Below are 72,089 nucleotides of genomic sequence, written 5' to 3' on the forward strand. Positions count from 1 at the left end.
GGTGACGTCGACCACCGAACGCCGCCCGAACAAGGATAGGGGCTGACTTCGGCGGAAGTTATGACAGTACCCCCCACTTGACGCGTGGCTCCAGCAGCGCGCCGACACCGGCCTCAGGGACGACCCGGGGGACGGGGGGCAGGGCGATCCGGGCGGAAGCGGTGAAACTCCTGTAGTAACAACGGGTCTAGGATGTCCTCCACCAGTACCCAGCATCGCTCCTCCGGGCCGTACCCCTCCCACTCCACGAGGTACTGAAGGCCCCTCGCCCGACGTCTAGAGTCCATAATGGCTCGTACGGTGTACGCCGGGGCCCCCTCGATGTCCAGAGGGGGCGGAGGAACCTCCCGCACCTCAGACTGCTGGAGCGGACCAGCCACCACCGGCCTGAAGAGACACATGGAACGAGGGGTTAATATGATAATCAGGGGGAGTTGTAACCTATAACAAACCTCATTCAGTCTCGTCAGGACTTTAAATGGCCTCACAAACCGCGGACCCAGCTTCCGGCAGGGCAGGTGAAGGGGCAGGTTTTGGGTCAAGAGCCAGACCCGTTCCCCCGGTGCATACACCGGGGCCTCACTACGGTGGCTATCGGCACTCACCTTTTGCCACCTGATGGCCCATTGTAGTCGCACATGGGCAGCGTTCCATGTCTCCTCCGAGTGCCGAAACCATTCATCCACCGCAGGAGCCTCGATCTGGCTCTGATGCCATGGTGCCAGGACCGGCTGATAACCCAGCACACACTGAAAAGGGGTTAGATTAGTAGAAGAGTGGCGGAGGGAGATTTGGGCCATCTCCGCCCAGGGGATAAACACCGCCCACTCCCCCGGCCGGTCCTGGCAATAGGACCGCAGAAACCTACCCACCTCCTGGTTGACTCTCTCCACCTGCCCGTTGCTCTCAGGGTGGAAACCTGAGGTAAGGCTGACCGAGACCCCCAGGCATTCCATAAACGCCCTCCAGACTCTAGACGTAAATTGGGGACCCCGATGCTGCGCCTGCTGACTCCATTTGAATGTGTCCGTGATTCTGTAATGACCTGGGTTTGGAGACGTAGTCAGGCGTAGTCAGGCGCAGGACACAGGTTTGAGTGAAAACAGTCTAGTTTACTCAAGGAAAACAAGCAAAATCTCCAACAGGAAACAACAGTGTGAGGAGAAACACCTCCAACAACCACTGACAACGAACAATCACGGACAAAACAGAAAGGTAAGCAAGAGGGGTAACCTCTCTAGGGGAGGTGGGATGAAATCGTCCCACACTATTCAACAGCCAGTGAAAAATCAGAGCACCAAATTTAAAACCACAAAATGTCATAATTCAAAGTTCTCAAACATCGGACTATTTTACACCATTTTATAGATACACTTCTCCTGAATCAACCACGTTGTCCAATTTCCAAAAGGCTTTACAGCGAAAGCAAAACATTAGATTATGTTAGGAGAGTACATAGACACAAATATTCACACAGCCATTTTCCAAGCAAGCATATATGTCACATAAACCCAAACCACAGCTAAATGCAGCACTAACCTTTGATGATCTTCATCAGATGACACTCCTAGGACATTATGTTATATAATACATGCATGTTTTGTTCAATCAAGTTCATATTTATATCAAAAACCAGCTTTTTACATTAGCATGTGATGTTCAGAACTAGCATTCCCACCGAAAACTTCTGGTGAATTTACTAAATTACTCATGATAAACGTTGACAAAATACATAACAATTATTTTAAGAATTCTAGATACAGAACTCCTTTATGCAATCGCTATGTCCGATTTTAAAATAGCTTTTCGGCGAAAGCACATTTTGCAATATTCTGAGTACATAGCTCGGCCATCACGACTAGCTATTTTGACATCCGCCAACTTCGGGGTCACCCAAACTCAGAATTACTATTAGAAAAATTGGATTACCTTTGCTGTTCTTTGTCAGTATGCACTCCCAGGACTTCTACTTCAACAACAAATATTGTTTTGTTTCCAAATAATCCATAGTTATATCCAAATACCTCTGTTTTTTTCGTGCGTTTGGGTCACTATCCGAAGGGTAAAGCGCGAGCGCATTTCGTGACAAAAAATGTCAAAATATTCCATTACCGTACCTAGAAGCATGTCAAACGCTGTTTAAAATCAATTTTTATGCTATTTTTCTCGTAAAATAGCGATAATATTCCAACCGAACAATGTTGTATTCATTCAAAGACTGAAAGAAAAAAAGGAAGAAGTCTTGTGAATGCGCATCTCCATTGTCACTGTCCCCAGGCTGACCACTTACAAACTCTGCTCCTATACTTTGCCCAGAGACAGCAGACACCCCATTCCACTTTCTGGCGGCTTTAGAGAGCCAATGGAAGCCTTAGAAAGTGTCACGTTACAGCACAGCTGCTGTAATTTCGATAGAGATGCAACAGAAGGACAACAAATTGTCAGACAGGGCACTTCCTGCATGGAATCTTCTCAGGTTTTGTCCTGCCATATGAGTTCTGTTATACTCACAGACACCATTCAAACAGTTTTAGAAACTTTTGAGTGTGTTCTATCCAAATGCATATTCTAGTTTCTGGGAAGGAGTAGTAACCAGATTAAATCGGGTACGTTTTTTATCCGGCCGTGAAAATACTGCCCCCTATCCCAAAGAAGTTAAATAAGGAACACAGGTGTGTGTAATCAAGACAAAACAAAATGAAAAGGGAAACATGGATCGGTGGTGACTAGAAATCCGGTGACGTCGACTGCCGAACGTCGCCCGTACAAGGAGAGCGGCCGACTTCGGCGGAAGTCGTCACAATAGCAGATATTGGAGTATTTGTCAATAGGACCACTTTAAACCCTACAGTTCACAGAGCTTTACAGAAGAGTTGCCAGAAAAAAAGCCATTGCTTAAAGAAAATATTAAGTAAACACATTTGGTGTTCACCAAAAGGCATGTGTGAGACTGCCCAACCATATGGAAGAAGGTACTCTGGTCAGATGAGACTAAAATGTAGCTTTTTGGCCATCAAGGAAAACGCTATGTCTGGCACAAACCCAACACCTCTCATCACACCGAGAACACCATCCCCAGTGAAGCGTGGTGGCAGCATCATGCTGTGGGATGTTTTTCATTGGCAGGGACTGGAAAACTGTTCGGAATTGAAGGAATGGCTCTAAATGGCTCTAAATACAGGAAAGTTCTTGAGGGAAACCTGTTTCAGTCTTCCAGAGATATGAGACTGGGACGGAGGTTCAACTTCCAGCAGGACAATGACTCTAAGCATACTGCTAAAGCAACACTCGAGTGTTTTAAGAGGAAACATTTAAATGTCTTGGAATGGTCTAGTCAAAGCCCAGACCTCAATCCAATTGAGATTTGTGGTATGATTTAAAGATTGCTGTACACCAGCGGAACCCATCCAACTTGAAGAAGCTGGAGCAGTTTTGCCTTGAAGAATGGGCAAAGATCTCAGTGGCTAGATGTGCCAAGCTTACAGAGACATAGCCAAGAGACTTGCAGGTATAATTGCTGCAAAAGGTGGTTCTACAAAGTATTGACTTTGCGGGTTGAATAGCTATGCATGCTCAAGTTTTCAGTTTTTGTTGTCTTATTTCTTGTTTGTTTCACAATAAAAAATATTTTGCATCTTCAAAGTGGTTGGCATGTTGTGTAAATAAAATCATACAAACCCCAAAAAAATCAATTTTAATTCCAGGTTGTAAGGCAACAAAATAGAAAAATTACCAAGGGGGGTGTGAATACTTTCGCAAGCCACTGTACTTCAGTAGATTCTTTGTGAGTCTGTACTTTACTTTACTATTGACATTTTTGACAACTTTTACTTCACCACATTCCGAAAGAAAATTATTTACTTTTTACTCCATATATTTTCCCTGACACCCAAAAGTACTCGTTACATTTTGAATGGTTAGCAGGACAAGGGTACAATTCACACAATTATCAAGAAAACATTCCTGGGTATCCCGTTACCGCCTCTGATCTGGGTGAATCACTAAACACAAATGCTTTGTTTGTAAATTATGTCTGTGTCCCTGGCCTTCCATAAATAAAAAAAACAAGAAAATGGCGAGATCTGGTTTGCATAATATAAGGAATTTGAAATTATTTGTACTTTAACTTTTGCTTTTGATATATTTTAGCAACAAGCTTCACCTGGAATGCTTTTCCAACAGTCTTGAAGGAGTTTACACATATGCTGTGCACTTGTTGGCTGCTTTTCCTTCAATCAGCAGTCCAACTCATCCCAAAGCATGTCAATTGGGTTGAGGTCAGGTGATTGTGGAGGCCAGTTCATCTGATGCAGCACTCCATCACTCTCCTTCTTGGTCAAATATCCCTTACACAGCCTGGAGGTGTGGTGGGTCACTGTCCTGTTGAAAAACAAATAATAGTCCCACTCAGCGCTATGCAAGATGGTACCGGTGTATTGTTGCAGAATGCTGTGGTAGCCATGCTGGTTAAGTGTGCATTGTGCCTTGAATTCTAAATAAATTACAGACATTTTCACCAGCAAAGCACCCCCACACCATAACACCTCCTCCTCCATGTCTCACAGTTGGATCCCCAAACATGTGGAGATCATCTGTTCATCTACTCTGCGTCTCACAAAGACATGGCGGTTGAAACCAAAAATCTCAAATTTGGACTCATCAGACCAAAGGACAGATATCCACCAGTCTAATGTCATTGCTCATGTTTCTTGGCCAAAGTAAGTCTCTTCTTTTTATTGGTGTCCTTTAGTAGTGGTTTCTTTGTAGCAATTTGAACGTGAAGCCCCTTCCCCATTTCTCCTTCTCCTAAATCCAGTCAGCTGATGTTCTGAAAGAGCTCCAAAATCTGGACACCTACAAATCAGCCGGGCTAGACAATCTGGACCCTTTCTAAAATGATCTGCCTAAATTATTGCAACCCCTATTACTAGCGTGTTCAACCTCTCTTTCGTGTCATCTGAGATTCCCAAAGATTGGAAAGCAGCTGCGGTCATCCCACTCTTCAAAGGGGGGGACACTCTTGACCCAAACTGCTACAGACCTATATCTATCCTACCCTGCCTTTCTAAAGTCTTCGAAAGCGATGTCAACAAACAGATTACCGACCATTTCGAATCCCACCACACCTTCTCCGCTATGCAATCTGGTTTCAGAGCTGGTCACGGGTGCACCTCAGCCACGCTCAAGGTCCTAAACGATATCTTAACCGCCATCGATAAGAAACAATACTGTGCAGCCGTATTCATTGACCTGGCCAAGGCTTTCGACTCTGTCAATCACCACATCCTCATCGACAGACTCAATAGCCTTGGTTTCTCTAATGATTGCCTCGCCTGGTTCACCAACTACTTCTCTGATAGAGTTCAGTGTGTCAAATCAGAGGGCCTGTTGTCCCGGCCTCTGGCAGTCTCTATGGGGGTGCCACATGGTTCAATTCTTGGGCCGACTCTTTTCTCTGTATATATCAATGATGTCGCTCTTGCTGCAGGTGAGTCTCTGATCCACCTCTACGCAGACGACACCATTCTGTATAGTTCTGGCCCTTCTTTGGACACTATGTTAACTGCCCTCCAGACGAGCTTCAATTCCATACAACTCTCCTTCCGTGGCCTCCAACTGCTCCTAAATACAAGTAAAACTAAATGCATGCTATTCAACCGATCGCTGCCTGCACCTGCCCGCCCGCCCGTCCAGCATCACTACTCTGGACGGTTCTGACTTAGAATATGTGGACAACTACAAATACCTAGGTGTCTGGTTAGACTGTAAACTCTCTTTCCAGACTCACATCAAACATCTCCAATCCAAAGTTAAATCTATAATTGGCTTCCTATTTTGCAACAAAGCAGCCTTTTACTCATGCTGCCAAACATACCCTCGTAAAACTGACCATCCTACCGATCCTCGACTTTGGCGACGTCATTTACAAAATATCCTCCAATACCCTACTCAATAAATTGGATGCAGTCCATCACAGTGCCATCCATTTTGTCACCAAAGCCCCATATACTACCCACCACTGCGACCTGTTTGCTCTCGTTGGCTGGTCCTCGCTTCATACTCGTCGCCAAACCCACTGGCTCCAGGTCATCTACAAGACCCTGCTAGGTAAAGTTCCCCCTTATCTCAGCTTGCTGGTCAACATAGCAGCACCCACCTGTAGGTATATCTTTCTGGTCACCCCCAAAGCCAATTCCACCTTTGGCCGCCTCTCCTTCCAGTTCTCTGCTGCCAATGACTGGAACGAACTACAAGAATCTTTAAAACTGGAAACACTTATCTCCCTCACTAGCTTTAAGCACCAGCTGTCAGAGCAGCTCACAGATAACTGCACCTGTACATAGCAAATCTATAATTTAGCCCAAACAACTACCTCTTCCCCTACTGTATTTATTTATTTATTTATTTATTTTGCTCCTTTGCACCCCATTATTTCTATTTCTACTTTGCACTTTCTTCCACTGCAAATCTACCATTCCATTGATTTACTTGCTATATTGTATTTACTTCGCCACCATGGTCTTTTTTGCCTTTACCCCCCTTATCTCACCTCATTTGCTCACTTTGTATATAGACTTATTTTTATACTATATTATTGACGGTAGGTTTGTTTTACTCCATGTGTAACTCTGTGTTGTTGTATGTGTCAAACTGCTTTGCTTTATCTTGGCCAGGTCGCAATTGTAAATGTGAACTTGTTCTCAACTTGCCTACCTGGTTAAATAAAGGTGAAATAAAAAAATAAAAAATAAATAAAATTCACGGGGTCTCCTCTGAAGAGTTGATGTTGTGATGTGTCTGTTACTTGAACTCTGTGAAGCCTTTAATTGGGCTGCAATTTCTGAGGCTATAACTCTAATGAACTTATCCTCTCCAGAAGAGGTAACTCTGTGTCTTCCTTTCCTGTTGCGGTCCTCATGAGAGCTAGTTTCATTATTGCTCTTGATGGTTTTTGCAACTGCAAAAAGAAGAAACTTTCAAAATTCTTGAAATTATCTGTATTGACTGATCTTCATGTCTTAAACTAATGATGGACTGTCGTTTTCCCTTGTTTATTTGAGCTGTTCTTGCCATAATATGGATTTGGTATTTTACCAAATAATTTCTGCATACCACCCCTGCCTTGTAACAACACAACTGATTGTCTCAAAAGCAATAAGATGGAAAGAAATTCCACAAATAAATGTTTAGCAAGGCACACCGGTCAATTGAAATGCATTCCAGGTGACTACCTCATGAAGCTGGTTGTGAGAATGCCAAGAGTGTGCAAAGCTGTCATCAAGGCAAAGGGTGGCTACTTTGAAGAATCTCAAATATGAAATATATTTTGATTTGATTAACACTTTGTTAGTTACTACATGATTCCATGTGTATTATTTCACAGTTTTGATGTCTTCACTATTATTCTACAATGTGGAAAATAGTAAAAATAAAGAAAAACTCTGGAATGAGTAGGTGTGTCCAACATTTTGACTGGTACTGTATATTTAAAAAGAAATACTAGTAGACTTTTACTCAAGTAGTACATTGGCTTGCAAAGATATTCATCCCCCTTGGCATTTTCCCTATTTTGTTGCCTTTCAACTTGGAATTAAAATTGATTTTTGGGGGGGGTTGAATCATTTGATTAACACATCATGTCTACCACTTTGAAGATGCAATTATTTTATTGTGATACAAACAAGAAATAAGACAAAACAAAAGTAATTTTGAGCGTACATAACAATTCACGCCCCCCCCCAAAAAAAAAGTCAATACTTAGTAGAGCCACCTTTTGCAGCAATTACAGCTGCAAGTCTCTTGGGGTATGTGTGTATAAGCTTGGCACATCTAGCCACTGGGATCTTTGCCCATTCTTCAAGAAAAGACTACTCCATCTCCTTCAACTTGGATGGGTTCCACTGGTGTACAGCAATCTAGCAATCTTTAAGTCATACCACAGATTCTCAATTGGATTGAGGTCTGGGCTTTGACTAGGCCATTCCAAGACATTTAAATGTTTCCCCTTAAACCACTCAAGTGTTGCTTTTGCAGTATGCTTAGAGTCATTGTCCTGCTGGAAGGTGAACCTCTGTCCCAGTCTCAAATCTCTGGAAGACTAAAGCAGGTTTCCCTCAAGAATTTCCCCGTATTTAGCGACATCCATCATTCCTTCAATTCTGTCCAGTTTCCCAGTCCCTGTCGATGGAAAAACACCCCCACAGCATGATGCTGCCACCACGCTTCTCTGTGGGGATGGTGTTCTCGGGATGTTGGGTTTGTGCCATACATAGCGTTTTCCTTGATGGCCAGCTACATTTTTGTCTCATCTTACCAGAGTACCTTCTTCCATATGTTCGGGAGTCTCCCACATACCTTAAGCGTGTTTGCTTATTTTTTTCTTTAACTAACTATGTGACTTCTGAAGGTAATTGGTTGCACCCGATCTTATTTAGAGGCTTCATAGCAAAGGGGGTGAATACATATGCACCCACCACTTTTGAGTTGTAATTTTTTAAATTTTTTGAAACAGGTTGTTTTTTTCATTTCATAGGAAAAACGCCAAGGAGCGTGAATAAGTTTGCAAGGCACAGTGTTTTACTGTGTGACTTCACATTTACTAGAGTAATCTTCTATTAAGATAACTTTACTTTTACTCAAGTATGACATTTGCATACTTTCCCCACTACTGCCCATAAATAAAAAATAGACATTGATGACAGGCACCTGGGTCCCTAGCGCTCGTGGGCCCCCCTGCCTTGCAGGGGCTGTGGGGGTGTCAGATACACCACTTGCAGTTGAGAGAAGTGAAATGGGCCAACACGCCCACCTTCATTCCCACAGCCTGAAGTATCATTGCCAGTTTAATTATTGCAGAGATAATTCATTGAAATTACAGTGGTGCGGTTCTGAGTGAAATATCCACCACGTACAGCCTGCCAACAGAACCGTCTCGCTGTCTCACTGCAGTGGCAGCACAAACAGATATAATGCTATTCTTCCCTTTGATATAAAATACATGCTGCTGTTGGCTGAACCCTCCTTTGTATCTGAGCTTGCATTATCACTGTGCCCATGGCCTAATTAATGGTCCAATTATCCTGTCTTGCTCTTTAATTGCCAGAGAAGCAATAGTCTCTTACTTTTCCCCCTCTGTTGAAACTAAGATCCTTGAATACGGGGCCCCAATCGGTTATTCAGTTACTGGAAAATTGAATGGATGCACCCATTAAACGTTCTAAGCCTGAATAGATACATACAGAAGCTTTCTTCTCAAGCAAAATTAAAAACCTAAGCAAGACCATTAGGGGAACAGAAGAAGCGAAGAGAAACAAACTCAAATTCTATGTATCTTTCAATAGCAAGATGTCTAAATCAACTTAACTTAACTGTGGTAGCCATTCCGTTTCAACAATGCAGCCTGGTCTCATAGACTAGACATGACATAGTGAAAGTAAAGATGTACAGAATAATATGAAATGCTCTGAGACCAGGTTGAAGAATGCTACAATGGTCTACAGTGCTAAGAAGGGATGAAAATGGTTTTGTAACTCATAAGGTTGCATGGTTCCCTGAGATGTGTATAGGCTGTGGGCTTCGCCCCGGGCAGGAGAGGCCTGGGGCCCAAATTGATGACATACAGTACCAGGCAAAAGTTTGGACACACCTACTCATTCAAAGGTTTTTCTTTATTTTTACTATTTTCTACATTGTAGAAGAATAGTGAAGACATCAAAACTAAGAAAAAAAACATAGGGAATCATGTAGTAACCAAAAAAGTGTTAAACAAATCCAAACATATTTTAGATTTCATATTCTTCAAAGTAGCCACCCTTTGCCTTGATGACAGCTTTGCACATGGGTGCATCCACTTACATTGTTGACAACATGTAATCTATATTTAGTGTGCAAAGTTTATTGAACACATAAATACATTTAAACTATGATCACTTTTGTGTCTCAAATACATTGTTACAGTTGTTGGTTAGCTAGCTAGCAACTTATTTTGCCTTAGTAGCATAGATATGACCAAATTTCAGGTCTGCTGATTTCACACTTGAGCATTGTGAAAGTTTTGTGCAACTTTCGGTGCACTTTAACTTTGAACATCGAGGCTGTACCTACTTTAAGTTACAGTTTTAACATTGGCCAACTAGGCTACTCTGGCTCCTTGATCATAATGTAGGCCTACCAGAGTGGCCTACCATCAAAAACAATGAAGAAAAATTCATCCCATAACATGGAAATATCTATTCTATCATTCAGCCTACAGTAGCAGCAAATGTGTGGTGTTCAATTTAGGGTTACATTCCATGAGACTTTTGAAGAAAAAAAACATGCAGGGCTTAATGTTCAGACAAGGAGGTGACTGAAAATGTTGTGTTGTTTGATGCAAGAAACCACTTAACAAAATAAAAGTCATGATTATTCCCATACCATTATTACAAAGAATCAGAGAAATTATGCTACCTTCTGTCTATTGGCTACTTAGACTATTCAAGACCGTCCAAAAATATAACACTGCCCATAAAAGCATCTCTTTACCTGACTCGGTTTTCAAAGATGTCTAGAAATGCACAAATGTTGTGCTCTTGTAGGAAGCAACCACTCCCTCCAATTGACTAGCAATTAGCTAATAACTCACTAACTAGAAAAGAATATGAACAAATGTGCAAAGGTGGCTACAGGCAGTTGTCGCTTTGATCTCAAAACAAGTGCATCTACTTGCGACCACTCATGCTGTAATCACAGTCCAGTTCTATTTGCAAATAGGCCAACTGCAGCTCTGATTGGTTATGGCGCACCGGTCTGTGTAGAGTTGTGCCTGTCAATGCAGTTGAATCCTACTCCAATGCGTTATGCTATAAGGGCACAGGGTGAGACCCAGATGCAGACACGGGAGGCAGATTGTTCGAGTCTCTAATATTTAAAATAATCCAAGGGGCAGACAAGAGAATGGTCGTGGACATGACAAAATATCATAACAAGGTCAGAGTCCAGGAGGTACAGAGTGGCAGGCAGGCTCGAGGTCAGGGCAGGCAGTATGGTCAGGCAGGCGGGTTCAGAGTCAAAACCGGGAGGACTAGCAAGGGGGGTTAAAACCGGGAGGACTAGCAAAAACAGAAAAGGAAAAAGCAGGGGCACGGAAATAAACGCTGGTTGACTTGACAAAATAAGACGAACTGGCGACAGACAAGCAGGGAACACAGGAATAAGTACAGAGGGACTAATTAACATTTACATTTACGTCATTTAGCAGACGCTCTTATCCAGAGCGACTTAGAAATTGGTGCATTCACCTTATGATATCCAGTGGAACAACCACTTTACAATAGTACATCTATATCTTTTTGGGGGGGAGGGTAGGGGGAAGGGTTAGAAGGATTACTTAATCATATCCCAGGTATTCCTTAAAGAGGTGGGGTTTCAGGTGTCTCCGGAAGGTGGTGATTGACTCCGCTGTCCTGGCGTCGTGAGGGAGCTTGTTCCACCATTGGGGTGCCAGAGCAGCGAACAGTTTTGACTGGGCTGAGCGGGAACTGTGCTTCCACAGAGGTGGATGAACGCAGTGCCCTTCTTTGGGTGTAGGGACTGATCAGAGCCTGAAGGTACGGAGGTGCTGTTCCCCTCACAGCTCCGTAGGCAAGCACCATGGTCTTGTAGCAGATGCGAGCTTCAACTGGAAGCCAGTGGAGTGTGCGGAGGAGCGGGGTGACGTGAGAGAACTTGGGAAGGTTGAACACCAGACAGGCTGCGGCATTCTGGATGAGTTGTAGGGATTTAATGGCACAGGCAGGGAGCCCCGCCAACATCGAGTTGCAGTAATCCAGACGGGATATGACAAGTGCCTGGATTAGGACCTGCGCCGCTTCCTGTGTGAGGCAGGGTCATACTCTACGAATGTTGTAGAGCATGAACCTACAGGATCGGGTCACCGCCTTGATGTTTGCGGAGAACGACAGGGTGTTGTCCAGGGTCACGCCAAGGCTCTTAGCACTCTGGGAGGAGGACACAATGGAGTTGTCAACCGTGATGGCGAGATCATGGAACGGGCAGTCCTTCCCCGGGAGGAAGAGCAGCTCAGTCTTGCCGAGGTTCAGCTTGAGGTGGTGATCCGTCATCCTCACTGATATGTCTGCCAGACATGCAGAGATGCGATTCGCCACCTGGTTATCAGAAGGGGGAAAGGAGAAGATTAATTGTGTGTCGTCTGCGTGAGGATATGACAGAGCCAAGTGACTTGGTGTATAGCGAGAATAGGAGAGGGCCTAGAACTGAGCCCTGGGGGACACCAGTGGTGAGAGCACATGGTGCGGAGACGGATTCTCGCCACGCCTTCTGGTAGGAGCGACCTGTCAGGTAGGACGCAAACCAAGAGTGAGCCGCGCCGGAGATGCCCAACTCGGAGAGGGTGAAGAGGAGGATCTGATGGTTCACAGTATCAAAGGCAGCAGATACGTCTAGAAGGATGAGAGCAGAGGAGAGAGAGTTAGCTTTAGCAGTGCGGAGAACCTCCGTGACACAGAGAAGAGCAGTCTCAGTTAAATGACCAGTCTTGAAACCTGACTGATTTGGATCAAGAAGGTCATTCTTAGAGAGATAGCAAGAGAGCTGGCGAAGGACGGCACGCTCAAGAGATTTGGAGAGAAAAGAAAGAAGCGATACTTGTCTGTAGTTGTTGACATGGAGGGATCGAGTATAGGTTTTTTGAGAAGGGGTGCAACTCTCGCTCTCTTGACGACGGAAGGGACGTAGCCAGCGGTCAAGGATGAGTTGATGAGCGAGGTGAGGTAAGGGAGAAGGTCTCCGAAAGGTCTCCGGAAATGGTCTGGAGAAGAGAGGACGGGATAGGGTCAAGCGGGCAGGTTGTTGGGCGGCCGGCCGTCACAAGTCACAAGATTTCATCTGGAGAGAGAGGGGAGAAAGAGGTCAAAGCATAGGGTAGGGCAATGTGAGCAGGACCAGCGGTGTCGTTTGACTTAACAAACGAGGATCGTATGTCGTCAACCTTCTTTTCAAAATGGTTGACAGTCATCCGCAGAGAGGGAGGAGGGGGGGAGGAGGATTCAGGAGGGAGGAGAAGGTGGCAAAGAGCTTCCTAGGGTTAGAGGCAGATGCTTGGAATTTAGAGTGGTAGAAAGTGGCTTTAGCATCAGATACAGAGGAAGAAAATGTGGAGAGGAGGGAGTGAAAAGATGCCAGGTCCGCATTTCCGCTCGGTTGCGGAAATGCGTTTTCCTCCATTTCCGCTCAGTTGCCCGGAGCCCTGTTCTGTGAGCTCGCAATGAGTCGTCAAGCCATGGAGCAGGACGGGAGGACCGAGCCTGCCGGGAGGATAGGGGACATAGAGAGTCAAAGGATGCAGAAAGGGAGGAGAGGAGGGTTGAGGAGGCGGAATCAGGAGATTGGTTGGAGAAGGATTGAGCAGAGGGACGAGATGATAGGATGGAAGAGGAGAGAGTAGCAGGAGAGAGAGAGCGAAGGTTGCGACGGCGCAATACCATCTGAGTAGGGGCAGAGTGAGTAGTGTTGAAGGAGAGCGAGAGGGAAAAGGATACAAGGTAGTCGTCGGAGACTTGGAGGGGAGTTGCAGTGAGATTAGTAGAAGAACAGCATCTAGTAAAGATGAGGTCAAGCGTATTGCTTGCCTTGTGAGTAGAGGGGGACGGTGAGAGGGTGAGGTCAAAAGAGGAGAGGAGTGGAAAGAAGGAGGCAGAGAGAAATGAGTCAAAGGTAGATGTAGGGAGGTTAAAGTCACCCAGCATTGTGAGGGGTGAGCCATCCTCAGGAAAGGAACTTATCAAGGCATCAAGCTCATTGATGAACTCTCCAAGGGAACCTGGAGGGCGATAAATGATATGGATGTTAAGCTTGAAAGGGCTAGTGACTGTGACAGCATGGAATTCAAAGGAGGAGATAGACAGATGGGTAAGGGGAGAAAGAGACTAATGAGGAAAACAGAAAACAGGTGACACCTGGAGGTAGGTGGAGACAATCACAAAGACAGGTTAAACAGATCAGGGTGTAACAGTATCCCTCCCCCCTGGGGACACCACCTGATGTCCTACATGGGCGCATACCTGGCTGACCGGGGTGTCGGCGGTGAAAGTCGGCGATGAGGGCCGGTTCCAGGATGTCTTTAGCGGGAACCCAGCACCTCTCCTCTGGGCCATAACGGACAGCAGTGGGACTAAGGACTCTATAAATGGGGAAAGGACCAATGAAGTGGGGGGAAAGTTTGCGGGATTCCACCTGGAGGGGCAGGTCCCGAGTGGACAACCATACCCTCTGCCCGATACGATAGCGGGGAGCCGGAGTCCGGTGGTGATCCGCTTGTCGATGATACCTGGAGGTGGACTTGAGAAGAGCCGACCAAACATCGATGTGAAAGACTGGTGGAGAGCATGCCAAGATGCATTAAAAAGCTGTGATTGAAAATCAGGGTAATTCCACCAAATATTGATTTCTGAACTCTTCCTAAGTTAAAACATTAGTATTGTGTTGTTTAAAAATGAATATGAATTATTCGAGGTCCGACAACACTGCATCTTTTTTGTTATTTTGACCAGTTGTCATTTTCTGCAAATAAATGCTCGAAATGACAATATTTTTTATTTGGAATTTGGGAGAAATGTTGTAAGTAGTTTAACCTCTCTAGGATAGGGGGCAGTATTTTCACATCCGGATAAAAAACGTACTCGATTTAATCTGGTTATTACTACTGCCCAGAAACTAGAATATGCATATAATTGTTTGAATTGGATAGAAAACAGTTTCTAAAACTGTTTGAATGGTGTCTGTGAGTATAACAGAACTCATATGGCAGGCAGAAACCTGAGAAGATTCTGTACAGGAAGTGCCCTCTCTGACCATTTCTTGGCCTTCTACACTCTCTTTATTGAAAACTGAGGATCTCTGCTGCAACGTGACACTTTGTAAGGCTCCCATAGGCTCTCAGAAGGCGCCAGAACGTTGAATGATGACTTTTCAGCCCATGGCTGAAAAACAGTAGCGCATTTGGTAAGTGGTCGATCTGAGAACAATGAGACGGGGGCGCGCGTGCACGAGACGACTCCATTTTCAACTTTGAGTCTTTGAACGAAAACAGGGTTTCCCGGTCAGAATATTATCACTTTTTTACAAGAAAAATCGCATAAAAATTGATTTTAAACAGCGTTTGAAATGCTTCGAAGTACGGTAATGGAATATTTAGAATTATTTTGTCACGATACGTGTCCGAGCGTCACCGTTTGGATAGTGTCTTGAACGCAAGAACAAAACAGAGGATATTTGAACATAACTATGGATTATTTTGAACCAAAACAACATTTGTGGATGAAGTAGAAGTCCTGGGAGTGCATTCTGACGAAGAACTGCAAAGGTAATCCAATTTTTCTTATAGTAAATCTGAGTTTGGTGAGTACCAAACTTGGTGGGTGTCAAAATAGCTAGCCTGTGATGGCGAGATATCTACTCAGAATATTGCAAAATGTGCTTTTGCCGAAAAGCTATTTTAAAATCGGACACCGCGATTGCATAAAGGAGTTCTGTATCTATAATTCTTAACCTCTTACATCTAGACATTCCGCTAGCGGAACACCTGCTCCAATATCCAATGATAGGCGTGGCGCGAATTACAAATTCCTCAAAAATACAAAAACTTCCATTTTTCAAACATATGACTATTTCACAGCATTTTAAAGACAAGACTCTCCTTTATCTAACCAGACTGTCCGATTTCAAAAAGGCTTTACAGCGAAAGCAAAACATTAGATTATGTCAGCAGAGTACCAAGCCAGAAATAATCAGACACCCATTTTTCAAGCTAGCATATAATGTCACAAAAACCCAGAAGACAGCTAAATGCAGCACTAACCTTTGATGATCTTCTTCAGATGACACACCTAGGACATTATGTTATACAATACATGCATGTTTTGTTCAATCAAGTTCATATTTATATCAAAAACCAGCTTTTTACATTAGCATGTGACGTTCAGAACTAGCATACCCCCCGCAAACTTCCGGGGAATTTGCTAACAATTTACTAAATTACTCATGATAAACGTTCACAAAAAGCATAACAATTATTTTAAGAATTATAGATACAGAACTCCTCTATGCACTCGATATGTCCGATTTTAAAATAGCTTTTTGGTGAAAGCACATTTTGCAATATTCTAAGTACATAGCCCAGCCATCACGGGCTAGCTATTTAGACACCCGGCAAGTTTAGCACTCACCAATATCAGATTTACTATTATAAAAGTTTGATTACCTTTTGTTGTCTTCGTCAGAATGCACTCCCAGGACTGCTACTTCAATAACAAATGTTGGTTTGGTCCAAAATAATCCATCGTTATATCCGAATAGCGGCGTTTTGTTCGTGCGTCCCAGACACTATCCGAAATGGTAAATCAGGGTTGCGCGCATGGCGTAATTCGTGACAAAAAAAATCTAAATATTCCATTACCGTACTTCGAAGCATGTCAACCTCTGTTTAAAATCCATTTTTATGCCATTTTTCTCGTAAAAAAGCGATAATATTCCGACCGGGAATGTCCATTTAGCTAAACAGAGGAAAGAAAACAAAGCTTTCGGTCGACGCGGGCACGAGCCTGAGTCTCACAGTACTGTAACCAGCCACTACCCAAACGCGCTACTTTGTTTCAGCCAGAGCCTGCAAAGCCACGATTCAGCGTTTTGCCGCCTTCTGAGAGCCTATGGCAGCCGTAGGAAGTGTCACGGGACAGCTAAGATCCTCACTCTTCAATAAACAGAGACAAGAAGAACGACACCTTGTCAGACAGGCCACTTCCTCCCTGAAACCTTGTCAGGTTTTTGCCTGCCAAATGAGTTCTGTTATACTCACAGACACCATTAAAACAGTTTTAGAAACTTTAGGGTGTTTTCTATCCACAAGTATTAATTATATGCATATCCTAGCTTCTGAGTTTGAGTAGTAGGCCGTTTAAAATGGGCACAATTTTTTTTCAAAATGCGCTGTGGCACCCCCTATCCTAGGCGACCGTCAAGAGGTTAAAGTGGACACAGACATTTTATGAGACTCCTGTTTACCTGAATCAAGAACAAAGACAGCATCGCTGAGGTTGGTCAAAAAGTCTCTGTGCTACAACAAACACTACATATCCTGTAAATCCCAGTAATAGATGCCAAAAATGTTTGGTTAAATCACGTTATCTGGTGAAACAATCTGTGGCTAAGAGAACTGGTGATCAGCAGATGATGGGAGAGCTGGTCATGAGGAAATTTGTCATTCCAAAGAAACATACAGTAAGTTCTGGGAATACTTGTAAAGCTGTGAGAGGAGTGTTGTCTCGATCAAACTGACATTCAGCTCCTCATAAATCATCTGCTTGAAATCCAGCATAATGTATAATCCCTCGAGAGGGAAACAGTTCACAGGATACAATTCTGCTACAAAGACAAACAGGCAAATTACTTATGTTTCTTTATCTTGAATTCTCTCCAGGAAGAAGCCCAGGTACCACACGGTATTCTCTGTAAGACAAACAATTATAATAATTGTACCCTATTGTACAGTTCTAACAACAGTTGAACTGTGCCAGCATAACAGCAACATTAGCGCAGACTAGTTGAACATGCATACATGTGCACAGGCACAGAGTTTACATATACAACAATATCTAGCCTACTAGAAAGAAATATGGCATGAACCTTAACATTTGCACAGTGACCAGACTGAACAAATGAGCCTAGGTAAGTAGGCAGAAAGTATCTACAGTTGAAGTCAGAAGTTTACATACACCTTAGCCAAATACATTTAAACTCAGTTTTTCACAATTCCTGAAATTGTAATCTTAGTAAAAAGTCCCTAACTTAGGTCAGTTAGGATCACCACTTTATTTTAAGAATGTGAAATGTCAGAATAATAGTAGAGAGAATGATTTATTTCAGCTTTTATTTTTTTCATCACATTCCCATTTTAAAATGTATGTAGTTCTGTTCTTGAGCTGTACTTGTCTATTGATGTTCTGTATTATGTCATTCTGTATCATGTTTCATGTTTTGCGTGGACCCCAGGAAGAGTAGCTGCTGCTTTTGCAACAGCTAATGGGGATCCTAATAAAATACCAAAAATATCAAATACAGCATGTACTTTTACTCAAGTATGATGATTGAGTACTTTTTCCACAACTGTACTTATTTATATTTAAAATCAAATACTTTTAGACTTTTACTCAACTATCATTTTACTGGGTAACTTTAACTTTTACTTGAGTAATTTCATATTAAAGTATTTTAACCTCTCTGGGCTAGGCGGGACGAATTCGTCCCACCTACGTAACAGCCAGTTGAATCCTGTGGCGCGATTTTCAAAACCTTTGAAATGCTATTACTTCAATTTCTCAAACATATGACTATTTTACAGCTATTTAACCTCTTGGGGCTAGGTGGGACGCTAGCGTGCCACCTGTGGTGCACTCCATCAACAGCAGGTGCATTTCAAGAGCGGCAAATTTGAATCCAAATAAATGTCAAAATTCAAATTTTTCAAAAATACAACTATGTTACACCATTTGAAAGATAAACATCTCCTTAATCTAACCACGTTTTACGATTTCAAAAAGGTTTTACGGCGAAAGCATAAATTTAGAGTATGTTAGGACAGTACATTTACAAGAGTTGTGTGTAATGTTTTGTCAAGTCAAAGACAGGGTCACCAAAACCATAAAACCAGCTAAAATGATACACTAACCTTTTACAATCTCCATCAGATGACACTCCTAGGACATTATGTTAGACAATGCATGCATTTTTAGTTCTATCAAGTTCATATTTATATACAAAAACAGCGTTTTACTATGGCATTGATGTTGAGGAAATCGTTTCCCTCCAATAACTGGCAGTCAAGTCAGCGTCACAAATTAAATAATTAAAATTAGAAAACATTGGTAAAATATTATATTGTCATTTAAAGAATTATAGATTTACATCTTTTGAACGCAATCAACTTGCCAGATTTAAAAATAACCTTACTGGGAAATCACACTTTGCAATAATCTGAGCACTGTGCCCAGAAAAATACGCGTTGCGATACAGACTAGACGTCATGTTGGGGAGATCTAAAATCGAAAATACTATGTAAATAATCCATTACCTTTGATTCTCTTCATCAGATGTCACTTCCAGGTATCACAGGTCCATAACGAATGTAGTTTTGTTCAAAAAAGCTCATCATTTATGTCCAAAAATCTCCGTCTCGTTAGCACATGATGTAAGCCAGCCGGACTTCTCGTCATGAACGAGGGGAAAAATATATTTCCGTTCGTTCAAACATGTCAAACGTTGTATAGCATAAATCATTAGGGCCTTTTTAACCAGAACATGAATAATATTCAAGGTGGACGAATGCATAGCCTTTTATAACGTATTGGAACGAGGGTACCCAACATGAAGTAGCGCGCCAGGTGTCTAATGGGACATCACCGTTCCATGGCTCTTGTTCGGTCAGATCTCCCTCCAGAAGACTCAAAACACTTTGTAAAGGCTGGTGACATCTAGTGGAAGCAATAGGAAGTGCCAAAATATTCCTAAACCCCTGTGTTTTTCAATGGGATAGGTTTAAAATCAATACAACACATCAGGTATCCACTTCCTGTCAGAAAATGTCTCAGGGTTTTGCCTGCCAAATGAGTTCTGTTATACTCACAGACACCATTCAAACAGTTTTGGAAACTTTAGAGTGTTTTCTATCCATATATAATAAGTATATGCATATTCTAGTTACTGGGTAGGATTAGTAACCAGATTAAATCGGGTACATTTTTTTTATCCAGACGTGCAAATGCTGCCCCCTAGACCCAACAGGTTAAAGACAAGACTCTCGTTAATCTAACCACACTGTCCGATTTCAAAAAGGCTTTACAGCGAAAGCAAAACATTAGATTATGTCAGCAGAGTACCAAGCCAGAAATAATCAGACACCCATTTTTCAAGCTAGCATATAATGTCACAAAAACCCAGAAGACAGCTAAATGCAGCACTAACCTTTGATGATCTTCATCAGATGACACACCTAGGACATTATGTTATACAATACATGCATGTTTTGTTCAATCAAGTTCATATTTATATCAAAAAACAGCTTTTTACATTAGCATGTGACGTTCAGAACTAGCATACCCCCCGCAAACTTCCAGCGAATTTACTAACAATTTACTAAATTACTCACGATAAACGTTCACAAAAAGCATAACAATTATTTTAAGAATTATAGATACATTACTCCTCTATGCACTCGATATGTCCGATTTTAAAATAGCTTTTCGGTGAAAGCACATTTTGCAAATTTCTGAGTACATAGCCCAGCCATCACGGGCTAGCTATTTAGACACCAGGCAAGTTTAGCCTTCACCAAAATCAAATTTACTATAAGAAAAATGGTCTTACCTTTCCTGTTCTTCATCAGAATGCACTCCCAGGACTTCTACTTCAATAACAAATGTAGGTTTGGTCCAAAATAATCCATAGTTATGTTCCAACAGCAACGTTTTGTTGGTGCGTTCTAGACACTATCCCAATGGTAAATAACAGTCGCGCGCACGGCGCATTTCGTGACAAAAGATTTCTAAATATTTCATTACCGTACTTTGAAGCATGTCATCCGCTGTTTAAAATCAATTTTTATGCCATTTTTCTCGTAAAAAAGCGATAATATTCCGACCGGGAATCTGCAATTAGGTAAACAGCCGAAGGAAAATATATCACTGGGTTGAATCGGGCACGCGCCTAATTCCATTGTCCTCTGATGGGCCACTTGGCAAAGGCGATTATGTGTTTCAGCCTGAGGCTGCCTCGTCATCGTTCAGGTTTTTCCCGGGCTCTGAGAGCCTATTGGAGCCGTAGGAAATGTCACGTTACAGCTAAGATCCTGACTCTTCAATAAACACAAGCAAGAACAACACCTTGTCAGACAGGCCACTTCCTGCATGAAATCTTCAAATCAAATCAAATCAAATTTATTTTTATATAGCCCTTCGTACATCAGCTGATATTCTCAAAGTGCTGTACAGAAACCCAGCCTAAAACCCCAAACAGCAAGCAAAGCATGTGAAAGAAGCACGGTGGCTAGGAAAAACTCCCTAGGAAAAACTCCCTAGAAAGGCCAAAAACCTAGGAAGAAACCTAGAGAGGAACCAGGCTATGAGGGGTGGCCAGTCCTCTTCTGGCTGTGCAGGTGGATATTATAACAGAACATGGTCAAAATGTTAAAATGTTAAAATGTTCATAAATGACCAGCATGGTCAAATAATAATAATCATAGTAGTTGTCAAGGGTGCAACAAGCACGTCCGGTGAACAGGTCAGGGTTCCATAGCCGCAGGCAGAACAGTTGAAACTGGAGCAGCAGCACGGCCAGGTGGACTGGGGACAGCAAGGAGTCATCATACCAGGTAGTCCTGAGGCATGGTCCTAGGGCTCAGGTCCTCCGAGAGAAAGACAGAAAGAGAGAAAGAGAGAATTAGAGAGAGCATATTTAAATACACACAGGACACCGGATAAGACAAGAGAAATACTCCAGATGTAACAGACTGACCCTAGCCCCCCGACACATAAACTACTGCAGCATAAATACTGGAGGCTGAGACAGGAGGGATCAGAAGACACTGTGGCCCCATCCGATGATACCCCCCAGACAGGGCCAAACAGGCAGGATATAACCCCACCCACTTTGCCAAAGCACAGCCCCCACACCACTAGAGGGATGTCTCCAACCACCAACTTACCGTCCTAAGACAAGGCCGAGTATAGCCCACAACGATCTCCGCCATGGCACAACCCAAGGGGGGGGGGCGCCAACCCAGACAGGAAGACCACGTCAGTGACTCAACCCACTCAAGTGACGCACCCCTCCCATGGACGGCATGGAAGAACACCAGTAGGCCAGTGACTCAGCCCCTGTAAATCTTCTCAGGTTTTTGCCTGCCAAATGAGTTCTGTTATACTCACAGACACCATTCAAACAGTTTTAGAAACTTTAGGGTGTTTTCTATCCATATCTAATAAGTATATGCATATTCTAGTTACTGGGCAGGAGTAGTAACCAGATTAAATCGGGCACGTTTTTTATCCGGATGTGAAAATACTGCCCCCTAGCCCAAAGAAGTTAACTTTTACTCAAGTATGATAATTGAGCACTTTTTCCACCACTGAATATTCTACATGGCTCCGGCAGCAATGTGGACTCAAGGCTTTTTGGCTCAGTTGAGTCACGAAGAGGAAGAACTTTGCAGCTGTTTCTGATTAATTAACAATGCCATGCTGGTGAGTGGTAACATTCAAAAACCCCAGTCCTGAAACGAAACATAGTCTGAAAAGTATTTGCTCGTCATCTCAGAAGGAAACACAAGGCATTCACACAAATTTCCACGAATGTCCCAGTTTGGATTTCCCACATCAAGCCCAAATATATCATACGATGACGATGACTTGTTCACCTATGTTGTTGTGCAACATCATGTTTAAGCTCTGGACATTGTCTTTCAGTTGAAAAAAAGTGTATTTCCACTGTTGTGGTACTTTAAGGGGTTTGATTATCAAAATGAATTGTTTGTCGACTGTTAACTCTTACATCTAGACGTTCCGCTAGCGGAACACCTGCTCCAATATCCAATGATAGGCGTGGCGCGAATTACAAATTCCTCAAAAATACAAAAACTTCAATTTTTCAAACATATGACTATTTCACAGCATTTTAAAGACAAGACTCTCCTTTATCTAACCACACTGTCCGATTTCAAAAAGGCTTTACAGCGAAAGCAAAACATTAGATTATGTCAGCAGAGTACCAAGCCAGAAATAATCAGACACCCATTTTTCAAGCTAGCATATAATGTCACAAAAACCCAGAAGACAGCTAAATGCAGCACTAACCTTTGATGATCTTCATCAGATGACACACCTAGGACATTATGTTATACAATACATGCATGTTTTGTTCAATCAAGTTCATATTTATATCAAAAAACAGCTTTTTACATTAGCATGTGACGTTCAGAACTAGCATACCCCCCGCAAACTTCCGGGGAATTTGCTAACAATTTACTAAATTACTCACGATAAACGTTCACAAAAAGCATAACAATTATTTTAAGAATTATAGATACAGAACTCCTCTATGCACTTGATATGTCCGATTTTAAAATAGCTTTTTGGTGAAAGCACATTTTGCAATATTCTAAGTACATAGCCCAGCCATCACGGGCTAGCTATTTAGACACCCGGCAAGTTTAGCACTCACCAATATCAGATTTACTATTATAAAAGTTTGATTACCTTTTGTTGTCTTCGTCAGAATGCACTCCCAGGACTGCTACTTCAATAACAAATGTTGGTTTGGTCCAAAATAATCCATCGTTATATCCGAATAGCGGCGTTTTGTTCGTGCGTCCCAGACACTATCCGAAATGGTAAATCAGGGTTGCGCGCATGGCGTAATTCGTGACAAAAAAAATCTAAATATTCCATTACCGTACTTCGAAGCATGTCAACAGCTGTTTAAAATCCCTTTTTATGCCATTTTTCTCGTAAAAAAGCGATAATATTCCGACCGGGAATGTCCATTTAGCTAAACAGAGTAAAGAAAACAAAGCTTTCGGTCGACGCGGGCACGAGCCTGAGTCTCACAGTACTGTAACCAGCCACTACCCAAACGCGCTACTTTGTTTCAGCCAGAGCCTGCAAAGCCACGATTCAGCGTTTTGCCGCCTTCTAAGAGCCTATGGCAGCCGTAGGAAGTGTCACGGGACAGCTAAGATCCTCACTCTTCAATAAACAGAGACAAGAAGAACATTTTACATTTTACATTTTAGTCATTTAGCAGACGCTCTTATCCAGAGCGACTTACAAATTGGTGCATTCACCTATAATATCCAGTGGAACAACCACTTTACAATAGTGCATCTAAATCTTTTAAGGGGGGGGGGGTTAGAAGGATTACCTTATCCTATCCCAGGTATTCCTTGAAGAGGTGGGGTTTCAGGTGTCTCCGGAAGGTGGTGATTGACTCCGCTGTCCTGGCGTCGTGAGGGAGCTTGTTCCACCATTGTTCCACCATTGGCCTGCCTTGTCAGACAGGCCACTTCCTGCATGAAATCTTCTCAGGTTTTTGCCTGCCATATGAGTTCTGTTATACTCACAGACACCATTCAAACAGTTTTAGAAACTTTAGGGTGTTTTCTATCCAAAGGCAATAATTATATGCATATTCTAGTTACTGGGCAGGAGTAGTAACCAGATTAAATCGGGTACGTTTTTTATCCAGCCGTGAAAATACTGCCCCCTAGCCATAACAGGTTAACTTCTAAGGACCAAAGTGTGGCTATTTCTAGTCTATATTTAGGAGGTTTTGCTGTGGGAAAAATGTTCTCTTTAGACCAACTGAACTGTCATGTCCTGACCATAGTAAGAGGTTATTTTCTATGGTAGAGTAGGTCAGGGCGTGACAGGGGGTGTTTTGTGTTTTTTTCTATGTTTTCTACATCTATGTTTAGTTCTAGTTTTCTATTTCTATGTTTTTTTGGGGGGGTTGATCTCCAATTGGAGGCAGCTGGTCCTCGTTGTCTCTAATTGGAGATCATATTTAAGTAGGGGTTTTTCTTCCTGGGTTTTGTTGGTTATTGAATTTTGAGTAGTGTTTGTTTTGCTCTGCGCCATGGTTTGTTGTTTTGTCATATTCAGTTATTTATGTATTGCAAAGTTTCACGGATTTAATAAAATGTGGAACTACAACCACGCTGCACTTTGGTCTGCTCCTTTCGACAGCCGTGACAGGTAAGATCAATCATAATTTCATTGCTTGCAGCAGGATTAGAGATGATTTGGGGGAATCTGTTTAATTCTGTATGCCAGCTGATTAATTTGTACTCAGTTCTTGACATTTCATGTGTACCCTCCCTTATTTTTTTATTTGTATTTATTTAACTAGGCAGGTCAATTAAGAACACATTCTTAATTACAATGACAGCCGCCCCCCCAGCCAAACCCTCTCCTAACCTGGAAGATGCTGGGCCAATTGTGAGCCACCCTATGGGACTCCCGATCACAGCCGGTAGTGACACAGCCAGGGAATGAACCAGGGTCTGTAGTGATGCCTCTAGCCAGTGCCTTAGACCACTGCGCCACTTGGGAATAGCGACGTTGGGTTTCGTGCTAACTGACAGTTCTAGTTTATAGGGCCCTGGCGAAAAGAAGTACACTAAAAGGTGCACATAGGATAGGATGTGCCCAAACTCTCTGACGCAATGCATCTTGAGTGTTGTTCCCAGTGCATGCTTGGGCCCCAGAGAGAAGCGTGAGGGATGAGTTAGTACATGTGACAGAGCCATTTCTCCCTGGAGGCCCAATTACACTGGATGTTACAGTAGATGTCCAATGGCCTGATAATGGGACATATACTGGACAGTTACCGTGTGAGAGTGCAGGATAACAGGTATGGGCATGAAAAATGTATAAAACGACCTGTTCTATTCAGTATATATCTTATTCTAATATTTTCTGTGTTGGCCTCAGAATTGCATCATTTTCAGCTGGTTGTACAACAACTTTTTGTGCTGTGTTACAATACAGCAAACATAATTTGAAAATAATGTTTTCTAGAGAGTAAATCCTTGCAAATGAAACACTCGTCAGTTATAGCACTATACATTCAACTAATATTCTCTGACTGGCTTTAATGTTTTGTTCAAAATGTGTATTTAATGAACATTCATTTTAACTGATTGCAATTTTTGTTTGACAAATTGGGAAAGCAGTGAAGTGAAACCCTTAACATTACGGGTGGTCAAATTAAACACGCAATTCTTAATACAGTTTTGAGTAATCAAAGGTACTTTGATAACACCAATGGCTGCTTTTAAGTTACAAGGTTGAGGCCATTTTCTCTCTCTCTCTCTTCACTCTCTCTCTCTCTCTCTCTCTCCTCACTATCTTCTCTTCTCTCAACACTCATATGGCAAAAAGAATCCTCTAAAGTCTGCCCCTGAACCTTTATAACCCCTCAGCCTTGAAGGTCAGTCTCTCAGAGCCAATTTATACCTTTCCTTCCGATTCTTCTCTTCTGTCTGGCCCTCATCCGTTTTGGCAAATGGCAAAAGTGGAAAGCTCTGTCAAAAGGCCACACACATGCGCGCACACACACACACACTCACAAATCAAATCAAAGTTTATTTGTCACGTACACAGATTAGAAGACGTTAAAGCAGTGCAGTGAAATGCTAGTTCCAGCAGTGCAGTAAATTCACAAATAATCAAAATAATCAAAATAAAAACATATCAGAACGATCAACGTCAGACTGTTTTTTTAGGGTCTTAGGGGCCAAGCCTAATTTCTTCACCCTCCTGAGGTTGAAGAGGCGCTGTTGCACCTTCACCACATTTTTGAGGACCATTTTAGGTCCTCAGTGATGTGCACGCCGATGAAAATGAAGATTTTGGAGCTCTCCACTGCGACCCATCAATGTGGATCGGGGCGTGCTCTCTCTGCTGTCGATGATAAGCTCCTTCATTTTGTTGACATTGAGGGAGAGGTTATTTTCCTGGCACCACTCCACCAGGGTTCTCGCCTCCTCCCTGTAGGCTCTCATCGTTGTTGGTAATCAGGCCTACCACTCTTTTGTTGTCTGAAAACTTGATGATTGACTTGGCGACGTGCATAGCCATGCAGCCATGGGTGAACAGGGCATAAGGAAGAGGGCTGAGCACGAACCCCTGTGGGGCCCCTGTGTTAAGTTACACACCTCCTCCACGTGGATTCTTATCTTCACCACCTGCGGTTGGCCTGTCAGGAAGTGTAGGACCCAGATGCACAGAGTGGTTCAGACCCAGGGCCCTGAGCTTAGTGATGAGCATGGAGGGCACAATGGTGTTGAAGGCTGAGCTGAAGTCGATGAACAGCATTCTCACATAAGTATTCCTCTTGTCCAGGTGGGATAAGGCAGTGTGCTGTCCAATGGCGATTGCTTCATCGTGAATCTGTTGGTGCATTATGCAAATTATATTGGGTCTATGGTGTTGGGTAAAGTGGAGGTGATATTGACTTTAACAAGCCTCTCAAAGCACTTAATGATGACAGAAGTGAGTGCTACGGGGCAATAGTCATTCAATTCATTTACAGGAATAATGGCGGACATCTTGACCCAAGTGGGGACACCAGACTGGGATAGGGAGAGATTGAATATTGTGGTGGATGAATCAGAATTAGTTGGGTAACATAGATAATTAAGATGTTTTATTTGTATAATATGCTTATGTGAGATACTTGTCATTAGGATGGCGTGCCCTATGGACTCTGATGTTGACAGTTGTACTTTTCCCTTAGCTGGGGCACAGTCACTTGGGGCCCGGAGAGGTCAGACGTGGTTTTTACATGTCTCTGTTGCTATGCAGAATATCAGACAGGGAGGAGGACAGAATGAAACATTGTCTTCATATGTGAATGTGTCTTTACCTATTCTTAAACCATGTGAAGGGATGGCGTGATTAATGGGGAACCAATTATTTGTCTCCACAATGTCTGTGCGCAAGTCACTCCGCTCAGTGAGCTTGTCCAGGAGTGGGGTCAAGAGGGTCTTTACTTGAGATGGGAGTATCTAGAGTTGACAATTGATATATGCCATTGGATGAAATTGTGTTTTTGTTCTATGAAGTACCAGGGACGAGATTACAACCTCGTCATTAGCGACCAAAGTGAACGATAATTTATAGCGAATGCTATCTGGCTGTAGTTACTCCTTTCTAAAGTATAAGGTCTCTTTGTGAACTGTTCCTAAGATCTGTGGTTTGTCATGTCAAAGGGGGGTGGATATTTGCTATAAAATATCTCAGTAGCCATTGTGTTGACACTCTTAACGGGTCATTAGAAATGGTGAATCGTTGAAAGTCAAAGTGCTTTTGCAAAAGTATCTTAAGTATTAAAGATGTAGTTTAACTCAGACTGGTGTGTTTGTAACGCTCCTCATTTGGTAATGCAGAAATTAGCCACCACAATATGTACGTAAACATTCCTACTTGCTGGTCTGCACAAGCTCTGAGGATGCGGTATAGGATGCCGCCTGGGCCAGCAGCCAGGGTATGCACACTCAAAGCTATACATGCACCCACTATGCAGCAATGTCCCATCAATGTAAAGCAATACAAAGTACAAGGTTAACCTTTTTTATTTTATCATTGTTTCAGTGTTACCCCATTAGAGTCTAAGCCAAGGGGTTCTACTAAGCTATATGGAATTGTTTTAAGGTCATAGCAAGGATAATTTTGCTATTTGATTTAGATTTTTTTTTTAAAGTTTGGATGAAAAAAACATTTTTGTGCCTTACAGCTTTTTGCCCATTTAAACGCATTGAATGACAAATTCATTACATGGAACAACAGATAGTCCCCCCCAATGATTGTTAATTGCAAGGCAACAATTTTCAAGACTTGCCATAGATTTTCAAGACGATTTTAAGTCAAAACTGTAACTAGGCCACTCAGGAACATTTATTGTCGTCATGGTAAGAAACTCCAGTGTAGATCTAACCTTGTGTTTTAGGTTATTGTCCTGCTGAAAGGTGAATTTGTCTCCCAGTGTCTGTTGGAAAGCAAACTGAACCAGGTTTTCCTCTAGGATTTGTCCTGTGCTTACCTGTATTGCGTTCTTCCTTATCCCACAAAAAGTCCCTAGTCCTTACCATTGATGTGTTGTGTTGGATTTTCCCCAAACACAACTCTTTGTATTTAGGACAACAAAAAGTTAATATCTTTGCCACGTTCTTTGCAGTATTACTTAAGTGCCTTGCTACAAACAGGGTGCATGTTTGGAATATTTTTTTATTATGTACAGTCTTCCTCCTTATCATTCTGTCATTTAGGTTCGTATTGTGGCGTAACATCAATGTTGTTGATCCATCCTCAGTTTTCTCATATTACAACTATTAAATGGTGAAATCCATGAGCAATTTCCTTCCTCTCCGGCAACTGAGTTAGGATGGATGTCTATCTTTTTAGTGACTAGGTGTATTGATACACCATCCGAAGCCTAATTAATAACTTCACGATCCTCAAAAGGATATTCAACGTCTGCTTTTTTTTTTACACAAATACCTATCTGTGCCCTTTTTTGCGAGGCATTGCAAAACCTTCCTGGTCTTTGAATTTGTGCTTGAAAATCACTACTCAATTGAGGGACCTTACAGATAATTCTATGTGTGAGGTACAGAGATGGGATAGTCATTCAAAAACCATGTTAAACGCTATTATTGAACATGGAATGAGTCCATGCAACTTATTATGCAATATCTTAATTAAGCACATTTTTAGGCTTGCCATAACAAAGGGGTTGAACACTGACTCAAGACATTTCAGCTTGACAGTTTTTTATTAATTTCTAAAATGTTCTACAAACATAAGTCCACTTTGGCATTGTGGAGTATTGTGTATAGATCAGTGACACAAAATCTACATTTGTCACGCTCGTCGGAAAGGACGGACCAAGGCGCAGCGTGATTGGAGTTACAGATCTTTATTTTAGTGAAACTTAAACAAACCAAGAAACAACCAACGACCGTGAAGTACCGTAGTGCTACATGCACTCACTGAAAACAATATCCCACAAAGCAGGTGGGAACAATGAACCACTTAAATATGATCCCCAATTAGAGACAATGATAATCAGCTGCCTCTAATTGGGAACCATACAAAACACCAACATAGAAATATTATGACTAGAACACCCCCCTAGTCACGCTCTGACCTAAACACCATAGAGAACCAAGGGCTCTCTATGGTCAGGGTGTGATAACATTTGATACATTTTAATTTCAGGCTGTAACACAACAAAATGTGGAAAAATTAAAGGGGTATGAATACTTTCTGAAGGTAGTGTAAATATGCAGCTCTAAAAACAGTTGGTGATCAAGAATATTAACTGTTTACTTTGCAAGCTCACCGGCAATGGGAAGGCCCACTGGTCTTATGAAAGGCTATGTCAAAATTGCTTGAAATTGATAATATACTTATGAAGCTTGCATTTGTTTTTAAAATGAATTATTATTGTGGGGAGGATGCACCATAGGCTTGTCTCTCCACTTGCACTCGCCAAACTCCCATCAATGGAGCGCGGTTTGTTCTGGTGTTGAAATGTTTGCTGTTGCTTTCAGAGGTAAAATGTATTTCTGGTACATCTATATTCCATCTAATCCTACAACAATTGATAGCATTTCACCCTTCAATCCCCATACCATTTACTGCAACACTTAGGCTGCATTCACACAGGCAGCCAAATTCTGATATTTTGACCAATTACATTAGATCTTTTCACATCAGATATTTTTCAGAGCTGATCTCATTGGGCAAAATGCCAATTAGTCAAACAATATCACAATTGGGATCCCTGTGTTAACATAGCCGTAGACATTTCTGTTTCATGTTTGATACAATACATTTTCATTCAGCCTACCATGTCTTACCCTCTGAGTGGGTGTGATGTTTATTGTGCACATGAAGGTTCGCATGACTCATGAGGTAGAAGTTCTGTTTATCTAATTCAATGTATGCGTTCCTTTGTTCATAGTTCCCGGATTATGTCGGAGTTCCTTGTTTCTGCATCCTACATCTGTCATCCTGGTTGTGCATAATAGGAGCACATGTGCCTCAGTGCACATAGAATAGGTTACATGACATGCGCGCCACGCTTTGGAGTCAGTAAGTTGAAAAGATAAAAGGATTGTTCAATGAATGAATGGTGATACAATTTCATTAATAATCATTAAGTCCAAATAAGACAAATGTAACAATGGATGTGGAAATTGCCTTCTACATTGTAGAATCAGTTTAATGGTTGTAATTGCCAATTGGGTACCTTCCTTACACCCCTGATGAATATAACAGGAAACCTGTTCAATCATCATGCACTGCAAAATCATTCTGGCTTTGGATACAGAGAAAATCAACACATTAACATCAACACACCAGAGGGCATACCCATTGGACTTAGGACTCTGCTGGGAGTTTACCTCACAATATTTTAGTTGTCAATGTCTGTGATAAAGCAGAATAAAAAAATTGAAATATGCTATTGTTATGCATATTATTAATAATAATACTGGGGGGGTAGTTCACTTTTCCCCCAAAATGTTCTTCAAAAGGGTCTTCGAGGATCCATTAATAGTGGTTCTTTGAAAAACCCTTTTAACCCCTGTGCGGCCTCCGTCCCGTATGCGTGTATGATTCGTGCGTGGCCAATATGTCCCCATTAATTTTTGTCAATTTGGAGGGGGTCTTCCCTTACTCAAGAGAATTGAGTATTCACCAAGAATGGTAAAAGTGCAGTGCAGTTCAGTGTGTACGATTATGTCTCAGGGGTAGAGAACCACAAGTACAGAGAACAGTAGCTACAGATTGTGACACGAGATAATGTGTCACCAAAGTGCTGCATGGCCACCCAAAGGGCTGCATGGCCACCCAAAGGGCTGCATGGCCACCCAAAGTGTGCATGGCCACCCAAAGGGCTGCATGGCCACCCAAAGGGCTGCATGGCCACCCAAAGGGCTGCATGGCATGATGATAGAGACCTGTCTGGTGACGCACATATTATTTGATTACTTTAAGGAGCAAAAACAATGTTTATTTTAATAACAGATCATTTTCTAAATTTAACCCCTGTGCGGCCTCCGTCCCGTATGCAGGACGGACATCCAGCGAAAAATCCTATCACCATTAGCATAACAAAATGTAATATTTTTTTTTTTCAATTTTTTTTTCAAATTATATCGTTTTATAGATACACCTCTCCTGAATCGAACCACGTTGTCCAATTTCAAAAAGGCTTTACAGCAAAAGCAAAACATTAGATTATGTTAGAGGAGTATATCGTAAAAGTAGCCACATAGCCATTTTCCGACCAACCACATGCATCACAAATAACAAAAAAACAGCTAAATGCAGCACTAACCTTTGACAATCTTCATCAGATGACACACCTAGGACATCATGTTACACAATACATGCATTCTTTTGTTCGATAAAGTTCATATTTATATATAAAAACAGCATTTTACATCGGTGCGTAACGTTGACTAACTATTTTCCCTCAAATGCATTCGATGAAACAGTGCTACAATTTACTAAATTACTATTCGAAAACATTTTTAAAATGAAATATTGTCATTCTAAGATTTATAGATGAATATCTCTTGAAATCACCTGTAATGCCAGATTTAAAAATAACTTTACTGGGTAATCACACTTTGCGATAAAAGGGGATGCGATACTCAGAACAATAGGCTAGCAATAGCAATAGGCTAGCCATCTTGGAACATTCGCATATCAAATCTAGTCTTGTATACTATTGTCAATAATCCCTTACCTTTTGATTATCTTCATCCTTAGGCACTTCCAGGAATCCCAGGTCCACAACAAATGTATTTTCGTTCGAAAAAGTTCATCCTTTATGTTCCATTAGCTTGTTGTTCTTAGCGCGTTCTGAAGGCTTCACCAAAAGTTCCGACGTGCGCGGGGCTACTCTTTCAACAAAATGCATTTTTTTCTTATTTAGGTTCGTTCAAACACATCAAACGTTGTATAACATAAATCTGTAGGGCCTTTTTCAACAAGAGCTCCAATAAGATTCGAGGGGGACGATTGCATTGTGTTTCAAAACGTTTCGAAAGGGGAGGGTAACCAGCGACGCCGGCGTCATAATGGTGATGGCCCTCTCCGTGTGACCACGTTCCACAGCGTGTCATTCTGTCAGTTTTCACAGTAGGAGACTCAAATCACTTTGTAAAGACTGGGGACATCTAGTGGAAGCAATAGGAAGTGCTCAATGAACCATAGCTCACGGTGTGATTAATAGGCAACGTGATGAAGTTGAGTTCGCAATTCAGAATTCCACTTCCTGTTTCTATCTGTCTCGGGGTTTTGACTGCCTAATGAGTTCTGTTATACTCAAATACACCATTCAAACAGTTTTAGAAACTTTAGGGTGTTTTCTATCCACAAGTATTAATTATATGCATATCCTAGCTTCTGAGTTTGAGTAGTTGGCCGTTTAAAATGGGCACAATTTTTTTTCAAAATGCGCTGTGGCGCCCCCTATCCTAGGCGACCGTCAAGAGGTTAAAGGGTTCTTATAAGAACTTATAGGGGTTCCCTCAGTTTCAATTTAAAGAACCCATAAAGGCTACCCCAGGAACCTTTTCTTTTTAGAGTGTAGCCTCAATAAATAGACAAAGACTTGAACGTCATTGCATGTATAGATTCATTTTGAACTTTACTTGACTTGAAAAAACTTAATTTGATTCGACTTGCTCTTGAAATGCACGACTTGGACTTGACTCATTCTACTTGGGTCCCACCTCTGCAAATGAACATACTGTATAGTGCAAGTACAATAAAGTCATGCATGTCTACCAGTACTACTGCATGTATGTGTGTATCCTGTGTGAAACTAAGAGCAACATTGTATATAATATGTATGAACTACCATAACAGAGACTTTGGCTGTATTCTTTCACTATAAAACACAAGTTGGTACACTTGCTTTTATACTCTATGAACTTGTGTGGTCTGCCTGTATAGCCTAAGCATGCTATTACAATGACGAAGCACATTATATTATTGATAAGAATACTCCGCAGATGTAAGGTGTCCGTATTGGTTATAAAAAGCTGTATATTTCCTGTAACTTAGATTTGTTTTAGCATTGATACAACCATGGTTGGTAGGCGGTATACATGTATATGCCCATTTCTGTAACTCTCTCTTTTCTATAACATAATCACATCCATCCGGGCTCTTTGGAATGCCACTTTTCCTCCGTCCCCCCCAGACGCTCAAATGCACTGATACACTAACCTCGGCTTACAGCTTTGAGTATTTGTTGGCATTTCGCTAAGTCTGTCTCTCTCGCAAATGCACAATCAATTTGACATTCTGCTCTCTCCTTTCTATCCTCCCTGCTCAATACACACTCTTTCACAACACAGGTTGGAATCGAATGTCAGACTCAGACACCCTGGCTGGCTTGTGTGAATACCATGGTCCCTATGGGTGCCCTGGCTGGCTTGTCTCTTTCTGAATACCATGGTCCCTATGGGTTCAATTTGGGACTCAGCTCTAAGCGTCATCCTGCTGTAATTTCCTACTTTGTGCCTTGTGCACGCTGTTCGCCGCCTTGCCTTTACCTTTTTCAGCTACCCTATGATCTACAAGCAGAGCTATTAGCACACATTACAACACTAATTCATTACATCCTTTCATGGCAGATAGAAAGACACAAATTAAATATTTCTATTATCAGTATAATACAAAGCGATATTAAGGGGCATTATCTTCATGGTTAATCAGCAAGCAGGACTTATAACAGATGAAAAGCCTTGCATGCCACATATCTCGGATAGCTACCTATGGAGAAATCTGCTTAATTTCCTCACAGATTTGAGTTAACCTCTATGGGCTAGGTGGGACGCAAGCGTCCCACCCATGGTGCACTCCATCAACAGCAGGTGCATTTCAAGAGCGGCAAATTTGAATCCAAATAAATGTCAAAATTCAAATTTTTCAAACATACAACTATTTTACACCCTTTGAAAGATAAACATCTCCTTAATCTAACCACGTTTTACGATTTCAAAAAGGTTTTACGGCGAAAGCATAAATTTAGAGTATGTTAGGACAGTACATTTACAAGAGTTGTGTGTAATGTTGTGCCAATTCAAAGACAGGCGTCACCAAAACCATAAAATCAGCTAAAATTATGCACTAACCTTTTACAATCTCCAACAGATGACACTCCTAGGACATTGTGTTAGACAATGCATGCATTTTTAGTTCTATCAAGTTCATATTTATATCCAAAAACAGCGTTTTACTGTGGCGTTGATGTTCAGGAAATCGTTTCCCTCCAATAACCGGCATTCAAGTCAGCACCACAAATTAAATAATTAAAATTAGAAAACATTGGTAAAATATTATATTGTCATTTAAAGAATTATAGATTTACATCTCTTGAACGCAATCAACTTGCCAGATTTAAAAATAACCTTACTGGGAAATCACACTTTGCAATAATCTGAGCACTGCGCCCAGAAAAATACGCGTTGCGATACAGACTAGCCGCCATGTTGGGGAGATCTAAAATCGAAAATACTATGTAAATAATCCATTACCTTTGATTCTCTTCATCAGATGTCACTTCCAGGTATCACAGGTCCATAACGAATGTAGTTTTGTTCAAAAAAGCTCATCATTTATGTCCAAAAATCTCCGTCTTGTTAGCACATGATCTAAGCCCGCCGGACTTCACTTCATGAACGAGGGGAAAAAATATATTTACGTTCGTTCAAACATGTCAAACGTTGTATAGCATAAATCATTAGGGCCTTTTTTAACCAGAACATGAATAATATTCAAGGTGGACGAATGCATTCTCTTTTATAACGTATTGGAACGAGGGTACCCAACATGAACTCGCGCGCCAGGTGTCTAATGGGCCATCATCGTTCCATGGCTCTTGTTCGGTCAGATCTCCCTCCAGAAGACTCAAAACACTTTGTAAAGGCTGGTGACATCTAGTGGAAGCAATAGGAAGTGCCAAAATATTCCTCAGCCCCTGTGTTTTTCAATGGCATAGGTTTAAAGGTAATACAACACATCAGGTATCCACTTCCTGTCAGAAAATGTCTCAGGGTTTTGCCTGCCAAATGAGTTCTGTTATACTCACAGACACCATTCAAACAGTTTTAGAAACTTTAGGGTGTTTTCTATCCATATATAATAAGTATATGCATATTCTAGTTACTGGGTAGGATTAGTAACCAGATTAAATCGGGTACATTTTTTTATCCAGCCGTGCAAATACTGCCCCCTAGCCCTAACAGGTTAATATTTTTTTACCATAATGGTGTATACCACTCACTTTCTCACATGATTTGTCACAACATTTATACCGGAGGCATGCTAATGGCTGTGAATACTCTACCACGTGCTACAAATCAAGAGTGGCTCTACCTCTTAAAGATATGACCTTCTGCTCTCTATCTCTATCAACCTTCCCTCTGCTGCAAGACAATTGAGACATTTTAAAGTGGGGTGTCTCCATCTCTCTCTCTCTCTCTCTTGCTCCATTTCTCTCTCTCACTTCCCCCATCATCCCCCTCCCTTCCTTCCTCTCTCCCTCTCTCAGCTGCGAAACGATCGAGACGTTTTGCAGGTGGGTGTCACTCTCTCTCTCTCGCTCTCTCTGGCTCCAATCTCTCTTTCTCCCTCTCTCCCTGCCTCCCTCCCTCCCTGTCCCTCTGTTGCAAGACTATCGAGTAATTTTCAACTGGGGTGTCACCATCTCTCACTGAATAAATAAAGGCTCTTCAATCATCTCCAAGCTGACATGGTGTGAAATGCCTCATTAATGGCTTAATGAATCACAATATAAAGCCCTTGCTATCCCTCTAGCTGTGCCAGCAGTACATGTGGATGCCACTTTTATTGATCCAGCTGCTGTGTTTTGATTTACGGGCCCAATCTAATTGCACTCAGTGAAGGTTTTATGGTGTTTGCTGGGAAAGGCATTTATTAGGGGGTGCTGCATGGTCTCCGGTTGGTCACGTGACTTAAAGAGTTTTCAGTCATCAGGTCTCTGGCATAAAAAAATTATCCCTCAGTCCAGCAGTGAATTTAAAACACATTCAACCACAGACAAGGAAGGTGTTCCAATGCCTCACAAAGAAGGGAACCTATTGGTAGATGGGTAAAAAGATACAGGTGTTGTCACGGTTGTCGTCGGTGAAGGAGGACCAAAACGCAGCAGGTATGTGTATGCTCATCTTGCTGTTTATTTACTTTCAAAATGAACGTACAAAAATAACAAAACACGAACGATCAACAAAAACAGTCTGGTAAGGCACAAGGCGAAACACAGAACAATCTCCCACAAAATACAAGACAAACACACCCAACTAATATAGGACTTCCAATCAAAGGCAACACCAAACAGCTGGCTTCAATTGGAAGTCCAACCCCAATTAACTCAACATAGAACCAGACATACTAGACTAAACATAGAAATACCTACACATAAACCAAAACCCGGAAATACTAAATCAAACACCCTTTTAACAAACACACCACCCCGAACCACATAAAACGAATACCCTCTGCCACGTCCTGACCAAACTACAATACTAATTAACCCTTATACTGGCCAGGACGTGACAGGTGTCCTTTCTAACTCAATTGCCGGAGAGGGAGGAAACCGCTCAGGGGTTTCACAATGAGGCCAAGGGTGACTTTAAAACAGTTTCAGAGTTGAATGGATGTGATAGGAGAAAACTGAGGATGGATCAACATTTTAGTTACTACACAATACTAACCTAACTGACAGAGTGAAAAGAAGGATGCCTGTACAGAATACAAATATTCCAAAACATGCATCCTGTTTGCAACAAGCACTGAAGTAATACTGCAAAAAATGTGGCAAAACAATACATGTTTTTTTCTGAATACAAATGTTATGTTTGGGGCAAATGTAATACAACACATTACTGAGTACCACTCTCCATATTTTCAAGCATAGTTGTGGCTGCAGCAGGTTATGGGTATGCTTGTAAGAGGCAAGGATTGGAGTTTTTCAGGATAAAAAAATAAACTGAATGGAGCTAAGCACAGGACACTAACCTAAAACAGAAGGCCAAATCTACTAGATTTGTTTACCAAGAAGACAGTGAATATTCATGAGTGGTCTAGTTACAGTTGTGACTTAAATTTACTTAAATATATGGCAGGACCTGAATGGTTGTCTAGCAATGATCAACAACCAATTTAACATAGCTTGATGTAATTTTAAAATAATAAATCGGTAAATGTTGCACAATCCAGGTGAGGAAATCGCTTGGAGATATACCCGGAAAGACTCAGATGTAATCCCTTTCAAAGGTGCTTCTACAAAGTATTGACTCAGGGGTGTGAACACTTATGTAAATGAGATTTCTGTATTGAATTTTCAATAAATTAGCAAAAATGTCTAAACATGTTTTCACTTTGTCAATATGGGGTATTGTGTGTAGATGGGTGGAAAAGATAGGTAGCTCTCAATCCACGATGTGGGAGAGGATGTAAATCCATAACATGTTTTTTTCAGCAACAGATTATCAAAAGCTGCACTCGTCTAACAATACACAATCCATTTTTTATCACTTTCTTTCAGCCAATTATCAGTAATTTGTGTCAGTGCCGTGCATGTTGAGTGCCCTTCCCTATAAGCATGCTGCAAGTCTGTTAATGTTTTTACACTGAAATAACATTGTATTTGGTCAAACACAGTTTTTCACAGAAGTTTACTAAAGGACGAGAGTAGGCTGATTGGTCGGCTGTTTGAACCAGTAAAGGGTGCTTTGCTATTCTTGGGTAGGTGAATGACATTTCTTCCCTCCAGGGAAAATACTTTCCTCTGGACTTTGGTTTAAGATATGGCAAATAGGAGTGGCAATATAGTATTCTATCATCCTCAGTAATTTTCCATCCAAAATGTCAGTACCAGGTGTCTTGTCATTATTGATGGACAGCAATAATTCTTTCACCTCTTCCACACTTACTTTACGGAATACATAATTACAATGCTTGTCTTTAAGTTGTAAATGAATGTGAAGGCTCAATGTTTGTTGCTGGTGTGTCATGCGTGATTTTGCTAATCGTGCTAATGAAAAAGTCATTAAAGTAGTTGGCAATATCAGAGGATTTGTGATGAATGAGCCATCTGTTTCAATGAAGGATAGATTCCCCTTTTTCCCTTAAATTTGGGAAACACTATTTTAAGGGTCCATAAAAAAACATTTAGAAGGCATTTATAAAGTGTGTGTTCACCATTAATCATTACTCCCATATTAATAAACTATTTATTAGTCATTAGTAAAGTATTTTTGCAGTTCCTAATCTAAATTGAGTGCTATTTATACTTTATAAATGCGTTATAAGTGTTTTGAGCGACCAGTGTAATTTCTCACAAAAAATGGGCATGCCATTGGTAGACATTGCTGCAGTACTTGGTAAGAAATATATACATGTGTGAATAACTTACTAACATTTAGAAATGTGGGATTAATGATTAATAAACGGTGAGCAAAGGGTTTGTAAATCCATTACAAATGGTTTATTATGGACCCTTAAAATAAAGTGTTACCAAAATGTAATTTACGGCGCTCCAAAGCTTTTTACTATTATTCTTTATCATTTATCTTTCTTTCATAATACCGCTTATTCTTCTTTGTGTTTAGATTAGTCAAAGGATTTCTAGTACAGTAAGTTTGCCAATCAGCTGTCGCGCCAGACTAAACTGCCGTTCCTTTTGCCTTGTCCCTCAACTGTAAAGTTTTTCAATTCCTCATCAATTCACAGGGATTTAGCAGTTCTAACAGTGTAACGGCTCTCGTTAGGAGAAGTGGACCAAGGCACAGCGTGGTAAATGTTCATGATACTTTATTTCTAGAAACACTCAAACAAGAATAACCAAAAACAATAAAACAAAAGCAAACAGTTCCCCTCAGGCACAGACACTAAACAGAAAATAACCTCACACAAACACAGGTGGAAAACAGGCTGCAAAAGTATGATTCCCAATCAGAGACAACGATAGACGGCTGCCTCTGATTGGGAACCACACTGGCCCAGAAACAGAAAACATAGACTTCCCCACCCGAGTCACACCCTGACCTAACCAAACATAGAGAATAATAAGGATCTCTACGGTCAGGGCGTGACAGACAGTGAGTTTCTTAATGGGTGCATGCTTATCAGAAACTGGAAGAAGCAATTTCATAAATGCTTCAAGTGTGTCATCTGGTTGCTCCTCCCTTCACAGACAAGGAAATATTTTTTAAATCTTCAACATACAAATCAATAGAAAACCTCTTGTATGATATCGCTTACACTATTGAAAGCTCAGACTTTGGAACATTTTAGATAAGGCCACTATATTATGGTCACTAGAACCAATGGGTATGGATACAGCTTTAGAGCAGATTTCTGGAGCATTAGTAAAGATATGACCAATACACGTGGATGATGTAGTGTTTTTAAACACTCTGGTAGGTTGATTGATAAACAGAGCCAGATTGCAGGCACTGGTTACACCTTGATGAAATCCAGTCAATATTAAGGTCATGCAGAAAATCTACCTCTAAAATATCATGAATTTTCACTCCAGGAAAGCACGAGGTTCTGGCATCATCAGTAGAAACGTGTCTTACCGTGGAGCTTCCCACGGCAAGCGACGGGGGCCTTCGGTATGGTATGGATACAGTATGAGCTCCAGACAGCTGACACATACACATTTTCAGAGTTGAAAAAATACATACAGTGGGGGGAAAAAGAATTTGATCCCCTGCTGATTTTGTACATTTGTCCACTTACAAAGAAATGATCAGTCTATAATTTTAATGGTAGGTTTATTTGAACAGTGAGAGACAGAATAACAACAAAAATATCCAGAAAAACGCATGTAAAAAATGATATAAAATGATTTGCATTTTAATGAGGGAAATAAGTATTTGACTTAGTACTTGGTGGCAAAACCCGTGTTGACAATCAGAGGTCAGACGTTTCTTGTAGTTGGCCATCAGGTTGGCACACATCTCAGGAGGGATTTTGTCCCACTCCTCTTTGCAGATCTTCTCCAAGTCATTAAGGTTTCGAGGCTGACGTTTGGAAACTCGAACCTTCAGCTCCCTCCACAGATTTTCTATGGGATTAAGGTCTGGAGACTGGCTAGGCCACTCCAGGACCTTAATGTGCTTCTTCTTGAGCCACTCCTTTGTTGCCTTGGCCGTGTGTTTTGGGTCATTGTCATGCTGGAATACCTATCCACGACCCATTTTCAATGCCCTGGCTGAGGGAAGGAGTTTCTCACCCAAGATTTAACAGTACATGGCCCTGTCCATCGTCCCTTTGATGCGGTGAAGTTGTCCTGTCCCCTTAGCAGAAAAACACCCCAAAGCATAATGTTTCCACCTCCATGTTTGACGGTGGAGATGGTGTTCTTGGGGTCATAGGCAGCATTCCTCCTCCTCCAAACACGGCGAGTTGAGTTGATGCCAAAGAGCTCCATTTTGGTCTCATCTGACCACAACACTTTCACCAGTTGTCCTCTGAATCATTCAGATGTTCATTGGCAAACTTCAGACGGGCATGTATATGTATTCTTGAGCAGGGGGACCTTGCGGGCGCTGCAGGATTTCAGTCCTTCATGGCGTAGTGTGTTACCAATTATTTTCTTGGTGACTATGGTCCCAGCTGCCTTGAGATCATTGACAAGATCCTCCCGTGTAGTTCTGGGCTGATTCCTCACCATTCTCATGATCATTGCAACTCCACGAGGTGAGATCTTGACAGTTCTTCCATTTGCGAATAATCGCACCAAATGTTGTCACCTTCTCACTAAGCTGCTTGGCGATGGTCTTGTAGCCCATTCCAGCCTTGTGCTGGTCTACAATCTTGTCCCTGACATCCTTGGAGAGCTCTTTGGTCTTGGCCATGGTGGAAAGTTTGGAATCTGATTGATTGCTTCTGTGAACAGGTGTCTTTTTTACAGGTAACAAGCTGCGGTTAGGAGCACTCCCTTTAAGAGTGTGCTCCTAATCTCAGCTTGTTACCTGTATAAAAGACACCTGGGAGCCAGAAATCTTTCTGATTGAGAGGGGGTCAAATACTTATTTCCCTCATTAAAATGAAAATCATTTTATAACATTTTTGACATGCTTTTTCTGTTTTTGTTGTTGTTGTTATTCTGTCTCTCACTGTTCAAATAAACCTACCATTAAAATTATAGACTGATCATTTCTTTGTAAGTGGGCAAACGTGCAAAATCAGCAGGGGATCAAATACTTTTTTCCCCCACTGTATGTTTTTGCAGTTTTGGGCTAATTCTCTTTTGTACCATTGTTAGAGCAAACTTATCCTGGCTTACTAACGAAGATGCGTATCTTCACACCTGAGGACAAAACACAAAGCGGTAGCAAACAAGTTATAATATTCCTGTAACATAGGAAAATCATATATTAATATAATGACAAAGACACATCTATCTTGGTAACATTGTACAGAGGACGTGTGTTATCACAGGGACAACTGGATAATACTACCCTGAATGGACAGGGTGACAGAAGGTGGTGATTATGAGGTTCTGGGACAATAGGGCTTCTCTCGTTCCTCGTCCTCCTTGTCTGATGTCACTCACTCATTCTCTCTGGAGTAACAATAGACAATAATGACTTAATTCTCTCCAGAGTATTTACATTTTTATTTAACATTTATTTTACTAGGCAAGTCAGTTAAACAATCTTTTTTACAATGACGGCCTACACCGGCCAAACCCGGACAATGCTGGGCCAATTGTGCACCACCCTATGGGACTCCCAATCACGGCCGGTTGTGATACAGACTGGATTCAAACCAGGGTGTCTGTAGTGACGCCTTTAGCACTGAGATGCAGTGCCTTAGACTGCTGCACCCCTCGCGAACACAGCAGACAATAATTACTTCATTCTCTCCGGAGTAACAGCAGACAATAAAGACTTCCTTCTCTCCAGAATAACAGCAGACGATAATGACTTCATTCTCTCTGGAGTAACTGCAGACAATAATACAATTTTTTTCTATTCAAACAGTATTCCTTTACACCCACTGCCGAGGGAGTTGTGGCAGAAATGTATTGAAAACAAATTGTACAACCTACTCAGTTGCAGTATTTGTTTCAATTATCAACTGTAACATTTATGTTACTACTTACAGTTTTATCTCTGGGTTATGGGAGGGTTTCCTCAACCCCCCCCCGCCCCCCTCACCCCTTCCCTTAAAAATTAGACAACATACATTATTTTTAAAGGTGTCTTGTAAACTACAGCAGAAGCACTGAACGCCTTGGAATTGGGACAGACAAGGTAAAGCTCTTGGAGTGCAAACATTTTAATATTCCTCCTTCCTCCCTTAATCACATTGTATTATGGGTAATTCCACAGTAAAACAGAATGATGCTGAGACACCGATTTCTCACTTTCAAAGTACGCCAAACAAAATCCACTGATTGCAAAGTTAAACAAAACATACAACTCTATGCACAAGGACTACTTTTAATAATTTCCACCGAAATGTGTTACAAAAACATATCTACTCGAAGAACAGGGCAAATGTAAAGTTTGGTAACAGAATGACGGTAAAACCTCCAGTTATTTTTTTACCACATTTTTCCAAAACTCTGAATTAAGATTAAAAAGATTCTGTAGAAAGAACGGAGTGTCAGTTATGACATCACACCTTGCGTTTGATACGATCTCTTTTGGTTACAGAACTATAGTATGTGAAGTGGATTTACACCTGCTAACAGAAATACTGTAATGAAACTTCATGGGTCCCTGATCTGTACTACACAGACATGCATAATTATGGATATTTATTTTCATGGTGATGTAGCCTATCCTAAATAAGTACAGAAAAGGTAGAAATATGTAATATTCTCCATTACATATTTTGGTATTATACATATTGGCTACTTTTTTAATGAGCTCCACAAAGACCAAATTTGGTTGGACCACAACTGAACTTATCATACTGTTTACCGTACCAGTCAAAAGTTTGGACACCTACTCATTCAAGGGTTTTTCTTTGTTAACTATGTTCTACATTGTAGAATAATAGTGAGGACATTAAAACTATGAAATAACATAGTGGAATGATAGTAACAAAAAAAGTGTTATAAACAAATCATCAGATTCATCAAAGTAGTCAACCTTTGCCTTGATGACAGCTTTGAACACTCTTAGCATTATCTCAACCAGCTTCACATGGAATGCCTTCCCAACAGTCTTGAAGGAGTTCCCACATATGCTAAGCACTTGGTGGCTGCTTTTCCTTCACTCTGCGGTCCAACTCATCCCAAACCATCTCAATTGGGTTGAGGGTCGGGTGATTGTGGAGGTCAGGTCATCTGATGCAGCACTCCATCACTCCTTCTTGTTTAAATAGCCCTTACACAGCCTGGAGGTGTGTTGGGTCATTGTCCTGTTGAAAAACAAATGATAGTCCCACCAGATGGGATGGCCTTTTGCTGCAGGTAGCTATGCTGGTTAAGTTTGCTTTGTCTGTGATTTATTTAGAATTCAATGTCACCAGCAAAGCAACATCACACCCCCTCCATGCTTCACGGTGGGAACCACACATGCGGATATCATCCGTTCATCTACTCGGCATCTCACAAAGACATGGCGGTTGGAACCAGAAATCTCAAATTTGGTCTCATCAGACCAAAGGACATATTTCCACAGGTCTAATATCCATTGCTCGTGTTTCTTGGCCCAAGTAAGTCTCTTCTTATTATTGGTATCCTTTAGTAGTGGTTTCTTTGCAGCAATTCAACCATGAAGGCCTGATACACGCAGTCTCTTTCCATCTGTTTGACCAGAAATCTAAGCCTTTGCTTATTCAACATGTTTAGTATGTGAAATGGTTTAAAAATGATATGTCTTAATTTCAACAACAAAAAACATACTCTTACGTTTATCACGTTTGAACGTAAGACCCAGGTGCAGACAATGTCGAAGTAACAAAAGTTTAGTAATTCGAACACGGGTAGGTAAAGGTACAGGACGGTAGGCAGGCTCAGGGTCAGATCAGGCATTGGTCGGTAATCCAGAGTAGTGAGGCAAATGTACCAGACGACAGGCAGGCTCAGGGTCAGGGCAGGTGGAGGTGGGTAATCCAGAGTAGAGGGCAAAGGTACAGGACGGCAGGCTCACAATGTATCCAATGCTTGGTTGTGACGTTCGGCCACGACCTGGAACTCTTCTATCAGACCACGAAGCAACTCCTTGTGCCTTCCAATGGCAGCTCCTTGGGAGGCGATGGCGTTGCGCAGCTGGTCCAAGTCTGCTTGGTCAGTCATGGCCAGTTCGTACTATCACATTTGAAGGTAATACCTAGGTGCCGACAATGTCAAAGTAACAAAAGTTTATTAATTTGAACACGGGCAGGCAAAGGTACAGGACGGCAGTCAGGGCAGGCAGAAAGGACAAAACTGGGAAACCAGGAATATGGACAAGGCAGGAGCAAGGGGAAAACCACTGGTAGGTTTAAGGAACAAAACGAACTGGCAACAGACAAACAGAACACAGGTATAAATACACAAGGGATAATGGGGAAGATGGGCATCACCTCCTAGGGTGGAGACAATCACAAAGACAGGTGAAACAGATCAGGGCATGACAACATATTTGACACTAAAGTACATGTGTCCCTATATGAACTTCACAACTTCACATTAGGATTTTTACATGGAAAGGCCCATATGTATTACAGTTGCAATGCATAGTTACAGCTGCTGAGTGCATTCCTGGCAGATTCCTTCCTCCTTCCCCGCTAATTTCAAGGAAAATAAAGAATCAAAGCAAAGCAGCCAATGCACAAAATCCAAATAAATGTGGAAGGCTTCCAATCTCTGGTTAAGTCCTAAATTATACCCTTTTCCCTATATAGTGCACTACTATGACCAGGCCCCATAGGGCTCTGGTCAAAAGTAGTGCACTTAGGACGCAGTTACTGAGCACCTTGAGCTGGGCATTATGTTTTATGACGTAGTGTGCATCAGAGGAGGCTGCTGAGGGCACGACGGCTCATAATAACGGCTGGAACAGAGCGAATGGAATAGTATCAAACCATGTGTTTGATGTATTTAATACCATTTCACTAATAAACCGCTTCAGCCATTAATAACAGCCCGTCCTCCCCAATTAAGGTGCCACCAACCTCCTGTTGTGCGCATACCTCCTGGAACCCACTAACAAGATGCTAAAACCTCCTCCTTTCTCATTGAAATGTGTACACATTGACATCGGATTAATTGGCCTCTCCAACTCGGTTTCCGCATCGCTTAGCAGAGGGCAGACAATGGGCATAAAATACCAGCCGCCTTCACAACCTTGACAATTGTATGCCTCTGGAGCAGTGGTTTAGAGTAAATTGAGCTGGCATGTTTGTTAGGGTTGGCTTCCCAGACACAGGTTAAGACTATTAAGACTAGACGTGGAATAAAAAAGTGAGTTCAGGAGGTTGTTGTTCTTAGTTGGAGACAAAGCTTAGTCTGTGTCTTTTTGAGTAGAATTTAGTTCACACCTACAGTATGCAGCGAATAGTCTTGGGATAATGCAGTTTTATAGGACTGAGAAAGAATACAGGACTTTATTAACTATTCATGATCCCATGTACCGTGATGCAAGTTGTCAGAGATGAATGATGGGAAACGTATTGCCTCGTTGGTTTACATTCAAGTTTTTGTATTGGAGATGGCAGACCACACGCTCCACCATCTAAAATTTAAAACGATATTGAATATGAAGCCTTTAAAAAAATAGCTTTTTTATAGTTACTATTTTAGAATAAAGCTGTAAAGTAACAAAATGGGGTCTGAATACTTTCCGAAGGCACTGAATATTTAGTTAACAGCTAAGACTTCAAATTAAAAACCTGAGGGCGACAACTGCAATCCATCGGTTCTGGTCTTGTCATCATACCTATTGAGCTTCCTCTCCATTACTGGCCTGAGCCTCGTTTCCCAGTTGCGATGTAACTTAAGCATTAGGATGATTATACCAGTTGCAGTATTATTTTTATGAGCAACCTTTTTAAGTGTTTCCCGAACAAGCATGTAGAGAGAATGTTCGCTAAGTGCTTCGTTCGACAGTGATAGGATTGAAAGAAAAGCAGCGCTGCTCTCTGATCAGCATTCTCCATTCAAATCTTATCTTAACATTTGAATTATTCCACAATACTGACGATGGATCAGCTCCTAGTGAGATATTACCACCTATGGCTGCAAATTGAGGCTGCTTATTATGCTTACCCAATAATAATGCACTCAATCACAAATTGGACTCATGTTGTCACACGTCATGAAACATATTGAAGCAAAGTTAAACTAAATATGACTTAAATATATAGGCCCATGTAGCCTATATCTTTTGATGCAATTATCTCAGCTTTAATTTGAAGCATCGTTTTTTCTTTCACTTGTTTGTAACAATTGCAAATACTTTGGCAACTTTATATTTTGTCAACCTCGTTCTGAAGTTCTCTGCTGTCAGTCAAACAGATGACTAGCCTAAACATTTGGATTCTATGTTTAGCGGAGATCTTCGGTGAAAAAAGTGACGTGGAAGGGTAAAAAACATCTAACAATGCACTTTGGCTGCTCTACGAGTGGTCTGGTTGTTAAGAGCAACGTTAGTAACGAAGGCTCTGGGAAACAGATCGACTACTAAAGATACATTGTAAGATGGTTCTAACGATTATCTTAATGCTTCGAAACGTCTGGGAAATGTAAATGGTCTAATCGCCAGTGGTGGAAAAAGTACCCAATTGTCACACTTGAGTAAAAGTAAAGATACCTTCATAGAATATGACTCAAGTAAAAGTGAAAGTCACCCAGTAAAAATACTAATTGAGTAAAAGTCTAAAAGTATTGGATTTTAAATCAACTTAAGTATTAAAAGTAAATGCAATTGCTAAAATATACACTGCTCAAAAAAATAAAGGGAACACTTAAACAACACAATATAACTCCAAGTCAATCACACTTCTGTGAAATCAAACTGTCCACTTAGGAAGCAACACTGATTGACAATAAATTTCACATGCTCTTGTGCAAATGGAATAGACAACAGGTGGAAATTATAGGCAATTAGCAAGACACCCCCAATAAAGGAGTGTTTCTGCAGGTGGAGACCACAGACCACTTCTCAGTTCCTATGCTTCCTGGCTGATGTTTTGGTCACTTTTGAATGCTGGCGTTGCTTTCACTCTAGTGGTAGCATGAGACGGAGTCTACAACCCACACAAGTGGCTCAGGTAGTGCAGCTCATCCAGGATGGCACATCAATGCAAGCTGTGGCAAGAAGGTTTGCTGTGTCTGTCAGCGTAGTGTCCAGAGCATGGAGGCGCTACCAGGAGACAGGCCAGTACATCAGGAGACGTGGAGGAGGCCGTAGGAGGGCAACAACCCAGCAGCAGGACCGCTACCTCCGCCTTTGTGCAAGGAGGAGCAGGAGAAGCACTGCCAGAGCCCTGCAAAATGACCTCCAGCAGGCCACAAATGTGCATGTGTCTGCTCAAACGGTCAGAAACAGACTCCATGAGGGTGGTATGAGGGCCTGACGTCCACAGGTGGGGGTTGTGCTTACAGCCCAACACCGTGCAGGACGTTTGGCATTTGCCAGAGAACACCAAGATTGGCAAATTCGCCACTGGCGCCCTGTGCTCTTCACAGATGAAAGCAGGTTCACACTGAGCACGTGACAGACGTGACAGAGTCTGGAGACGCTGTGGAGAACGTTCTGCTCCCTGCAACATCCTCCAGCATGACCGGTTTGGCGGTGGGTCAGTCATGGTGTGGGGTGGCATTTCTTTGGGGGGCCGCACAGCCCTCCATGTGCTCGCCAGAGGTAGCCTGACTGCCATTAGGTACCGAGACCCCTTGTGAGACCATATGCTGGTGCGGTTGGCCCTGGGTTCCTCCTAATGCAAGACAATGCTAGACCTCATGTGGCTGGAATGTGTCAGCAGTTCCTGCAAGAGGAAGGCATTGATGCTATGGACTGGCCCGCCCGTTCCCCAGACCTGAATCCAATTGAGCACATCTTGGACATCATGTCTCGCTCCATCCACCAACGTCACGTTGCACCAAAGACTGTCCAGGAGTTGGCGGATGCTTTAGTCCAGGTTTGGGAGGAGATCCCTCAGGAGACCATCCGCCACCTCATCAGGAGCATGCCCAGGCGTTGTACGGAGGTTATACAGGCACGTGGAGGCCACACACACTACTGAGCCTCATTTTGACTTGTTTTAAGGACATTACATCAAAGTTGGATCAGCCTGTAGTGTGGTTTCCCACTTTAATTTTGAGTGTGACTCAAAATCCAGATCTCCATGGGTTGATAAATTGGATTTCCATTGATTATTTTTGTGTGATTTTGTTGTCAGCACATTCAACTATGTAAAGAAAAAAGTATTTAATAAGATTATTTCTTTCATTAAGATCTAGGATGTGTTGTTTAAGTGTTCCCTTTATTTTTTTGAGCAGTATACTTTATCTAAAGTAAAAGTATAAATAATTTAAATTCCTTAAATTAAGCAAATCAGATGTCAGGTTTTTTTGTTTTTGTTTTACATAGACAGATAGCCAGGGGTATGCTCCAACAGTAAGACATCATTTCCAAACAAACAAAAAAATGTTTTGTGAGTCCACCAGATAAGAGACAGTATGGATGTACAGGGATGTATTAATTGAACCTTTATTTAACTAGGCAAGTCAGTTAAGAAAAAAAATCTTATTTTCAATGACAGGCTAGGAACATTGGCTTAACTGCCTTGTTCAGAATGACATATTTTTACCTTGTCAGCTCAGGGATTTTATCTTGCAACCTTTCGGTTACTAGTCCAACACTCTAACCACTACGCTACCTGCCACCGTGTGTTAATCAGGTTCACTTGATTAGTGTGTGAATTGGACCATTTTCCTGTCCTGCTAAGCATTCAAAATGTAAGGAGTACTTTTAGGCGTCAAGGAAAATGTATGGAGTAAAGAGTACATAATTTTCTTTAGGAATGTATTAAAGTAAAAGTTGTCAAAAATGTGGGCCTCCTGAGTGGCGCAGCGGTCTAAGGCACTGCATCGCTGTGTTACAGCCGGATGTGACTGGGAGACCCGTGAGGTGTTACACAATTGGCCCAGCGTCGTCCGGGTTAGAGGAGGGTTTGGCCAGCCGGGATGTCCTTGTCCCATCACACTCTAGCAACTCCTTGTGGCAGGACGAGCGCCTGCAAGCTGACTCCGGTCGACAGTTGTACAGTGTTTCCCCCAACACATTGGTGCTTCCAGTTAAGCGAGCAGTGCGGCTTGACAGGGTCATGTTTCGGAGGACGCATGGCTCTCGACCTTTGCCTCTCCCGAATCCGTATGGGAGTTGCCATGTTGACACAAGACTGTAACTACCAATTGGGGAGAAAAAGGGTTAAAAGTACAAACACATTTAAATGGTCAAAAATATAAATAGTTATGTACAGATACCCCAAACAACTACTTGTTATTTAAAATTATTTTTACTTAAGTACTTTACACCAATGCTAATCATTGTACCACTCCATTAACCTTAAAATATCCCTGGGCAAGCGTCCCACCTTGCCCAGGGATATTTTAAACGCTGTTTAAAATCAATTTTTATGCAATTTCTCGTAAAATAGGGATAATATTCCAACCGGGCGACGTTGTATTCATTCAAAGACTGAAAGAAAAACATGGAGTCGTCTCGTGGACGCGCATCTCCAGTGTCATTGTTCCCTGCCTGACCACTCACAAAAACTCCTGCTGTTTTTCACCCAGAGACTGCAGAGACGTCATTCCACTTTCTGGCGCCTTCTGAGAGCCAATGGAAGCCTTAGAAAATGTCACATTACAGCAGAGATGCTGTATTTTTGATAGAGATGCCACAGAAGGAGAACAAATTGTCAGACAGGGCACTTCCTGTATGGAATCGTCTCAGGTTTTGGCCTGCCATATGAGTTCTGTTATACTCACAGACACCATTCAAACAGTTTTAGAAACTTTAGAGAGTTTTCTATCCAAATATACTAATTATATGCATATTCTCATTTCTGGGTAAGAGTAGTAACCAGTTTAAATCGGGTACGTTTTTTATCCGGCTGTGCAAATACTGCCCCCTAGCCCCAACAGGTTAAACACGCTAGCATTCATGAAAGGGTTAACCATATCATAAACTCAGCAAAAAAAAAGAAATGGCCTCACTGTCAACTATGTTTATTTTCAGCATACTTAACATGTGTAAATATTTGTATGAACATAACAAGATTCAACATCTGAGACATAAACTGAACAAGTTCCACAGACATGTGACTAACAGAAATTGAATAATGTGTCCCTGAACAAAGGGGGAGGTCAAAATCTAAACTAACAGTCAGTATCTGGTGTGGCCACCAGCTGCATTAAGTACTGCACTGCATCTCCTCCTCGTGGACTGCACCAGATTTGCCAGTTCTTGCTGTGAGATGTTACCCCACTCTTCCACCAAGGCACCTGCAAGTTCCCAGGGGGGAATGGCCCTAGCTCTCACCCTCTGATCCAACAGGTCCAAGACATGCTCAATGGGATTGAGATCCGGGCTCTTCACCGGCCATGGCAGAACACTGACATTCCTGTCTTGAAAGAAATCAGGTACAGAACAAGCAGTAAGGCTGGTGGCATTGTCATGTCAGGATGAGCTTGCAGGAAGGGTACCACATGAGGGAGGAGGATGTCTTCCCTGTAACGCACAGCGTTGAGATTGCCTGCAATGAGAACAAGCTTAGTCCGATGATGCTGTGACACACCGCCCCAGACCATGACGGACCCTCCACCCCCAAATCGATCCCGCTCCAGAGTACAGGCCTCGGTGTAACACTCATTCCCTCTGATAAACGCAAATCCGACCATCACCCCTGGTGAGACAAAACCACAACTTGTCGGTGAAGAGCACTTTTTGCCAGTCCTGTCTGGTCCAGTGACGGTGGATTTGTGCTCATAGGCGTTGTTGCCGGTGATGTCTGGTGAGGACCTGCCCTACAACAGGCCTACAGGCCCTCAGTCCAGCCTCTCTCAACCTATTGCGGACAGTCTGAGCACTGATGGAGGGATTGTGCGTTCCTGGTGTAACTCGGGCAGTTGCTGTTGCCATCTTGTACCTGTCCCGCAGGTGTGATGTTCGGATGTACTGATCCTGTGCAGGTGTTACACGTGGTCCTCCACTGCGAGGACGATCAGCTATCCGTCCTGTCTCCCTGTAGCGCTGTCTTAGGCGCCTCACAGTACGGACATTGCAATTTATTGCCCTGGCCACATCTGCAGTCCTCATGCCTCCTTGCAGCATGCCTAAGGCACGTTCACACAGATGAGCACAGGGACCCTGGGCATCTTTCTTTTGGTGTTTTCAGAGTCAGTAGAAAGGCCTGTTTAGTGTCATAGGTTTTCATAACTGTGACATTAATTGCCTACCATCTGTAAGCTGTTAGTATCATAACGACCGTTCCACAGGTGCATGTTCATTAATTGTTTATGGTTCATTGAACAAGCATGGGAAACCGTGTTTAAACCCTTTACAATGAAGATCTGTGAAGTTATTGGGATTTTTACAAATTTTCTTTGAAAGACAGTGTCCTGAAAAAGGGAAGTGTCTTTTTGTGCTGAGTTTATATTGCTCAGATATAGTGCAGACACTTCCAAACATTGTTCCTTATGATATACTTTAGATTTGCTTTTTCTTCTGTTTTTCCATGTATGAATTGATTTGTTATTCAATGTGTTTCTATGGGCTAATAGCAGTAGGGCAAATTCAATGTTTGTTTTTTTAATATATACATACAGTGGTGCTAAAATCAAATTTTAGGGGTCCAAAAATGAAATAGTCACATGGCTAAATGATTCTTGGAATGAACATCTTAAAAAAATGCCATGATGTTAGCTTGGTAGAAACCCAGCCCTGGTACCTTTAGAAGGTTAATGGTGAAACAACATGGTGGGTAATCAATGTGGAAAATATACTTTATGAAGTGTATGGGGTATATAGAAGGACATTAATGTCATACAACTCCAGAGAGTATGGGATATAAGTAATAAATAACTCTTCCAGTTATGACATGGTTCAAGGCAAGACACTAAGATAATTGTTATAGAGATCACACATCGTACATACAGACTGATAATAAGACTGTTGCTGTGTTTGAAAGAATATAGTGATGTACAGTACATTATGTCCTTTGACATAAAAAGTGAAAAGCACAAATTGGAATACTAAGGCTGCCTTTACACAGGCAGCCCAATTCAGCTTCTTTCCACTAATTGGTATTTTGACCTATCAGATCAGCTCTTTTGCCAACAATTTGGCAAAAGATCAGAATTGGGCTGCCTGTGTAAACGCAGCCTAAGGGGCACCAAATAAATCAAGGCAATCAATGTGAATGTGATTTATGTATTCCCTCCCCTCTTCTCTTTTCTTCATTGTGATTTTCTAGTTTCTTACTGCGGCTTTGCTTACACATTGAGCTCCCGTCCCTCCTTTGCTTGCAGAGAGGCTAGGATTAAAGAATCCTCTCCTATCCAATGAGGACACATCTGCTGTAATGTCAAATTGATTCATCAGCTAGCAGCCTGCAGTCTGGAATCTGGGACACGCTTCTTAGCTGTCCCAGAGGTTTTAGTAGTCATGTACAGTATGATGGTACCGTAGGAGATTAAAGAGGAGAGTAAGAACCATTGGCCAGCTGATTTCGCAGCCATTAACAGTGATACTAGCTGTCGGTTGTGTCACGGCTCCACCATTAGCTGAGCCTGTCATGCAACAAACAGGCTATGGATATAGAGCCTACTGAGCACACTGTCAACCTGTAGATAGCCATTGTTACAGTAGTTTTTACTGTCTGATCACGCTAGTGCTGTGAATGTGATTCTTCTGCTTAATTCCAGTGTAAAGTGTGACTTTGAGCCTGTGAAATCACTGGGCTGTAACTCTGAAACCCTTCATAAATTACACATAGGCCTACAGTCTCCACCATTGACAAAATGTGCTAAGGAGTGATTTGATGTTATTCAGCAGGGCTGAGGCGTGTTTATCGTGTTTACATGCATTATACACTGACGGATGGTGTGTGTGTGTGTGCATGCGATTTCATGCATATATGTGTGTGTGTGTTTGTTCGTGCACTGAAAAAAATGGTGCTTTGAATTTACTTAATTAAAATGTGTACATAGGTGAATGAAACAAGTTAGATAAACACCATTTTTTAATTTTTCAGTTTACTTATTTTCTGTTTGTCAAGCAAATATAATTTGTTCAAGTAAATGCATTGTAATGGAATAGAATCATTTTAACGTGATTTGGTAAAGCTAATTTTATTTTAATTAAATGTGTAGCTTCAAATGGATTTGATCATGTTCCCTAAACCTGATCACTACTTAATAAAACATTATTTAATTGATGATAGAACTTTGTCCATAATTTATATTATGGGCAAGGTTTTATATAATTACTAATGTAAGCACGAGATGAAATGCTGCCATTTTCTACCTTTGTGTTTGTATTTACACTAATGAATAGGGAAATAAAAAGTATACACTAAGGATGTGGAACCAAGGAGCAAGAGACCATGTGCATCAGTGACAAAGAACGCAAAAGGCATGTGTTAAAAAATAATACTGTATTTTTTTGTAACGGTTCAGCTCTTTGAAATGACAAATGCCCGTTGACTGACATTCAGTGTGCAATGAATTGCACAGGTCTAAATCACAGTAATGTAGGCTATATATCTGTATAAAAAAAGAGGTGTCCTAACAATGGTTGGGCACTCTCTCTAATGCGTTTTGTCACAAAATGAGGTAGTTATTTTTCATAAGGAGTAATAGACAGAGAATGAGGTAGGTATGTGTACATATTGGTGCATGTTAATTATATTATAAGCAGCAAAGAACATTAAGGGCATCTACTCAAAACATCGTACAAAATATCTAACAAAATCACGATAGCTCCATCTTTGGACATGCTCATTCTGTTTAGAGTTTGTGAACAATCTAACAAGTTCAACATAAGTCAAACATACAGTGTGAAACACAACAGTCTGAAACACACAACAAAACAGTTCACTGAAACAGCCTGTTTTTAAATGCAACAGCTTTGTTAAAATGTTTTCCCCATTCCGTTCCAGAAAAACCTTCTGCAAGACCACAGTATTGACCTCAACCGACATTGGTAGACTCTTCATTCTTGCCCTTAACAAAAAACACAAAGGCAAAACTTGTCAAACATACAAAATTAATCATTAATCAATAAATTGTTTACGGGTAGGGACTCTAGACTGCAAGAAGTATAGCTCATGAAACACAAGAGCATGATACAGACAGAAAAAAATCAAGACTAAAGTCCTTTTAAGTGTCAACTAAATCAAGAACTGCTGGTAGTATTTGAACACCGCCTATTACAAGGCAAAAATTAGGTGGTTCTAACCAAAATGTCCATTCTATTCAGATTACATTTAAAACATAGCCAATTTGATCACTGTACTCAGCATTCATGACAACAAAAAAGCCATGGAGTCTTTAATCTGAATAATACAATTCTGAAGGAAAAAAAAGTGCATCTAATAGCAGCTAATGAAATAAAATGGAAGACAGGAGATGACACAGAAATAGAATAGCTAGTGGTAGAATATGATGGTGGCACGGAACAGGAGAGAAAGAAAGAGGAAGGAAGAAGGAAACACTTTCATCTATATTTCATCATCAGTCTTGTTTCTATGGTCCCATGTACCACTTTTCAAGACCATGGTTTCAGATTTGACATTACTGTACACTCACTTGTGTCACGGCCCCTCTGCAGTGCAGGGGCGGTTCATCCTGCAGGCAGAGGGTCGTTAGTGATTGGAGCCACCTGGGCTCAGGGTATTTAAACTGCTTCACTAACCACTCTTCTCTCTTTCTCTCCGCTCCTCCAGGTATGATCCTGTTTGTTCCTTTGTAGATTTACGTAGTTTCCACACAGTCATATTCACACACAGATTCATACATCCCTGCACTACATTATGACATTTCCACACCTCATTCCTTTTCTTTGTTTAAAATTAATAGTTTTTGGTTTACAATAAAGAACCTTTTTGATTGGCCTATACCTGTTGTTCGTGTCCCCTCATTTTTGCCACAGGCTATGAGACGGCCTGTGACACTTGCCACTTTATTAGGTACACCTATCTAGTACTCGGTAGGACCCACTTTTGCCTCCACAACAGCCTGAATTATTCATGGTGTTGTACGTTAAGAGATGCCATTCTGCACACCACTGTTTTAAACAGCTGTTTTTTGAGCATTTGTGGCCTTTATGTTAGCTTGAAAGAGTCTGGACATTCTCCTCTGACCTCTCATTAACAAGGTGTTTTTGCCCACAGAACTGCCGCTCACTGAATGTGTTTTGTTTATCGCACCATTCTCTGTAAACTCTAGAGACTGTAGTGCATAACAATCCCAGGAGGGCAGCTGTTTCTGAGATGCTGGAATCACCATGTGTGTCAGAACCGTCTCTGGATTGTAGGAGGGGGTGAAGTCAGGCGCAGGAGACAAAACTACGTGAAAACACCCGTTTAATGAATGAGTCCAAATATGCCACAACCCAAGGCAGGGTATAAACTCAAAAGGACAAGAAAAATCCTAACTGAGTTGGGGCGCACACCCTCATGCCTAAGCACAGCATAGCGGAGTAAAAAATCAAATACCCAACCTAATGATGACACACTAACAATCCCACACAACCCCAAACAAAAAACAGACAGATTAAATAACCCCACTAATGACTTAACCCAAAACAGGTGCTAACCTACACAGACATAACGAAACAGAAGGAAATCGGTGGCAGTTAGTAGGCCGGCGACGACGACCGCCGAGAGCCGTCCGAACGGGGAGAGGCGCCACCTTCTCTGGACGTTGTGACAATGTGTGGCATCAACAATCATACCACGGTCAAAGTTGCTCAGATTACTCATCTTGCCTGTTCCAATGTTTGGTTGAACAACATCTAAAGCTCTCTACTCTATATGCTCTATATATTGAGTTGCAGGCAGCCACATGATTCTCTGTTCGAATGTAACCTTCTTTGATGAGCTAAATCAGGTCTGCAGAGCTGATGGCATGACCTATGTCATTGTGTGGGATAATGTCAGGTTCCACCATGCTCAAATGATGCAAGCATGGTTTTAGGCCCAACCACAATTTACCACCCTGTACTTACCCCCATACTTTCCTTTCCTTAACCCGATTGAGGAATTTTTCTCCACATGGAGGTGGAAGGTACAGTGGGGGAAAAAAGTATTTGATCCCCTGCTGATTTTGTACGTATGCCCACTTACAAAGAAATGATCAGTGTATAATTTTAATAGTAGGTTTATTTGAACAGTGAGAGACAGAATAACAACAAAAATATCCAGAAAAACGCATGTCAAAAATGTTATAAAAATGATTTGCATTTTAATGAGGGAAATAAGTATTTCACCCCTCTGCAAAACATGACTTAGTTCTTGGTGGCAAAACCCTTGTTGGCAATCACAGAGGTCATCGTTTCTTGTAGTTGGCCACCAGGTTTGCACACATCTCAGGAGGGATTTTGTCCCACTCCTCTTTGCAGATCTTCTCCGAGTCATTAAGGTTTCGAGGCTGACGTTTGGCAACTCGAACCTTCAGCTCCCTCCACAGATTTTCTATGTGATTAAGGTCTGGAGACTGGCTGGGCCACTCCAGGACCTTAATGTGCTTCTTCTTGAGCCACTCCTTTGTTGCCTTGGCCGTGTGTTTTGGGTCAATGTCATGCTGGAATACCCATCCACAACCCATTTTCAATGCCCTGGCTGAGGGAAGGAGGTCCTCACCCAAGATTTGACGGAACATGGCCCCGTCCATCGTCCCTTTGATGCGGTGAAGTTGTCCTGTCCCCTTAGCAGAAAAACACCCCCAAAGCATAATGTTTCCACCTCTATGTTTGACGGTGGAGATGTTGTTCTTGGGGTCATAGGCAGCATTTCTCCTCCTCCAAACACGGCGAGTTGATGTCAAAGAGCTCCATTTTGGTCTCATCTGACCACAACACTTTCACCAGTTGTCCTCTGAGTCATTCAGATGTTCATTGGCAAACTTCAGACGGGCATGTATATGTATTCTTGAGCAGGGGGACCTTGTGGGCGCTGCAGGATTTCAGTCCTTCACGGCGTAGTGTGTTACCAATTATTTTCTTGGTGACTATGGTCCCAGCTGCCTTGAGATCATTGACAAGATCCTCCCGTGTAGTTCTGGGCTGATTCCTCACCGTTCTCATGATCATTGCAACTCCACGAGGTGAGATCTTGCATGGAGCCCCAGGCCGAGGGATATTGACAGTTATTTTGTGTTTCTTCCATTTGCGAATAATCGCACCAAATGTTGTCACCTTCTCACTAAGCTGCTTGGCGATGGTCTTGTAGCCCATTCCAGCCTTGTGCTGGTCTACAATCTTGTCCCTGACATCCTTGGAGAGCTCTTTGGTCTTGGCCATGGTGGAAAGTTTGGAATCTGATTGATTGCTTCTGTGGACAGGTGTCTTTTTTACAGGTAACAAGCTGCGGTTAGGAGCACTCCCTTTAAGAGTGTGCTCCTAATCTCAGCTCGTTACCTGTATAAAAGACACCTGGGAGCCAGAAATCTTTCTGATTGAGAGGGGGTCAAATACTTATTTCCCTCATTAAAATGCAAATCAATTTATAACATTTTTGACCTGCTTTTTTCTGGATAATTTTGTTTGTATTCTGTCTCTCACTGTTCAAATAAACCTACCATTGAAATGATAGACTGATCCTTTCTTTGTCAGTGGGCAAACGTACAAAATCAGCAGGGGATCAAATACTTTTTTCCCACACTGTATATGATAGGCGCCCTCACGAACAAGCCGCCCTTCTCCAGGCCATGGATGACGCATGCAATGACATCACGGCAGACCAGTGTCAGGCCTGTATTCGCCATGCCCGAAGATTCTTCCCAAGATGTTTGGCTAATGAAAACATCCATTGTGATGTGGATGAGAACCTATGGCCAAATCCACAAGACAGGGTTGTGGGAAATATAGAAGTACAGTAATCAATCCTTTGTTTTGCTTTTGACAGTAAGCCAGGTGAGGAACACTGCAGTTGACGTTTTACTGTAGTTTTTTTCTTTTTTTGTAGCTGATTATTTTTGCTTTGATTCAAAGAAACGTAAGTTATTTTATTGTTTTTCATCAATACATTTCATATTTTGTTCAATGATTCCACTGTGTCTGTAGTATTCTCTCTACTAGTACTTTTACATTGATGTATTTACGTGTAGTAGCATAATGAAACACGTGTCACATATTTTGTACTACAATATTTAATGATTGTACAAACAACTACACAGTGAAACTATCGGTATCTTGTGTGTGGGTGATCTAAATGAGTGTTCCTATGGTATTTCATGATACATTTTTTTATTTTATTTCACCTTTATTTAACCAGGTAGGCAAGTTGAGAACAAGTTCTCATTTACAATTGCGACCTGGTCAAGATAAAGCAAAGCAGTTCGACACATACAACAGCACAGAGTTACACATGGAGTAAAATAAACATACAGTCAATAATACAGTAGAAAAATAAGTCTATATACAATGTGAGCAAATGAGGTGAGATAAGGGAGGTAAAGGCAAAAAAAGGCCATGGTGGCAAAGTAAATACAATATAGCAAGTAAAACACTGGAATGGTAGATTTGTAGTGGAAGAAAGTGCAAGTAGAAATAATGGGGTGCAAAGGAGCTAAATAAATAAATAAATAAATAAATAAATACAGTAGAGGAAGAGGTAGTTGTTTGGGCTAAATTATAGATGAGCTATGAAAAGGTGCAGTGATCTGTGAGCTGCTCTGACAGCTGGTGCTTAAAGCTAGTGAGGGAGATAAGTGTTTCCAGTTTCAGAGATTTTTGTAGTTTGTTCCAGTCATTGGCAGCAGAGAACTGGAAGCAGAGAACTGACCAGAGAGATATACCTGCTGGAGCGTGAGCTACAGATGGGTGCTGCTATGGTGACCAGTGAGCTGAGATAAGGGGGGACTTTACCTAGCAGGGTCTTGTAGGTGACCTGGAGCCAGTGGGTTTGGCGACGAGTATGAAGCGAGGGCCAGCCAACGAGGGCATACAGGTCGCAGTGGTGGGTAGTATATGGGGCTTTGGTGACAAAACGGATGGCACTGTGATAGACTGCATCCAGTTTATTGAGTAGGGTATTGGAGGCTATTTTGTAAATGACATCGCTGAAGTCGAGGATCGGTAGGATAGTCAGTTTTACGAGGGTATGTTTGGCAGCATGAGTGAAGGATGCTTTGTTGCGAAATAGGAAGCCAATTCTAGATTTAACTTTGGATTGGAGATGATTGATGTGAGTCTGGAAGGAGAGTTTACAGTCTAACCAGACACCTAGGTATTTGTAGTTGTCGACATATTCTAAGTCAGAACCGTCCAGATTAGTGATGCGGGACGGGCGGGCAGGTGCAGGCAGCGATCGGTTGAAGAGCATCCATTTAGTTTTACTTGTATTTAAGAGCAGTTGGAGACCACGGAAGGAGAGTTGCATGGCATTGAAGCTCGTCTGGAGGGTTGTTAAAACAGTGTCCAAAGAAGGGCCAGAAGTATACAGAATGGTGTCGTCTGCGTAGAGGTGGATCAGAGACTCACTAGCAGCAAGAGCGACATCATTGATGTATACAGAGAAAAGAGTTGGCCCAAGAATTGAACCCTGTGGCACCCCCATAGAGACTGCCAGAGGCCCGGACAACAGGCCACCCGATTTGACACATTGAACTCTATCAGAGAAGTAGTTGGTGAACCAGGCGAGGCAATCATTTGAGAAACCAAGGCTACTGAGTCTGCCGATGAGGATGTGGTGATTGACAGAGTCGAATGCCTTGGCCAGGTCAATGAATACGGCAGCACAGTATTGTTTCTTATCGATGGCGGTTACTATATCGTTTAGGACCTTGAGCGTGGCTGAGGTGCACCCATGGCCAACTCTGAAACCAGATTGCATAGCGGAGAAGGTGCGGTGGGATTTGAAATGGTCGGTAATCTGTTTGTTGACTTGGCTTTCAAAGACCTTAGAAAGGCAGGGTAGGATAGATATACGTCTGTAGGTCTGTAACATGAGTTATTTGAACCAATGATTCTGCAAGTACAAGGTTTCTTTAAAGATATGAATGCACAATGCAATGTTTTGAACATTGGACAGCCTATGTTACAAGTGATGACTGTTGAGTTTTGTGTCTCGAGTTTTGAAAAATGACCACAAGGTTCTGCAATTAGTGCCAAAGTGATTGTAAAAAACTAACAATGAAGTGTCGTTTTGTTAGATAAAATTATTTTTCATATCCTAAAAATGTCCATATAGCACGCACGATCGATTTTGTATTTCCAATCGTTCAATTTGCAAAGAAAGGAATCTGTGAAAAGCTCACCCTAAACGTTGTTTGAACGAGTCAAATCACATTTGCATCTATTCCTCAGAGATTCTAGAAGGTAACAAGACTTCACTATTTCATTAGGGGTGTAATATATCCTATAGGACACCATATTTGGTCAGAGAGCGACGCCTTCATGGCACGCCAATAACACCACTGGCCATCACTTGAACAACTGTATCTTTGTCAAGTAAGCACCAATCGGGGTCAAACAAAGCTTTCCAGCTAGCCAATGACCTGGGCTTTACGGGAGTATCCGGAAACCCTGTCTCGGTCTCAAAATGTAGGTTCTAACCTTTTACGACAGCATGCCTTTTCCTTTTGGACACAACATAAAATAATATTAAGAGTTATGAAGTTATAAAAACAGGTTGTTTTGCAAATGTTGAAATTATAATATGGCTTCTAATACTTGGAAAGCTAAATCAAAGTCCACGTATACAGATTTGATGATATTCTTGCAGAAAAATGGAATATGAATGCGAATGTCACCTTCACGATTTGCCCAAATGTACCTGGGGACTTCACACTAAAAGTATTGTTGTTCACTCATTTTTCAAGTTATCCATCTGAAACATTGCACATACACTGCTGCCATCTTCTGGATACTATCGGAATTACAACCAGAGTGAAGGCTACAACTATGACCTTTCTCTTGCATTTCAAACATGGTGGTAGAAAAAGACTGGTTGTTTTTTTTCTTTGTATTTTCTTCTACCAGATCTATTGTGTTATATTCTCCTTCATTCAATTCACATTTCCACAAACTTCAAAGTGTTTCCTTTCAAATGGTACCAAGAATATGCATATCCTTGCTTCAGGGCCTGAGCTACAGGCAGTTAGATTTGTGTATGTCATTTTGGCAAAAATTTGAAAAAAAGGGAGCTATCCCTAAGAAGTTTTTAATTAAACTCAGCATTGACCTGAAAATAGTAGTTAAACAAATTAGATTGAAAACTGCAGAAAGGAAAATAGACTGGAGTGTTCTCTATAGCGAGAGAAATAACTAGGCAGTCAGCAAAAATGGTGATAACTCTGAATAAGACTAACTTATGTTGCAAACTGACGGAAACAATCTTCTACCCTCACCAACAAATCCCAAATAACATACTTAATAGATCAACAATAAGTCAAGCATGGCTAATTTACCTCAATGACTTTAAAGAGCGCATGCCATCTTGCCATGAAGTCCTCTACCATGGGTGCGTCACGGACAATGTCATGTCTCCTGTATGCAAACATCTTCTCCATTTTGAACTTCACTGTCTCTCTGCTGTTCCTTTTCTTCACATCAGACAGTAGAGCTTTCCGCATGTCCTCGAGGCTCTCTTATGTTTCTCCTGAGGGATATGTGGGGCAAAAATTCACTTCGGCTCTTTGGCTTTTTAACACCATAGGCTGCACTTGACTTTCCGGAAGGTTTGTGCTTCAAGGAGTTTATTGTCACCTCTGGACATCCCAGTCTTCTCAGGCAGGTGCGGAAGTTTGCCAGTTTATGTTTCAAACTGGTTTACCAACCTCCACATACAGTGAAGGAACACTTCTCAGTCAGATTTTTAGTAACCTCTGTTGAGTGGACTTAACTTTGGTGAACAATTAAGGCATTACAGGTCAGGCGCATGGACAGTCAATGTACAGTTGAAGTCGAAAGTTCACATACAATTAGGTATGAGTCATTAACTTGTTTTTCAACCACTCCACAAATTTCTTGTTAACAAACTATAGTTTTGGCAAGTCGGTTAGGACATCTACTTTGTGCATGACAGAATTAATTTTCCAACAATTGATTACAGACAGATTATTTCACTTATAATTCACTGTATCACAATTTCAGTGGGTCAGAAGTTTACATACACTAAGTTGACTGTGCCCTTAAACAGCTTGGAAGATTCCAGAAAATGATGTCATGGCTTTAGAAGCTTCTGATAGGCTAATTGACATCATTTTAGTCAATTGGAGGTGTACCTTTGGATGTATTTCAAGGCCTACCTTCAAACTCAGTGCCTCTGCATGAAATCAAAAGAAATCAGCCAAGACCTCAGAATACAAATTATAGACCTCCACAAGTCTGGTTCAAACTTGGAAGCAATTTCAAAACGCCTGAATGTACCACGTTCATCTGTATAAACAATAGTTTGCAAATATAAATACCATGGGACCACACAGCTGTCATACCGCTCAGGAAGGAGACGCATTCTGTCTCCTAGAGATTAATGTACTTTGGTGTGAAAAGTGCAAATCAATACCAGATTCCCACTTATTGTGGGAAGCTTGTGGAAGGCTACCCGACATGTTTGACCCAAGTTAAACAATTTAAAGGCTATGCTACCAAATACACTCAATTAGTATGTCAATTTCTGACCCACTGGGAATGTGATGAAAGAAATAAAAGCTGAAATAAATCATTCTCTCTACATTTCGGGTATCCTTCCACAAGCTTCCCACAATATGTTAGGTGAATTTTGGCCCATTCCTCCTGACAGTGCTGGTGTGACTGAGTCAGGTTTGTAGGCCTCCTTGCTCGCGCACGCTTTTTCAGTACTGCCAACACATTTTCTACAGGATGAGGTCAGGACTTTGTGATGGCCACTCCAATACCTTGACTTTGTTGTCCTTAAGCCATTTTGCCATGACTTTGGATGTATGCTTGGGGTCATCGTCCATTTGGAAGACTTGGTCCATTTGCGACCAAGCTTTAACTTCCTGACTGATGTCTTGAGATGTTGCTTCAATATATCCACATAATTTCCCTTCCTCATGAAGCCATCTATTTTTTGAAGTGCACCAGTCCCTCCTGCAGCAAAGCACCCCCACAACATAATGCTGCCACCCCCGTGCTTCACGGTTGGGATGGTGTTCTTCGACTTTTAAGCTTCCCCTTTTTTCCTCCAAACATAATGATGGTCATTATGGCCAAACAGTTTTATTTTTGTTTTATCAGACCAGAGGACATTTCTCCAAAAAGTATGATCTTTGTCCCCATGTGCATTTGCAATCCGTAGTCTGGCTTTTTTATGGCAGTTTTTGAGCAGTGGATTCTTCCTTGCTGAGCGGCCTTTCAGGTTATATCAATAAGGACTCGTTTTACTGTAGATATAGATACTTTGGTACCTGTTTCCTCCAGCATCTTCACAAGGTCCTTCGCTGTGGTTCTGGGATTGATTTGCACTTTTCGCACCAAAGTACATTCATCTCTAGGAGACAGAATGCATCTCCTTCCTGAGCGGTATGTATGACAGCTGCGTGGTCCCATGGTGTTTATACTTGCGTACTATTGTTTGTACAGATGAACGTGGTACCTTCAGGCATTTGGAAATTGCTCCCAAGGATGAACCAGACTTGTGGAGGTCTACAATTTCTTTTTCTGAGGTCTTGGCTGATTTCTTTTGATTTTCCCCTGATGTCAAGCAAGGCACTGAGTTTGAAGGTAGGCCTTGAAATACATCCACAGGTACACCTCCAATTATGTCAATTTAATTTTTTAAATGTATTTAACTAGGCAAGTCAGTTAAGAACAAATTCTTATTTTCAATGACAGACTAGGAACAGTGGGTTAACTGCCTTGTTCAGAGGCAGAACGACAGATTTGTACCTTGTCAGCTCAGGGATTTGAACTTGCAACCTTTCAGTTACTAGCCCAACGCTCTAACCACTAGGCTACCCTGCCTCCCCAATTAGCCTATCAGAAGCTTCTAAATCCATGACATCATTTTATGGAATTTTCCAAGCTGTTTATAGGCACAGTCAACTTAGTGTATGTAAACTTCTGACCCACTGGAATTGTGATACACTGAATTTTAAGTGAAACAAACTGTCTGTGAACAATTGTCTGAAAAATTACTTGTGTTTTGCACAAAGTGGATGTCCTAACCGACTTGCCAAAACTATAGTTTGTTCACAAGAAATTTGTGGAGTGGTTGAAAAATGAGTTTTAATGACTCCAACCTAAGTGTATGTAGACTTCCGACTTCAACTGTATATATAGAGTTGTATATAGAGAGTTATAGATGTGTATATATACACACACACACACACACACAGAGTCAATGCTGCTGTTCTATTACCAGCTCCCAAAATGATTAACAGAGCCTAAACAAATGTGTTGTTCTGATGTGTGTAATGAGGAGCATACAGATGCTGCACTTGATGCATTTTTGAAATTCTTTCTTCCAGTCATTGAGAAGCAGGCACCAGTTAAGAAACTGACTGGTAGAGCTGTTAAGGCTCCATGGATTGATGAGGAATTGAAAAATGTTATTTTTGAGAGAGAATAGAGGCGAAAGGAGTGGCTAGAAGTCTGATTGGCAAACTTACTGTACGTTTAGAAATGATGTTACTAAACTCAACAAAATTAAGATGGAACAGTGATATAAAGAATGATTTTTTTTGGAGTACCTTAAATATAATTATGGGCAGAAAGACTTTCATTTACTTTCATTGAATCAGATGGCTCATTCATCATAAAACCTTTTGATGTGGCGAATTATTTCAATGACTATTTCATTGGCAAACTCGGACATGAAATGCCAGCATCAAACTGGGAGCCATCACATTCGTGCATAAAATACCTTATAATGAAAGAAAAGCATTACAATTTTGAATTTTGTAAAGTTAGTGTGGGAGAGGAGCATTTTTTGTTGTCCGTTAGCAATGAGAAACCCTGGTAACCCCCTAGATGGAAAGCTACTAAGGATGGAAGCGGACAATGTTGCCACATCTTTAATCTGAGTCTGGAGAAAAGTGTTTGTCTTCAGACCTGGAGGGAAGCCAAAGTGATAGTGCTACCCCAAAATAGTAAAGCACCCTTTACTGGCTCTAACAGTCGACCAATCAGCTTGCTGCCAGTTCTTAGCAAACGTATGGAAAAAATGGTGTTTACAATTGCTTTATACAATGCTATTTCTCAGTGAATAACTTAACGGACTTTCTGCAGGCTTATAGGGAAGGGTACTCAACATGTACTGCACTGACACAAATTGTGATGATTGGCTGACATTTTTTTTTTTTATAATGAGAAGATTGTGGAAGCTGTATTGTTCGATTTCAGTGCAGTCTTTGATATTATTGACCATAATTTGGCCTAATGTCCTATGGCTTTTCATCGCCTGCCATGTAATGGATAGTGATCTATCTAATAGAACACAGAGGATTGTCTTTAATGGGAGCTTCTCTGATGTAAAACATGTAAAGTGTGGTATTCCACATTGCAGCTGTCTTGGTCCTTTACTGTTTTTTATTTTTTACTAATGATTTAGCATTAAAAAAAGCCTGTGTGTCTATGTGTGCAGATGATTCAACACTATAAATGTCAGCAACCACAGCTAGTGAAATCACTGCAACCCTAAACAAAGAGTTGCAGTCAGTTTTATAATTGGTGGCTAGGAATAAACTAGTCCTGAACATATCTAAGTATTGTATTTGGTACAAATCATTCCCTAAGTTCTAAACCTCCGCTGCATCTGGTAGTGCATGATGTAGGTGTTGAGCAAGTAGAGGAATATAAACTAATTCGTGTTACCTTGGCTTAGATTGTAAACTGTCATGGTCAAGGCATATTGATTCTATTGTTGTAAAGATGGGGAGCGGTCTGTCTGTGATAAAGAGATTCTCAGCTTTTTTTGACCACATTAGACCAAACAAGTCTGGTTTTATCATATCTTGACTATTGCCCAGTTATAATGGTCAAATTGTATAGAACCATGGTTACATGGAACGGCCTTCCATCTACAGGACGGTAGCTCTCCAGGAACAGGGTTGGAGGGAAAACCTACAGGACGGTAGCTCTCCAGGAACAGAGTTGGAGTGAAAACCTACAGGACGGTATCTCTCCAGGAACAAGGTTGGAGTGCCCTGTCCTATTGTATAGATATCAGACTACTACTTCACATACTGCCGTTTCTATTGTAATTATCTATCAGACTTTCTATTATGGATATTGGTTATGGAACTGCAATGTTGAGGGAGCTAGCACACAAGCATTTAGCTGTGTACGTGACGAATACAATATGATTTGATGCATCTCTGATCTATTTACATGGCTCCTGGGACCCTTCCCAGCAGCATTTACAAAGCATTCTCTTACACACACATACATATGCGCACACTCGCACAGACGCACACACACAGACACACACACAAAAGCTGCTAGACACAGGGGAAGAGGTTGTCACTACCAGTGGAAATGCATTGTTGGTGATTGATCCATTGGAATGTCATGCTACATTTATGAGCTTAGGGGAAAGCCAGTTAATGATCAGTGGCATATGGGCGATCTAGCATTGATAATTTCCTAACCACAATGCTTCCCCCATGAGGATGCAGTCAGCGCTGGATGGGTTTCAACCACTCTGGGGGATGTCTACGATGAGTGATGTTTTAGCTGCTTACTGGAACAAGACCGAAAAGAGAGCTGGTGCATTCAGCGAGAGTTTTTATTGGAACAGGGCCATACATATTTGAATGGCACATTTGTATTGATAGTTATGCCACCGTAATCCCCATTCAATGGTATTGTATAGCAATTGTATATCAATACAAGCATACATTACATACATTAATAGTACAACCCCGTGTACTGCTCCCGAGTGGGGCAGCGGTCGAAGGCACTGCATCGCGGTGCTAGCAGCATCACTACAGACCCTGGTTCGATCCTGGGCTGTATCACAACCGGCCGTGAGCGACGCACAATTGGCCCAGCGTCGTCCGGGTTAGGGGAGGGTTATCCGGGGTAGGCCGTCATTCTAAATAAGAATTTGTTCTTAACTGACTTGCCTAGTTAAATAAAGGTTAAATAAAATAAATACATCACTGAAGTACATTTACATATCTTACCCTTACATTGGTGCACCTACAGCCCTTACATTGGTGCACCTACAGCCCTGGGACAGATTCTGCTGAATTTCACATCACAATCACGTGTCTGCCTGTACACACAAAAGCCGGGAGAAACTATCCTATCCATCCTCTTAAATGTAATCGAAAATGTAATCTACGTAATCCCCAAAAGTTAGTATTTTATCATGAGAAGGCCATAAACAATAACTAGTAATGCTCCATACTACAACAAAGGTTAACATCTCACCTTTCTGGTAAAAATAGTTATAAATTGCTGAGGTGTAGTCACTTTTGTGGACACAAGCTCAAGAACACTGCACAAATATGAAAAAACGATGAAAATATTAATTATATGATGAACTTCCTATTCAACAAAACAGTATGAATAAGGCTTGAAATGAAATTTTTTCAAAATATAGTATGACATAGTATAAAATGTCACCTTCCTTATAACTGTAAAATACATATTTGTATATTTACTGTTAAAGCAAATGTGGATATTCTCTAAAGGCCTTTCTTGGTTAAAACATCTGCCCCTATTGCTGTGAATGTCTCACAGAGCTCACCTTTCATCTCATATTGATCTTGTCTGTGTATGACAAACAAAGTGTTTTTTTACTTCAAATCTATTCATTAATTTAAATTACCGGCTATAAATCGATCTCTGAATGTGCTACAGCGACATGATCACTCTCTCCTCCTGCTGCTTTACACTGTAAGTATTATGGGCATATGCGTTGTTAGAGGCTCTGACATAGGGTTTAGCCAGAAGTTGATGGACAGTCGGAAGAGTGAATGAAATGGTAGGAGGGACATTCTAGCTTCAAGTGGTGTCAGATTTCATGTCCTGCTTCATTCAGTCAGAAGAGACATTCTCCTTTGTCCATGAGAATCAGGGCTACCGCTCAATACAAGCCATTTCGTTTCCACAGATCGATTTATAAAAGAAAATGTCGGTCAGAACCGGTACCAGAACCATGCAGGTCCCCTACACAGGGGACTTTATCTTCAAAGATGTTTAAGAGGAGAAGAAACCATTATTTACCTCAATTATTGCAGACATTTTTCAGTTTCCTGAGAGGATTGACATCACAGCATCATCAATCAGGCAAACACAAAGAGTCCCCGAGGGGAGTAATAGTACTGTGATGGGAAGTGAATTGAAAATGCTCCCCCCTATGAAGACATGCCTTAAAGATGAACACACACACAGTAACTGGGTACCTCTCAGAGAGAGAGAGAGAGAAAAATAAGATAACAGGAATATAAAAGGCTACTGTGAATATAAAAGCAAAATATAAGATCTGAGTGGAACTCTACCCTCTTTTACAAGAGTCACAATTGATAGAACAGCTAGCACCTTGCCATACACCATTGTAGTTGCTTACAAGTGATAACATTAGCTAGAGTTTATGGTACCAAGCAATATCAGTGTTTGGCCAGTAACAGAAAGGTAACAGAACGTTTTAAATCCCCGAGCCGACAAGGTGAAAAATGTATCAATGTGCCCTACAGCAAGGCACTTAGCCCTTGACAATGGCCGACCCTGCATGACCCCACTTTCCAAGGGTGTCTCAGGGGGAGATGGGATATGAAAAAAAAACACATTTCCATTTTACACGTGCGCGTTAATACACATGTGCACATGTGTGAAATAGGACAAATATAAACACCCACCATGTTATTACTAGTATTATTCACCCTCCAATAAAAGGTAAAATGACGTTCTTGTGAAAGGGAAATGTGGCGTAGTCTTGGAACACAAACCCTAATTCCATCAACTTATTGACCAATAAGATTTATGAACTATCCCATTGCTGCCTATCCTGTCCATTTTACCTGACCTTGCTTTCTGGTGTGTTATTGTGATCAACACAAACAGTTCCTGAAGGTTAAAAAGCAAAATAGAGCTGTCAGATTTTCCTATGCAGGAATCTCAGACCGTAAAATGTACTCATTACTCCCAGTTGGCCATTCAGTTTTCTGCAAGAAGCTGTTTTCCCCACAATATGAATAAATAATGATGAAACGTCAAGATACATTGAGACACAAAGAGAAATACAGATATAGACAAAGAACCACCTCAGCAGACTTGGCAAAATAGTTCCTGCAGGTACAGTATGTGCTAAATTAGCTCTAAAGTAAATAAAGCAGTCTAAGCATCAGGTTGAGATTGGTTCTGTGGGAGATGAGGACAGCAGCTTAACTAACTTTTTTTTTATATGGTACAGAATGTACCACTGACAGTCCGGTTGGTTTCCCTGTTAGCAATTAGTGAATTTACCTCCCCACAGGGTAACTTTATTTGAAGGGTTCATAATAAATAATTTATTCGGCATTTATTAATTATGTGTTCATAATTTAGTAATCGTTACTCCCACATTAATAAACCATTTACTAATCATTAGTGAAGTGTTTTTTTTGCAGTCCCTAATCAAAAATAGGCATGCCGTTGGTAGACATTGTTGCAGTACCTGGTAAATTAATAAGCACACGACACAGGAGGTTTAAGGAAATATATACACTACGGTTCAAAAGTTTGTCCTTGTTTTTGAAAGAAAAGCAATTTTTTGGTCCATGAAAATAACATCAAATTGAACAGAAATAAAGTGTAGACATTGTTAATGTTGGAAATTACTTTTGAATCTGGACACGGCTGATTTTTTTATGGATTATCTACATAGGGGTACAGAGGCCCATTATCAGCAACCATCACTCCTGTGTTCCAATGGCACGTTGTGTTAGCTAATCCAAGTTAATCATTTTAAAAGGCCAATTGATCATTAGAAAAATATTTTCAATTATGTTAGCACAGTTGAGTATCTGGAGCGTCAGCATTTCTGGGTTTGATTACAGGGTCAAAATGTCCAGAAACAAAGAACTTTCTTCTGAAACTCTTCTTCTGAGAAATGAAGACTAATCCATGCAAGAAATTGCCAAGAAACTGAAGATCTAGTACAAGACTGTGTACTACTCCCTTCACAGAAGAGCGCAAACTGGCCCTAACCAGAATAGAAAGAGGAGTGGGAGGCCCCGGTGCACAACTGAGCAAGAGGACAAGTACATTAGAGTGTATAGTTTGCGAAACAGACGCCTCACAAGTCCTCAACTGGCAGCTTCATTAAATAGTACCTGCTCATCTTAATCTTTTCTTTTTGTTGGCCAGTCTGAGATATGGCTTTTTCTTTGCAACTCTGCCTAGCAGGCCAGCATCCCGGAGTCGCCTCTTCGCTGTTGACGTTGACACTGGTCAGTTTCAGAAGAAAGTTATTTGCTTCTGGCCATTTTGAGCCTGTAATCGAACCCACAAATGCTGATACTCCAGATACTCAACTAATCTAAAGATGCCCAGTTTTATTGCTTATTTAATTAGGACAACAGTTTTTAGCTGTGCTAACATAATTGCAAAAGGGTTTTCTAATGATCAATTAGCCTTTTAAAATGATAAACTTGGATTAGCTAACACAACGTGCCATTGGAACACAGGAGTGATGGTTGCTGATAATGGGCCTCTGTACGTCTGTGTAGATATTCCATAAAAATCTGCCGTTTCCAGCTTCAATAGTCATTTACAACATTAGCAATGTCTACACTGTATTTCGGATCAATTTGATGTTATTTTAACCTGTCTGGGCTAGGGGGCAGTATTTTCACGGCCGGATGAAAAACGTACCCAATTTAAACGGGTTACTACTCTGGCCCAGAAACTAGAATATGCATATTATTAGTTGATTCGGATAGAAAACACACTGAAGTTTCTAAAACTACTTGAATGGTGTCTGTGAGTATAACATAACTCATATGGCAGGCAAAAACCAGAGAAAAGTCCAAGCAGGAAGTGAAAAGTCTGAGAATTGTAGTTCTTCTTTTGATTCTCTATCGAAGCTCCAGTGTCTGTGGGGGACGTTGCACTTCCTAAGGCTTCCATTGTCTTTCTAAAGCCTTCAGAAAGTGGTTTGAGCATTTTCCTGTCACTGGGCAGAGTATAGGAGCTCAGTTACTGAGTGGTCTGCCTGGCAACTAAGGGATCGGATATGCTCGGTCCCGCGAGCGTGCCCCTCCTTCTTTTTCTTCTTGAATGAATATGCTATTGTCCGGTTGGAATATTATCGCAATTTTACGTTAAAAATACCATAAAGATTGATTTTAAACAG

This window comes from Salmo salar, chromosome ssa20 (genome assembly GCF_905237065.1).
Source record: "Salmo salar chromosome ssa20, Ssal_v3.1, whole genome shotgun sequence".
In the NCBI taxonomy this organism is placed as follows: Eukaryota; Metazoa; Chordata; class Actinopteri; order Salmoniformes; family Salmonidae; genus Salmo; species Salmo salar.